The 67,744-nt window shown below is 31.9% G+C and overlaps 4 protein-coding genes across 4 annotated transcripts in view; 1 reads left to right on the plus strand and 3 right to left on the minus strand.

Moving 5' to 3' along the window:
- The first annotated feature begins 5,332 nt into the window (after positions 1-5,332).
- Positions 5,333-36,396, plus strand: LOC139482981 (uncharacterized). Its single transcript, XM_071267011.1, has 16 exons — positions 5,333-5,369; positions 6,505-6,636; positions 9,404-9,502; positions 10,151-10,246; positions 13,503-13,601; positions 14,252-14,347; positions 14,639-14,707; positions 15,331-15,402; positions 16,303-16,386; positions 17,490-17,525; positions 18,839-18,907; positions 19,620-19,667; positions 25,327-25,371; positions 26,246-26,290; positions 33,240-33,381; positions 35,407-36,396. Exons 1-16 carry the CDS (start codon positions 5,333-5,335, stop codon positions 35,510-35,512), a joined length of 1,275 nt encoding a protein of 424 aa, XP_071123112.1. The 3' UTR covers positions 35,513-36,396.
- A 6,819-nt stretch (positions 36,397-43,215) lies between these two features.
- LOC139480842 (short-chain collagen C4-like) lies at positions 43,216-50,670 on the minus strand. Its single transcript, XM_071263742.1, has 4 exons — positions 50,444-50,670; positions 50,068-50,130; positions 49,134-49,370; positions 43,216-43,498 (listed from the first exon to the last, which is right to left on the minus strand). Exons 1-4 carry the CDS (start codon positions 50,619-50,621, stop codon positions 43,251-43,253), a joined length of 726 nt encoding a protein of 241 aa, XP_071119843.1. The 5' UTR covers positions 50,622-50,670; the 3' UTR covers positions 43,216-43,250.
- A 2,900-nt stretch (positions 50,671-53,570) lies between these two features.
- LOC139482982 (uncharacterized) lies at positions 53,571-58,537 on the minus strand. The gene is made up of 2 exons (XM_071267013.1): positions 57,408-58,537; positions 53,571-53,652 (listed from the first exon to the last, which is right to left on the minus strand). Exons 1-2 carry the CDS (start codon positions 58,535-58,537, stop codon positions 53,571-53,573), a joined length of 1,212 nt encoding a protein of 403 aa, XP_071123114.1.
- Positions 58,538-66,996: 8,459 nt separating this feature from the next.
- The window catches only part of LOC139480841 (short-chain collagen C4-like), a 5,067-nt gene continuing 4,319 nt past the window's right edge, over positions 66,997-67,744 (minus strand). Inside the window, exon 4 of the mRNA XM_071263741.1 lies at positions 66,997-67,261. Coding sequence (XP_071119842.1) covers positions 67,023-67,261 — 239 coding nt within the window. The 3' untranslated portion in view covers positions 66,997-67,022. The remainder of the gene's footprint in view (positions 67,262-67,744) is intronic.

The raw sequence follows: 67,744 nt of genomic DNA on the forward strand, positions 1-67,744 counted from the left end.
TTCCTTCCGTTAAGTGGTGGTGAATTTATTGTCCCTTTTATCCCAACTATTTTTGTTTTTATCCCTCGTGTTGCATTTTTTCACTGGTGTAATAAATTATCCTTCTACTGGTAAATTGCATTGCAAAATACTCAATTTTGTTTTGCTGTCTAAAAGTTCAGCTCCCTCTCTAGTATTGTTTTTGTATGCTCTGTCGTGATACTTATCAATAGCGTTGACGTCGGCTTCACTATCTGGTTCTATTTTCACTTGTACGCCGTTAATCATAGCTAGTACTGTTCCTATTTTCTCTCCAAATTTGTGCACATTTATTTCCTTAACTGCTCCTAAATGATTTAATGGACTTCCAAAAAAATCATCATCTGAATATTCTTCTTCGCTTGTGTCTTCCGTAGTTTTTCTAACACTCCTACCTTGATTTCTTTTTAATGCATCGTTTATTTCTGAATCGGTTATTACTGTGGTGTAAGGTTGATATTTGCGATTTGCAAACTACAGCAAAATGATTCTATTTATGATATCCGTTACACTGTTTTCCTTAAGCTCTACAATCTTGACGTCTTTTTAGCGGATGTGATTTTTCACAATAATTACAATTATTCTTGCTTTCATGTCTCGTTGTGTCTTACCTCTATTTTTCGTGCCGTTATTTTTTTGGTTTCCTCAATAATTTATCTTTTTTACAATTTCTCCGACTCTCATGTCATATGCAATGTCGTATCTTCAAACTAGTATACATCAAGCGATTCAGTATCTGTGGTTTAAATAATGTGTTCTAAAATTCTGTCAACTTGATTTTCAAACTCACAAGAAGCAGCTCTCTCTCTCTCTCTCTCTCTCTCTCTCTCTCTCTCTCTCTCTCTCTCTCTCTCTCTCTCTCTCTCTCTCTCTCTCTCTCTCTCTCTCTCTCTCTCTCTCTCTCTCTCTCAGTCGTGTCGCGTACCCAACTGTTGATTCTCTATTAAACAGTCATTTTCAGAAACACATATCTTGCTTAATGTTTCTTCTTCTTTTGAGCAAACAAATCATTCTGTTTCTTCTAAACTTCTGATATACATCCACGCGTCTGTTTATGGGGTCAGGTGCACTTTCCTCTCATCTGCATATTTCTTTACCTTCGTAAATAACCATTGCCTCCTTTTTATCCTGAGGTTCTGTAATGCGAAAATATTGAAATTCTCTCTCTATTCCTTTTATGCATTCCTCCCACTGACATCCAATCTTGCGATGATCTTCTGACGTTGTGAATGGTAAAGTTCGCAAAGTTCTGTTTTCTGTCAGAACTGTTATGCTTCCAGCCAGTTTTCTTTTTTATTCGTATTATGCCTTTTAATCTCTTCTTTCTATTGCTTTCGTCTTATTTTATCCTCATGGCCTATGATATAGCTTAAAAGACAAGAATTTTCACATGCGGAACTTGTACATGTTGTATTAAAATCTGTAAAAGAACTTTTTACAAAGTAACAAAGGATGTGACGTTACATATGGAACACCAACGTATAGTGTTACAATACGCGCAGTTAAAGTCATAACAATAAAAAGCTTGCATAAATTAAAACTTAGACATATGTGTCCCTCCGATTCAGCAGGTACGGACACATGTGGCTCTACGGTACCAATAAGGTTAAATATGAGATCAAGCGAAGCCTCGAATTTTCGTTTTTACTTATATAATCTTTGGTCATACTTTTCCTTTTCTTTTTGATGCGTTTTCCGGATTTTTTTTCTCATTCAATTTAGGAATTTTCAACAGGGGTATACTACTGTTGTCGTTATCCATTATTTGCTAGAGATGTGAAAATGAATAAGAAATTACATGAATTTCGTGCAGATAACAACAGAGGAGTTGCAAAGAAAATTCCGAGATGTTACTAAAGGAGGGACGAAAGATACCAAAGGAACAGTCAAACTCATAAATTTAAAACAAACTGAGAACGCCATGGCTAAAAATGAAAAAGACAAACAGACAAACAATAGTACACATGACACAACATAGAAAACTACAGAAAAAACAACACGAACCCAACCAAAAACTAGAGGTGATCTCACGTGCTCCAGAAGGGTGAGCAGATCCTGCTCCCTATGTGGCACCCGTCGTGTTGCTTATGTGATAACACATCCGGTAATTAGTCTAATTCGGTAGGTCACATTCGTGAAAGGGAAGGGGATTGTAGTTACGAAGTAAGGAACATATCCGATATCATTTGTGAAACGGTTATTCCATAACGGTCAACCAACTCGTAAAATTTACGAAGGGATGATTTCAACTGCACCATTTGGAACTCTTGGTTTAATAGCTTCCTTGTGAGCAGCAACCCTCTATCAAGAAAATCATGATAGGAAATGCAAGCACGTATATATCGTTTAAACGAATATCGTATCAATTGGGAGATATATACCACGTATGCAGGTGCTGCTGGAATGTTGCTACTTAGAAATGGAAAGTTCACAACTGGAAAGCTGAAATCATCTCATTTGTCGTAAAGTTTTGTTATCAACCGACCCTCATTTTCAATTTTTAGATGTAAAAAGGGGGGGCGAAACGTGGTACGCGATATGGGTTTTGCTATGCTATACAGGATACTATACAGACTTTTATAAGATAATCAAAATTTCTGTATTTAGTTGTAAATATATAATACATACTAGTATCAATGATGTTGACATGTCTTTTACATAAATTTGATCCATTGAAACCTGACATTTACATCCTTTTTTATTTAAGAAAATCATCATTACACAGCCCCAAATACACCTGCAGGTATGTACACTATTCATAATGTATATTTTTTTTTATGTTTACATCATATAACAATATGACGAACAACATGAACAAGTTATACATGTTCTATCTTTTATTGTAAATTAACCATTCAAAGTAAGTTCTTTATACTTGATTGGTTTCTTCTTGTGATCATTCAAAGGAAGTTGTAAACACGTTGTTCACCCTTTTAACTCTAGTTTCGAATTGTTTAAAATCTTTCAAAAAGTTAAATAACAAAAAAAAACCCGAACTCCAAGGAAGCGGTTCAAACGAATGGGAAATGATTGCAATATTCCGTACTTGTTACAGGCGTTTCACAGGACTTGGTTTTTTTTTCTTTCAATAAAAGACGAAGAAATACGACTATAGACAATAATACCAGGTCAAAAGCAAATCGCCTGTTTTCAAATTGGTATAAGTTTATTACCAGCCCAGTAGTCAGCACTTCTGTGTTGACTTGAGTTGTCATTGATATGTTCATTATCATAAAGGACCTGAAAACTTAACTTTGAATTTTTGAAAAAAAACTAAGGCTTTTCTACCCCAGGAATAGATTATCTTAGCTGTATTAGGAAAAACGTTTAGAAACATTTTGGTACTCAATGCTCTTCAACTTTGTACTATATTTGGCCTTTAAAATATTTTTTTTATTCGAGCTTCACTGATGAGTCTTTTGTAGACGAAATGCGCGTCTGGCGTAAATATAAAATTTTATTCCTGGTATCTATGATCAGTTTATTTGCCAAATGAAGATATACCTTATCATTTAGTAAATAAAAAAAGGAAGACGCAGTATTTTGTGTAAATTTAATTCAGACTAATTTTTTTGAGTGAATGTCGACAATTGAATTCTGAACTTATCATTCAGAAATGATGGACAAGAATATTAGTTGTATGATTGTTAGGTCTAGTAAACCTGTAAATATGTAACTACGACTATTAAGACATTTGGCATCAAGGGCAAACTTCTGAAGACCAGAACATAGTACCAACAAGTACTACACATAACAAAATTAAAAAAGACAAAGGGAGGGGATATTCAAATGAAACAACAGAAAGAATGAATGAGGAATATAAAATTTTATGAATTTACGGTGCATCATTAATTTCAAAATTCGTGATATTCTCAATCTGTCGATATGACAACCTTGAAAAATATATTATCAAAAACTTAAAATTTATTAACATGAGAAATTCATGAGAAATCAATCTTTGCGAATCCATAACATAAGGAACAGACACTATGTCTAAAAATGAAATGTTGATCGATTAAACGTATACTTTAATGACATTTTGAAATGTTCACTCCTTATGAGTAAAAGAGAGAGTCAAAAGATAAATGCCCAACAGTCCTGATCACTATAATTGAATCATTATGAATCTGTCAATGAAGTGGAGTTTCAAACTCTACCATTACAAGTCATTTAACCAAAAAAGAATGAGACGAGAATATTGAAATTGAGAATGCCATAACATGATAATAATTTAAATATACGAAACTATCTGAATAAATAACATTTTTAAAGTACTTTATCGGCCTTTTTAAGCGTTTTATATGAAATAAATGAAACCTGTTCAGTGAGATTTGTTTAATTCTTCTTTTTGATTCTGCTTGATAATAAGATTTGGTTACATTTGCAGAAAAATCCTTGATGAAAAAAGCACACGAAATATTCAGCGAAAAGAAACAATTTAAAGTAACAGTTTCTAGTCCAACATTTGAGATAGGTATATTTTTCAAATAAGAGTATTGTTCTGTAGCTGTTAATGTCAAGTAAATTTGAAAAAAAAACAATCCGATTTATTATTTCAATACCACTCAAACGGACTGGTCATAGTAAATGTTTATTTATCTATTTTTTTCTCATTTCTCAGATTTGGCTATACAAGAAAACTTTTTCCGCAATAAATCTTTAAGAAATATGGTAACCTTCTGCTGTTGTCTATTCTATGGTCGGGTTGTTGTTTCTTTGGCATGTTCCCTGTCTCCATTCACAATTTTATTATGGTAAGTTAATAATTTTGAAGCTGGAGCATATTCAAAGAAGAGAACCTTTCCGCATGTTTTATAGTGTGTATTTCTATGTTGTGAATTTAAACTATCGTTTGGAACCATTTACACATTTTAACCCATCATAAGTCAGGAATCTGATGTTCAGAAGTTGTCGTTTGTTCTTATGATTCATGAATGTTTCTCGTTTCTCTTTTTTAAATAGATGAGACCGTTGGTTTTCCGTTTGAATGGTTTTACACTAGTAAGTTATTGAGGTCCTTTTTACCATGCGGTTTGGTATGAACCAAGGCTCCCTGTTGAAGGCCTTACCTTGACCAATTAATGACTTTTTATAGTTTTTTTACTTGGATGGAGAATTGTCTCATTGGCACTCGTACCACATCTTCATATACCTATTTATACAGTTCAAGTGATGAAAAGTAATATTTTGACAAAATGATTATTGTGATGTTCATAGTTCGAAGAAGTTTAAATTATAGTAATACCAAACACTTAGCAAAGCTGGTATAAAGACCAGATATAAACATACTCAGGTAAACGTTGAATAAAAAAGCATGAAAAATAGAATCAAAAGGTCAAACAAACAAGAAAGTAAGATTTGAGAGTACTCGAAGTTTCTGACAAATAGTTAAAAGCCAAAAACTATTAATTATCAAACATCGGGGAAAGATACCGCAAAGTTGATCGTCACCATATTGTCACTTTATTTTGTCGGCCATAATTACTGTATTTTTTTAAAATACTTATTTATGATATGAAGTTACATAAATTTTCCGAAAACATAGCGTATACGTGACGCTGTGGCTGGTGCAATACATTTGTTTGCCAATGAGACAATTTTTCATTGAAAGCTTCTGAATACTATTTAATGATTAAACATTTCCCAAAAAACGAAAACATAACATTTAAAACTATTTTGGACAAGACTTAATAGCCATTGTCTTCAAATTGTGTTATCGTGTGTATTATACAATTCATCCTGCGTGCACTCATTTAAATATTTATGATATGGCTGTGTAATTTTCATAATAAGCGCAAAGATGATCTGTTTTAGTTGCTGTGGTAAATTATTCCGTTTATTTCGAACAGACTTAGTTTAAAAAAAACTACTGATTTAACAATTGGAATTAAAAGGGGACATATTGCACTCATTTTTGTTTCATTAAAAACCGCAGACAATGCGTGCACCCTAAATTAAAAGCCGAACATAGATATTTGTAACTGTTCACCAAAATTCCATGTTTTATTGAGGATTATTATATACATATATTTCCAAACCTGAAAAGTTTTATCAAACAAAAACAAAACTAATCGTAACGTCATCGCACTTGAGACTGTAAAAGGTTGATATTTGAAGTCTTTAAAAACCTTGTAAAAGGTATCGGATTGGTTAATCCTAACATAAACTCAGTCAGTGATCGTATGATTATTTTCTGTCATTATAACAGAAACTAATAAATCAACAAGCTACTTTTCTCAACGAAAACTCAATGAAGTAAACTTAAAAATTGAATGATATTACATTCAATCTATGCACGTTTTTCGACGATTTTGTGATCTTCCTATACAAATGGTCGCCTATTTCAAAGAATTGCAAACAGGAATTAAAAGAGAAAAAAGTTAGTTAGTGTTATATTCAAGTTAATAACTATTTCTGTGTGAACTTGCACACAAAACATTTCAGCCATTTTGTTTACACTGTGTTCACATTTGATTTCATTTACAGTTGATGTGCAGACAGAAACAAGAAAAGTACCCGTTTTACGGAAGCCCGTTCAACAATCACAATCATCATCATCACCATCATCATCGCGTCAATCACCACGAAATCCACAGCTACAATCATCAGCGAAAGAAGGTTATTACTGATAAGTTTTATTAATTTTTTTTTAATGATTTCTATCCTTTTAAATTTGAATTATAGTGTTGTAAGTTTCTCAAGCTATACAAAATACATCATAATTCTACATACACAAATAGTCATATTCTTGTTTTGAAAATACATCAAAGAAACTACTTGTAAATTGCTATTAATATGTAGGACTTTGAACCGCGATGGTATTCTAAACCGTGATGTCACACTGAAGTGAGATGGTTTGACACGTAAGTTTATTTTTGATATCGCTGAAGTACGATGGTGGCAATGTGATGCTCTCACTTGATAGCTACGTCGAATTGCAAAAGGTGGTTACACTTAATTTGCGATGCATTGTATAAACTCTATTTTTAATTGTATTTCGATGAAAAAATTAGCTTGCTTGTTAGAGGCAATTTTAAATGTTTGTTAAATTTATCATTATATGACTTACTCGTTTGAGTCAAGACTGTAATGGTAAATTTCGCTTTGAACAAACATTAGTCAACCATCATACTTTTATTCAAAAGGGTAAACTCGAGGTTTTTTTCCATGCGATCAACTGTTAATTTCAAATATGATAACCATTAATGATGAATATGATAAGGGCAATAAATATTTATCACCGTCGGTAGTTTTTTTTTATTGCAACTAAGGAAACTTTGGAAAGTTGTTGCATATGCAAAATGAATACAACTGGGTATTTTAGTTTAATACTAATGAAAAAAAGGAAATAATTTGTAGACCGTGGAAATTTAAATGAGATCTGTTTCGTAAATTGACAGAAATGTGTTTGTACGTAAAATGGAGATTCTAATTTTCGAACTTCATTTCGAGTCTGCAGAGATACTCTCTGTTTTATGATATCAAAGGTAAACGTGAAACTCATGAGCACTAAGAGCTGGGTGCTGATATTACGTTAACACATTTATATAGACCATCGGTCTTATATGCAGATCATCGGTGTTATGTACAGACCATCGCAATTCATCGCACCTTGTGTCTTCATCATATCTTAAAGTCCTACAGATACACTGTTTATTAAATGTGAAAAAAAAACAAGCATAAAGGTGTTTCGCCACGTCTTAAAGTGCTAAAGATGGTGGTAATCAAACATTCAATACGACGAATTGTCTAATGAGATGAAAGTAGTTTCATGAATAAAAATAGATAAGGAAGGTTCAGTGAAACATGTGTTATCCGGCATACTGGGGGCACAAAATAAATGTCCAATTTAACAGGGTGGTTGAATGGTCAGGTTCTTGGTGCAATTACCGGCATATTTCGGGACCAAGAAATGTGTCGGGTAGAGCAGGATGTTGAAATACTCGTGTCGGAGTAGGCAAGTTGAAAAAAGTACTTTTATTCTTTGGTTTCATTTAAGTGGTCTTATCAAAAGTTTCTTAAAATCATGGATTCAATCATACAAGTTTTCTAAAACTAAATTGATAACTTTACGCAATCAGAAATAAAGAATTTCACATACTATGACACTCGTATGAGGCATTGGGATTATCTGAAGAACATTGCAAAATAAAGTGTTCGTTTTCACTTACTTGTTTGTCTTCCACTACTAAATACATTAATTACTTTGTTTTTAAAAAGTTTATTTCGGAATTAAACCCATTCGTCTATGCTTACATGTTCTAAAATGAATACTTTATGATCGCATGCTTTTTCATGATATACGTGGGATCTTTCCACGTCGTATTTCGTACACCAGTTTTGTTCATATCACTTTGGACACTTTAGGGCATACGATACAGTGTTGATCCAGTATTAACAAGTTGATAAAAATTTGCATATACGCTATTTTTTACCCGATTAAATCAAATATGTAATAAAAAAAAATATACCTTCATGTGCTACTTTTTGAGTAAAATGAGGTCGAAATTTTGTATACTCGCTCAAAATTCAGATGTGTGGCAGTATTTCCCTTTTCGAAAGAAAGACCTAACTTTTTTGTTTTAAAAAATAAACGGAAATTGGTTTTTTGTTAAATAATGGGTAATTTTTGCATTTTATAAGTTTCCTGAAAAAAAATGCCTTTTTCATTCAGAAATAACTCACATTTATCAAATGGAAATAAAAACGTCATTTTTTGCTGTATACTTATCAAAATTAAATAAAATGCACTATTTACCGTTGTATAATATTTGGTCCACATAACCTCCCTTAAAAACGAAACAAAATGTTAAAAATAGGGGTCCATGCACTCGTCATGATGCATCTTTTCACGATATGTCACAGATTAACGTCATGAAAATAACATTTAACGTTAGCAACGTCATTACCTCCCCTGTAACTGTATCGTATGCCCTTACTATCGATTCTAAAGCCATTTACGAAATTTCAAAAATTGATACCCAACGAATGAAAGTTTTTTTTTATCATTTAATAAACTTTTCGATTTTTTATGACACCATTTTCTAGGAGTACAAAAATAAATGTGTAATCCGATTATCAGAGCTTAATTTTGTTAGCTGCTGTCATTCATAACTTCAGCTGTTCGGAGGCATCACGTACTTCAACTTTTAGCCAATGAAACATTACAACTTTTTTTTAGTGAGATGTCTGTTAACGACCCAACGCAGCGAATAAAAATAATTTAAAGACGTTCAATGTGTTTGATCAGTTGACACTTTAACACTATATAAAGTATAGAAAATATAGAGTCATTAAAAGTCTAAAAAAAAGCGTAGTCATCTATAAACTACATATTCGCACTTTTGTTCTACATTATTATATTAACAACTCGTGCTATTTATAGATAACATATGTATGGAACCACTTCACGATCCACCAAAACTTATACCCCGTTCACAGATACCATTACCAGCATCACTGCTACGATCTCTTTCCATTGAAGGTATTTACTGACAAGATAAATGAACAAATTTAATCCTTCTTCTTTTCAATATTTCTAACTGTGTTTTATTTATTGAACAAATTTCAATAAACTGTTTCTGCAAAAAAAGTTACTTAACGAATAAAAGTACTTTGACAGTATCTCATATCTTCTTTAATTTGCATAATGAAACTATCGATTTCAGAGCTGATTTAAACATTTGTAGAGGTCATATAATTTAAATTCATGTACAGTTTTTAATATTAGGGAAATGATTAACATGTCTATCACTTATTCATATATACATGTACAACATGTAATATCATTATAGAATATTAATGAATAAAGTTTGCAACAATTTTAAGACATATTTTATACAAGATACATACCTTGAACTGTTCGACGGCATGGCGTATATCAACTTTCAGCCAGTAAAACAATTAGTATTAGTAGTTACACATTTTCTTTGACGGAGTGATATGTTTGTTAAAAGCGAATCCCAGTGAGTTACAGACAATTACATATTTATTCAATTGACACTTTAACAATATATAATAGAGTACTAAATCGTCTAAAAAGTCTACTTCTGTATGACTATACGCAGATATATTTACAAGCACACTATTCGTTGTTTTGTTCTACACTGTTTAAAAAAAATGATATTTATAGATAATATACGCATGGAACAGCTTCAAGAGGAACCAGGACCTCTAACCCGTTCCCAGAAACCATTACCATCACTATCATCATCTCCTTCCATTGAAGGTATTTATTGACAAGAAAAATTAACAAACTTGTAGATGCCTTTTCTACGGTGTCTTTTAATATTCTTCAGTATTTTAACCTTACTTAACAATTTCAATTATTGACATCATTCATATATATGTATAATGAATCTTCTATTCCATTAAATAAGTCAATGTTTAGTTTCGGCTTTTTTCAATGTGGGAATGTCTCAGACAAGTATATGTTAGTACATATGCAATTTTCTAATTTGTTGTTTCTTTAAATATTTAAAAAAACTCTGAGTTATTGATGTGCTTTTAATAATTTTAGATATTAAAGACTGCAATCCATTTGCAGAAATTACATCCATAGACGCAGAATACACCCAACCTTCTAAAAGTAAAGCTTTAAACCAGATACCTGACCCGTTCATACCAGGAATTATTTGATAACATTTTAGGAATATAATATGTTTATTTATATATTTGAATCATGTTAAAGAAGGCACATTGGAAAGACCTTACTTATTCCACGTTTAGTGTTTAGATGTTTTGATGTATGTCGCTGATAAAGGTCGTTATGCTACCTTCAACGTCATTTAACTTAAAGTAGATAGTCATATCATTCGCAAGAACACGAAATAATATTAAAAGAAAAATATTTCCTAATTTTCACTAATAGTGTTAATTTTAAATATTTGTCTCTTCGAATATAATCACGCTTTTGCTACACTCTCGTTTCGATGGTATTGCGACCTTTGCGATCTAACAACCTTACTGCACTCTAACTACGTGTCTACTACGACCTGATTTCGCGACGACCACATCACGATTGTTTTGAACATGTTTAAAGTTGGCCACGCTCATCATGATCTTGAAAAACTCACTACGACCACATCGATCGTCAAAATTTTCATTTTTTTTCACAGATCGTAATGCGATCGTGGCCTAATGGGACTGCGGTATTACTCTGAAGTGCGTTGAATTACATGAACTTTTTGTAAATATGTTTCATGTAGAGGAAAACGTTAGTTTTCTTATCAAAGGCAGCTTGTCATGTTTATTCAATTAAAGTAAGGTTTGCGTACACAGGGAGAAAACTCGAATTCAAATAATTGAAAAAAAGGAGGGACCCGCCATTTTTAATTGCTTTGATTAACCAATGTTCGATAACTACAATATTATCGAAATTCAAACAACACCTACCTCAAAATCGCCTTTATGGTGTAATTTTATCAAAATCTGAATCGTATAAGTAACATTATGACCGTCAATTTGTTTGTTTTCATTAATATGACGTCACGATTAGCTATATCGTCTGTGTTGAAAAACCAATCATGAAATTTCGTGGAATTTATTTTTATTTCATAAATGTACATTGCAATGCCCCTGCCGAACTTGTATTTATTTTTGTAATACTAACGGCAATAATTAGTAGATAACGGAAATTAAATGAGATTTTTTTACGTATACTGTTAATGGAATTCTTTACATATCGATCCGGAGAGATACTCTCTGTATTATGATAAAAAGGTCAACGTGAAACTTATCAGAACTGAGAGCTCAGAGCTTATATTACTTTAACACATTTTGTTATCTCAGATAAGTGGAACAAAGAAAAGATAAACTGTTAACACAGAATGTACTCATGCAGCCCGTTTCAAGAGAACGATCTCTCATTTAGTATAAAACTGAGACTCATAACCTATATAGACTATCGGTCTTCGGCGCAGACCATCGCAGTTCAGCGTGATCATCGCATTTTATAGTCCCTATGGATTCTCCCAGTCGTTCAAATACACTGTTTAGAAAAACAATTTCGGATTAAGCAGGGTGTCGGAATACTTTGCTTTGTACTGCAATGCTAGGACAATATTCGGACTATGAACATGGGTCTGTTAAACAAGGATGTTGGAATACTCGTGTAGGATTAGGCAAGTTAAAAATGTATTTTTATTCCTGTGTTTCGTTTGAGTGATTTTATCAAAATTTACATGTTCATTGGTTCTGAAATTCATTAAAACCATTTTTTTTCTGAAAACACATCAATAACTTTAAGCAGTCAGACAAAAAGAATCTGAGATACTGTGACACTCGTATGAGGCATTAGGATTATTTGAAGAACATTGCAAAATAAAGTGTTAGTAGTCACTTACTTATTTGTCTTTCATTACTCAATACATTAATTATTTTGTTTTTGAATAATTTATTTCGGAAATAAGCCGATTCATCTATTCTTACAAATTCTAAAATGAATACTTCATGATAGCATGTTTTTTCATGAAATGCATGTGCTCTTTCCACGTCAATATTAGTGCAACAGTTTTTTTTATACCTTTGGACACTAAATGACGGTGATAAAGCCGTTCACGAAAATTTAAAAAATTGGTACCCAACGATTACATGTATTTTTTATCACCTAATCAACTTTCTGATTATTTTATGACCCCAGTTTTTGAATCGAGCGTCACTGATGAGTCTTCTGTAGAAGAAACGCGCGTCTGGCGTAAAACTAAAATTTAAATCCTGGTATATTTGATGAGTTTATTTACAACAACTGGGTCAATGCCACTGCTGGTTGATATTTATTTCCCCGTGGGTAGCATCCGCCCAGTATTCAGCACTTCTGTGTTAACTTGAGTTATCATTGATATGTTCATAATTATAAAATTAACTGTTAACAAATATTTCTTAATTTTTGAAAAACTTAGGCTTTTTTAGGAATAAATTACCTAAGCTGTATTTGGCAAACTTTTAGGAATTTTTGGACTTCAATGCTCTAAAACATCGTACTTTATTTGACCTTTTAACATTTTTTGAATCGAGCGTCACTGATGAGTCTTCTGTAGACGAAACGCGCGTCTGGCGTAAAACTAAAATTTGAATCCTGGTATCTATGATGAGTTTTCTTTACTAGAAGTACAAAATGAAATGCGTATGATAATCCGATTATCATAGCTTATTTATTTTAAGTTGCATCCATTGATAACTTCAGCTGTTCAATGGCATTACGGACTTCAACTTTCAGCCAATGAAACGTTATAACTCCTAAATGTTTACCTTTTTTTTTTAAGTGAGATGTTTGTTAACGACCCAACCCAGCGAGTAAAAAAAATTTAAAGACGTTCAATGTTTTCGATGAATTAACACTTTAATAATATATAAAGTATACAAAATAGAGAATCGTATAGAGTCTAAAACAAATCGGTTGTATGACGAATAGCATAGTCATCTATAAACACAATATTCGCATTTTTGTTTTAAATTATTATATTAACAACTCGTGCTATTTATAGATAATATATGTATGGAACCACTTCACGATCCACCAAAACTTATACCCCGTTCACAGATACCATTACAAGCATCACTGCTACGATCTCTTTCCATTGAAGGTATTTACTGACAAGATAAATGAACAAATTTAATCCTTCTTCTTTTCAATAGTTCTAACTGTGTTTTATTTATTGAACAAATTTCAATAAACTGTTTCTGCAAAAAAAAGTTACTTAACGAATAAAAGTACTTTGACAGTATCTCATATCTTCTTTAATTTGCATAATGAAACTATCGATTTCAGAGCTGATTTAAACATTTGTAGAGGTCATATAATTTAAATTCATGTACAGTTTTTAATATTAGGGAAATGATTAACATGTCTATCACTTATTCATATATACATGTACAACATGTAATATCATTATAGAATATTAATGAATAAAGTTTGCAACAATTTTAAGACATATTTTATACAAGATACATACCTTGAACTGTTCGACGGCATGGCGTATATCAACTTTCAGCCAGTAAAACAATTAGTATTAGTAGTTACACATTTTCTTTGACGGAGTGATATGTTTGTTAAAAGCGAATCCCAGTGAGTTACAGACAATTACATATTTATTCAATTGACACTTTAACAATATATAATAGAGTACTAAATCGTCTAAAAAGTCTACTTCTGTATGACTATACGCAGATATATTTACAAGCACACTATTCGTTGTTTTGTTCTACACTGTTTAAAAAAAAATGATATTTATAGATAATATACGCATGGAACAGCTTCAAGAGGAACCAGGACCTCTAACCCGTTCCCAGAAACCATTACCATCACTATCATCATCTCCTTCCATTGAAGGTATTTATTGACAAGAAAAATTAACAAACTTGTAGATGCCTTTTCTACGGTGTCTTTTAATATTCTTCAGTATTTTAACCTTACTTAACAATTTCAATTATTGACATCATTCATATATATGTATAATGAATCTTCTATTCCATTAAATAAGTCAATGTTTAGTTTCGGCTTTTTTCAATGTGGGAATGTCTCAGACAAGTATATGTTAGTACATATGCAATTTTCTAATTTGTTGTTTCTTTAAATATTTAAAAAAACTCTGAGTTATTGATGTGCTTTTAATAATTTTAGATATTAAAGACTGCAATCCATTTGCAGAAATTACATCCATAGACGCAGAATACACCCAACCTTCTAAAAGTAAAGCTTTAAACCAGATACCTGACCCGTTCATACCAGGAATTATTTGATAACATTTTAGGAATATAATATGTTTATTTATATATTTGAATCATGTTAAAGAAGGCACATTGGAAAGACCTTACTTATTCCACGTTTAGTGTTTAGATGTTTTGATGTATGTCGCTGATAAAGGTCGTTATGCTACCTTCAACGTCATTTAACTTAAAGTAGATAGTCATATCATTCGCAAGAACACGAAATAATATTAAAAGAAAAATATTTCCTAATTTTCACTAATAGTGTTAATTTTAAATATTTGTCTATAAAAACGCGACAATGTTGCTCTCAGTCGAAAACTATTTAGCTGTGCATTTGGTCTGGTTCGGGTTTATTTTCTTCTTCTTCTTTCTCGTTTTGAATGCCATACGGTGGTATTTATTTGTATAAAACTGCGAACTGAGTTATCTCTTCTGAATCAATCCGCACGTCGTTGCTTTTATATTATCATGAGACTTTAGAGAAGAATGTTGTATTGTAAACCCTATTTAATATTCAATTAGCATGTTCCCTGATTTTAACAAGCATGTGTAAGTATTGAATTTAGTTTTTCAATTACTAAAACAAAACAATTATATTTGCAGAACATCCAGTAATCAACACATCAGACGGTATAAGCAACCAGACTAAATGTCTACCAACAAGATTTACAACAGGTTATAAACCATAGCTTAAATTACGATGTGAAAGTGATGATCTATAAAAAAAAAAAAAAAAAAAAAAAAAAAAAAAAATATAATGGTTCCTTCCTTCTTTCCAAGCATTTTTTTCTTTTAATTTGTATTCTGATATTTTATTTCTACTAACACACTTACGCATGTTTTAGCTGCGATTTTGATATGAATGTAAACAATATATCATCTGTCGAATTTTAAACACTAAAATTCGAAGGGTCTGTATACAACAAGTTGTATTAACAGACTTTGTCTGTAAATGCTATATTTTGAGTTGTTACTACTAGGCAAATAACTTGCTCTTCCCCATACAAAATACTATGTTTTTCTTTATGCATGCTCTTTTAATGATTGTCGTTTAATTTTTTACAATGACCATGTGTTTAATGTAGATTTAAGAGGGTGCGTACGTTTCCTTCCAAATTATAGATTCACAATCTTAAATATTGTTGTGTCATTTACTGACAGTATTTTAAGTAGTGCAATAATTTTTTGTTATGTTTTATGGACAAGGTGACATATTGAAAACCTTATTATGTACAAACTGTTTTACTTGTATCCATTAGGTTGCTATGCGCTATGTTATTTGTAGCAAATATGATTGTAAAAGTTTAAAGAAACCCGAAAGTTGGTGCTATTATATATGATATTTAAGATCTTTATAAGGCAAGCGATTAATACAGTTGAACTTTTCTATTATGTTTTGAAATTTTACAGAAGCAATGTTTATTCGCGGGGTGAAATTGTATTTATACTCTACCATCTGTTTTGTTGTCTCGTGCAGTGAAAACGCCATCACCAATTGTTTATGCAAATTTGAACTAATTTTTTTGAATTAAAATGTGTATGTTGCTCCATGTTGACAAGGCATTTTATTTACAGAAAGTATATCGAGTGAACAACCACAGACAATAAACCATGTAACACCCATATCACGATCCCCGCCACCTTCCCCACCAGTTGAAGGTAATACATCGAACATATGAAAAACAAGTATTTCACAATTATCAAACCAATTAGCATTTATAAGATTAAACTATGTGCATGACATTTTTTGAATATTCAATATCTTATGATTATATGTTTTGTTAAGAACAATAAGCTATATGAAGCTAAATATTAAACGATTTTATTGAAATAGTCAATGTATTTTCTATTTTCTACCTCCCCAAGGGTGACTGGGGTATAGAAATATGGTCACTTGGTCTTCTCCCGACCGGCAGTAAAACGCTAGCCGAAGTGGGGCGTCCGTTTGGCTGTGCGGGATTTATCAAGTTCGCAGTCACGTCCGGTCAGAAGGGGGACGTTAAATCCGATGCCTCGTGTAAAGAGAGTGCCACGCTCTTTGCACGTTAAGAACCCTTGCAACAACTCTTTGAGGGGTCCGTAGGTGGCCTGTTGTAAGGCAACATTTCTGTCCCTATCCAATATACCCTCCTTTTCCGGTGGCAGTCCAAATTTCTCCGACCATCATCCCAGATGGCCTCTATTGTATCAACCTACCTATTGTATTTATTGTGAACTTGTTCTCGTCCTGAATATGCATGAAATATTTGCCACTGGACGTTAAGCAACCAACAATCAATCAATCAATCTATTTTCTAGTATTTCCATTAAAGAGAGCTAGGATTTGATAAAGTTATAGAAATTAGCATGGAATAACTAAAGTATGTAAGAATACAAATGGGGAATGTGTCAAAGAGACAACAACCCGATCATATAACAGACAACTGCAGAAGGTCACCAATAGGTCTTCAATGCAGCGAGAAATTCCTTCACCTGGAGACATTTTTCAGCTGGCCCCTAAATAAATATATATAATATGTCAGTGAACGCCATACTTAACTGCAAATTATACACAAGAAACTAAAGTTAAAAATAATACAAGACTATAACATGTTTTTAGATTTGCAATGGGTTTTGAATACATTTGTTCGACAGTGTTAATATAACAGCTTAGGATTCATATCAGCGTAATTTATTTGATTCGCTCAATTTTGTCAATGCAAACAGTATTCTAAGTCATCGTTTATTCTGTTCGAATCATTGACTTTTATTTTCTTTTTTAGAGGACGACGTAAGCAGCGGATTTGCATCATTTCATGGTTTGTTTGTTTTCTTTTGTTAGATTTTCTTTTTCACAAAAAATACATAAGGTTACCATTTTTACCTTGCATGTCACAAAAAGTATAATTGCAATTTAAAAAAAAGTTTTTTACTACTATTTACCGCTTCTAGATATTTTTCTATGTCTATCATTTTAAGCCTGCCCGAATTGTAATTTTTATCACTTTTAACTTTTTCTGGTTTATTGTTCCATATAAAACTATACATTTTATTTTCAAAGTTTGATAGGTAATCTTCATCAATTTCGGTTACCGATGCAACATAAATGATATTCGTTAAGATTAATGATTTAACAAGATTTATCTTATCTAACATAGTTTGATTTCATTTATTCCCGTCTTTAATAATTTGTTTTTAGATTTTTCGTATTGTCGTTGCAAGTTTAATGTTTTACACTCATTTTTATTAAGTCCAAAGTATATTCCCAAAACTTTTATTGGTTCCTTTGTAAACTTTATGTTTTCAAATTTATCTTTGCAGTACTTTAAATCCCTCTGTTTTATTTCGTTTGAGCTTTAGGCATGAAAGTGATCCAAACACTATAATAGTCAAAGTTGATGAAACTTCCTGTTTTAGGTTTTTTTTAAATGTGGTGTCATCTGCAAGCTGAATTAATTTTAAAGTATGGGTTTTGTTTTTTAGTTTAATTTGAAAACCTTTAAAAAAAACATTTTGTCTTAATCTACTTGCTAAATTTTCAACGGCAATAACGAAAATTATTAAACTCGCGGGACACCCTTGACGGATCCTGCGCTTAATGCCGAAGGGTCTTGAAATGCAGCCATTATTTAATATTCACCCCTTTATATCAGTATATAAAGTATTTATCCACTTAAAAGACATTTCTAAGAGCCATTTTTTTTTAAGAACAATACATAAAGTCCCAATCTAGCGAGTCAAGTGCCTTTGTGAAGTCTAAAACGAATTGCTTCATCTACATTGATTTTATCCGGATAATCTATAATATCTTAGATTTGTCTAATGTTAAATCCAATATATCTGTTTTTTACACAACCGTTTAATTTGATAACTATGAATAATTTATGCAATATTGGTTTAAGTCTTTGTGCAAGAGAATATGCTATACATTTAGTATCTACATTTAATAAGGTAATTGGTCTATAATTATCTAAATTTAATGGGTCGTTTTTCTTGTAAATAAGGGTGATTAATCCTAGCTTCTGTGACTTTGTCAATTCCTTTTTCTCATAGCAATGATTAAAGACATCTACAGCAACGTTTTGTAAGTTAGACAAAAAAAGATCTATATATTTCTTTTATTAATTTATAGGTCCAGGTTCGATGGATCAAAGGCCGAGTATACCACGTTCAATACAACCTTTATTACAAGATCGATTAGGTAAGTGAACAATGAGATTGAAAAGGAATAGGAAATGTTTTAATGTATACTGATTCAAAATGATATGACCATCGGAGGTCTTTGGGGGCCAATTCGGTATTTATTAGTTGGAGTCAGGACTACAATACACTCGAAACGAAGAATAATATTATCAATCCCATACCCTGTTAATTCATAGCTATCAATCAAATATGAAAATTTGAGTCTTATCGGTTAACATGAATTTGACAGCTAGTACTCCTTTAAAAAACTAATCATTCGAAAAAACAATATCCCAGCGAAACACTATACTTGTAGTCTGTACTAACTTTATTACAAAAAAGACTGCAATAGCATATAACTTACCGATTCGGTCCTGTGATGATCTCACTGAATTCCGATGGTTAGGATCAATCAAGAATGTTTGTGTTAATGATTTTTATATTTTTCAATTAAGGAAGCTGCTATTACAATAACTAACTACGAAAAAAAAAGGATTTGTTTTTAGTTTTTTTTACAACTTCATACAAAAATTTAAAGCACGACTGCTTTATATCATTCCTCGCAGAGTATTCCTTCAGGCTAGTTACCTTTTAATCGGTCACTTAACTCCAAAGAATTAAATGTACATCAACCCCATATTTAATTTTGAGGAATGTTACTAAGTTATCTAACACTTAAATTGTATTCTGGCTTTTTGTCCATAATTTCATATGTTTTGTTTTGCTATTAGAAGAAGAAGATAAGTCAAGCTGTGATGATTCATCAAATTCAAATTCAGGTGAGTTTGTACTACACCTTTTCACTTTCAAACTCTTATATATACATTTTGTATATGATTAGTATGAAAACATACATCAGTATTTTAACTGCATGTACAATGATTGTTATTCTTGTTGCAGGCTTTAAAATTTAACCAACTGTGAACTTCGCATTACCGATACCCATACATGTTTCAAATGGATCAATTCCTTTTTGTCACTTTCCATTAATACTATTGCTTTTCATATTGACCAAGAAATCGACATTGTTTGATATTTACACTATGATCTCAAATTTTCTTTTTTTTTTTTTTTTTTTTTTATTATTTATGTTTGTTTTTCATTTTGACACAGTATTACTTATTGTACGGAAACTATGATGTATTTAGGATACAGCAGGAAATTAAGGTAGAGGAGATCAGACATTTCAGAGTTACATTATCACTTACTTATATAAAACACCATCGGAGAAGACGGTCACAATACTCTCATCAAATCTCAAGTATTTATTATTCAGCTATAAAAATAAAATTGAATAAATGAGTGATAGTGGTATAAAAATTGTTTCATACAACTGTCAAGGTTTAAATTCAAAGGAGAAGAGGAGAGATGTTTTTGATTATCTTAAAGCAAAAAATTGCCACATATATTGTTTACAAGATACACATTTTTCAGAAAAAGAAGAAATATCAATAAAAAATCTATGGGGAGGAGACTGTATTTTCAATTCTTTTGCAACAAACAAAAGAGGGGTAGCAATATTTTTTACCAAAAACTTTGAATACAAGATATATAGGATAAAAAAAGATGATCAAGGAAATCTGTTAGGAATTGATATTGAAATTGAAGGAAAAAGAATAACTTTGATATGCTTATATGATCCAAATAAAGATTCACCTGAATTTTATTCTAGAGTAAGTGATACAATAGAAGACTTGAACAACCAATCAGTTTTAATAACTGGAGATTACAATTTAGTCCAAAACCAAAATCTTGATACTTATAATTACCAAAATGTAAATAACCCAAAAGCCAAAGAGAAAGTTTTAAATATAATAGAAAATTATGATTTAACAGATCCCTATAGGGAATTGTACCCTGAACTAAAAAAAATACATGGAGAAAAAATAATCCCATTAAACAAGCAAGATTGGATTTCTTTTTAATATCGCAAGGCCTTAATCAACATGTTCATGATATACACATTCTCAACAGTTATAGATCCGATCACTCCCCAATAATGTTACATTTAAAGATGAATAACTTTATAATTGGTAAAGGTCTATGGAAATTTAACAATTCACTTTTACATGACATTGAATATTCAGCTGCTGTTAAAGAGACTATAAATAAAGTTAAAGAACAATACGCATCACTAGTATACAAAAGAGAAACATTAGAAAAGATAAATGACTTAGAAATTCAATTTACTATAAACGATCAACTCTTTCTAGAAACTTTATTAACAGAAATTAGAGGAAAATCAATTTTATATGCTTCTTTTAGGAAGAAACAAAAAGATAAAAAAGAAAGAATACTATCAGAAGATATTAAAAAACTAGAAGAACAAATATTGACAGAAGAAATATTTATTGAAACTGAAAAAAAGAAAACTGATCTAAAAGTATTAAGACAAGAAAAGATGAGGGGGTCCTACATCAGATCCAAAATCCAATGGATAGAAGAAGGAGAAAAACCTTCAAACTTTTTTCTAAATTTAGAAACTAAACATTTTATAAATAAAACTATTCCGAAATTAGTCAATGAAAAAGGGGACACTAACAGTGAGCAAGATAAAATATTAAAAGAAGCAAACAATTATTACAAAAGGCTATACACTTAAACAGAAAGTTTGAATAATGTTAACCTAAACAATGAAATCCCTGATACTGATATTAAAAAAATAAATAATACCATTAGAGAATCTTTGGAGGGTGAAATTACTTATGGTGAATTGACAACTGCTTTGCGAAAAATGAAAAATGAAAAAAGCCCTGGGTCAGATGGTTTCACAAATGAATTTTTCAAGTTTTTTTGGATAGATATAGGAAAATTTGTATTTCGTTCTATAATTAATGGTTACGAAAAGGGGGAATTATCAATTACTCAAAGACAAGGTATTATAACCTGTATACCAAAGGGAGATAAACCGAGACAATTCATGAAAAACTGGCGACCAATAAGTTTACTAAATACCACATATAAATTAGCATCAAGCTGCATAGCTGAGCGTATAAAATTAGTTCTACCTCAAATTATTAACAGTGATCAGACTGGCTTTATTCCGGGGAGATTTATAGGGGAGAATACTCGTCTTATTTACGATATATTATTTCATACAGAACTAAATGATTTACCAGGACTGCTCCTTCTCATAGATTTTGAAAAAGCTTTTGATTCTGTATCATGGAATTTCATTGAAGACGTTTTAGACTTTTAATTTTGGCCCCTCTATAAAACAATGGGTAAGAACCTTTTACAAAAATATGAGTTCTGCAGTTTCTCAAAATTGTTTTTTATCTGAATTCTTTGAAATTCGAAGAGGTTGTCGACAAGGGGATCCTTTATCACCCTATATATTTCTTTTATGTGCAGAAATACTTGGAATATTAATTAGAAAAAATAAAGATATAAAGGGAATTAAAATAGATGATACTGAATATTTGATCTCTCAATATGCTGATGACACGTCAATTATTCTTGACGGTTCACCAGAGTGCCTTGACGCAACTCTCCGCTTATTACATAAATATGCTGAAATGTCTGGTCTCCATATGCACTTAGACAAGACAAAGGTGGTGTGGATAGGAAAGAAAAAATATAGTCAAGACACCATGTGTGTAAAGTGGGGATTGGAATGGGGTTCCAGTAGGTTTACACTATTAGGAATAAACTTTTCTGTCAATTTGCAAGAAATGGAATCTTTGAATTATTATCCTAAAATAAAAGAAATTGAAAATATACTCAATATTTGGTCTAGACAAACACTTACTCCAGTGGGAAAGATAACAATTATCAAGACACTAATTATTTCAAAATTAAATCATCTGTTTTTAACATTACCAACACCCTGCAATACTACTCTTAAACAACTTATTCGTACTATCTATTCATTTATTTGGGAAAACAAGCCTGACAAGATTAAAAGAGAAATATTATGTCTGGAACATAAATTTGGGGGGGCTGAAAATGTTAGATATTGAAGAATATATAAAAGGGTTAAAATTAACGTGGGTCCGACGGTTGCTAAAAAACAATACAAAACTCAAAAAGCTTATAGAAAGCACAGAAAATATTGATATTGAAAAACTAGTATTTCTAGGCCCACCGAACAAATGTAAAAACCCCTTTTGGAAAGAGATTTTTAAAGCATGGACAGAAATGCTAAATAAACTTAAACCAAAAAATGAAGAAGAATTTTTAACAGATTCACTTTGGAATAATGGAAATATTAAAATAAGTAGACTGGGCTGATAACGGTATTTTATTGATTAATGATCTGGTAGATAATGAGGGTAAATTAATGTCGTTTGAGCAATGCAAAAATATTTATGAAATTAAATCTAACTTTCTAGTTTATAATGGAGTTATATCAGCAATAAAATCATATCAAAATTCTCTTAAACATAATATCTCTATAGAAAATCTTAATAAAGTTCATGGTCCAATTCTACCAAATAATATTAGAACATTTTTTTTGTCAAATAAAGGGTCAAAAGATATGTATAATGTTTCTTAGAAAAAAGTAGTACAAGGCCTAGTTGTGAAGATAAATGGTCTCTAAGATTAAATAAAAATTTTGATTGGAAAAAAGTGCATAATATGTCTTTCTACACCACAAAAAGCTCTAAACTTCATTGGTTCCAGTACAGAATAGTGCACAGAATCATTGGCACAAATGAATTTTTATTTAAAATTAAGATAAAACAATCAGATAAATGTACTTTCTGTAATGAAGCTATTGAAGATATTGAGCACATATTTTGGACATGCCATAAAATTTCAATCTAATTAAAAACCGATCTCTCATCGCTCCTGTTTCTGATATGTCGCGTGGGAGATCTAACGAAACCGGCTTTGAGGTCACATGTGAGTGAACTAAAAGTTATGAACTTATAAAGATATGCAAATGAGTTGACGACCTATTAATAAGCCAATCAAAAAAGTTTATGAATTATTTTGACTGACGATTTCGTCGTAAATAAAATGAGTTACATCCCTTTGCCTTACGTTAAACTTCCAAGATCGTGGAAGACTCAATTTCATTGGTCGAAAAAGACACACCTACGAGGTCACTCACATGTGACCTCAAAGCGGGTTTCGTTAGATCTCCCACGCGACATATCAGAAACAGGAGCGATGAGAGATCGGTTTTTAATTAGATTGATAAAATTTCAGATTTATGGATTGAACTTGGTGATTGGATTTATAACCAAACACAAATATTGATTCCATTTAATATAGATATTATTTTATTTGGAAATTTAGGTAACAACGGAAATAATATGATAAAAAACTTAATAATACTCCTGACAAAATTCTATATTTACAGAACAAAACTATGTGAAAAAAAGGTAAATTTTACAGGACTTAAAAACTACCTCAAAGAATCTCTAGCATTAGAAAAGAATTTATTTTTTAAAAGAAAACCTTTTCATATGGCCAATATCTGCTGGGACCCCTGGCTTCCAATTTTAGAAGACTAGGTTGATTATCAAAAAATTGGTACATCATGTACCGGAATTATTTTTATGTACATTTCTTTCCTTATCCACATCACCACCTATGTTTAATGATTTGATACTGTTATATGTTGGTTTATATATATATATGCTTGATGTTTTAGTCGATGTTTATAACTACATGTATCTACCTCTAAGTTATTGCATGTACGCAAATATTTGAATAAATAAATCCTGCAAGATACATTATGAATGCTGTAAGTAAAATATATATATTTTTTTTTTTTTTCCTTTTTCCAAAATTCCAAATTTCTGTGATTTTTATTTATTTATTCTTTATATATATATTTTTTTTTTATCTATTCAGATTTATTGATCATTCTGTATTGATAATGTTTTAGTTGGATATATTATAATTTACAATGATTTATAAATGTATATATTACAGTTTAAAAAAACTAACAAATACTAACCAAATTGACTATATTTTATATATGCTACTAACGGTTAACGAGGCCGGGATAAGGTACCGGTATTTGATGTATCCACTAACAAATGTCAAACTATCAATAAAGTATGATCAAATTTAAAAAAAAAAAAAAAAAAAAAAAAAAAAAAAAAAATCGACATTATTCATTGCCTTTTCTACAAAATTAGTATATTGGGATAGAAACGTATTATTCAAGCTCAGAAAGAACTGCATCCGTTTATTATAACTTCACTGATGTCAATACTCAATTAAACTCTACACAATGCAGACAATCTTAAGACCAACCAGAATGTTTGTTCAAAGGAATAATGGTATAACAAGTATAATTTTGGTATATCTTATGCCTTGAACAAACGTATCTACTAGAGATTTCATGTGTATTGATTTTGATACACAATATCATCTAGTATTTACAACCATAAGACAATGCAATTACATACAGTAACTCAGATAAAACATCCGAACTATTATCTGACAGAGTATAATTCACGTTTCTTTGTTTTTTAGAACATGAAGACGAAGCAACTGCGATTGATAATCCATCTTATCACGGTAAATTGCAGATTATATCAATCTTCATGCAATTTTGCATGCATTTAAATGGTCAAACCGTTAACCTATTTACAAAAGGAGGTACTAGAGGGCGGCGAAAAAAACGTTCTGTTTGACGGATATATGATTGTTAAAAATGTTTTTTTTCATTAAGTCACTCAGAACGATTTTGATTAGGAAAGCGGTGATCAACACTATCAATGTGGACAAGTTAAGGTCAGATTTTAAAACCCTATTCCTTAATAATATCCAGTTGAAATACTTGCGGTCATCTTATTTTTAATCATTGCATTCATTACACACATATGAATTAATGGATGAATTATACCTCAGTTACATATTTCAGAATTAATTTAGATGGCAGTTTTTTTTTTTTTACATTTTCTGTCTACCGCATCTGTGAGCAAGTATAAAGCTAAAATGATCTTATTTGTCTTTAATTAATATATTATAAGTTTTAGAACATACTCCCGATCTATTTGGTAAAGGGTACTCGATTTAGTTTATAATTTAATATATAAATCGATTATGTATAAAAAAAAAAATCTTCCACGGAAATTTCACAACAGCAACCTGTTATCAATAGTACTCACTGCAAATTGGGTTAATCAGATGGTTGAAAGATTCAAATAAGAACACCCGAGCACTTGTAAATACTAGCTATATAAAGTGACGTGTAAAGAAAATATGTTTGCATGTTAATGCCTTTGTTGAAGATTTAAAAAGGGTAGACACACGTCGCTGAAATGATATATTTACACAAGGCTCTTAGTTCGATCTTTTACAAGAGACAAACCAAATGATTAAAAAACACTTATAAGATGGCAATGCATGCTATTGTTTCTATACAGATTAAGTTTTTATTAAATTTCAGAAAAAGAAGAAACAATATCATCAATACATAGTTCGTCAAATGAAGGTGAGTTTTAGTAAATTGTAATCTACCAGATAATATATATGTAGCAGTAAAGTTCAATAGAAAATTTATTGATCTACAATAAACAACTGTCAATAATTTCAGCGTATGTGTGAATAACATTATACGCTGTGCTGTACAACTTTGTACCTTTTTCACTTTCGATCTTTTATATCTGGGCGTTATGTATTCGGGTTTAGTTTTCTGTAATTAGTTAATACTTCAGTTTCTTTATGTATATCTCTTTCATATTCATTTGATAAAATTTACTGTTTGCAATAGCATGAATTGTTCTATATAATAAGAATGTTCTTATCCCGGGCATAAAAACAATGCCGTATTTGGCGAAACCTTTTCAACTTTTTATCTCCAGCGCTGTACAACTTTGTACTTTTTTCACTTTCGATCTTTCATATCTGGGCGTCACTTGTAAGTCCTGTGTGGACAAGGCGCGTTTTTGGCGTATTGAATTTTAAACCTGATGCTTTTTGTTATCTATTAATCATGTTTTTCTTTGTCTAATATGTTCTCCTATTTATTTGTATTGTAGTCCTGTAATATTATGTTGTCATTTCAATGTTATATTTAACTTTGCCATTAAAGTGCAAGGTTTGGCATGCCACAAAACCAGGTTCAACCCATCACTTTTATTCCCCTTTAAAAGTGTCCTGTACCAAGTCAGGAAGATGGCCATTGTTATATTATTGTTCGTTTCTGTGTGTGTTGCATTTTAACGTTGAGTCGTTTGTGTTTTCTCTTATTTTTGAGATATTGAGATCAGACGTGGCACGGTACTTGTCTATCCCAAATTCATGTATTTGGTTTTCTTGTTATATTTGTTATTCTCGTGGTGTTTTGTCTGATGCTTGGTCCGTTTCTGTGTGTGTTACGTTTCGGTGTTATGTCGTTGTTCTCTTCTTATATTTAATGCGTTTCCCTCGGTTTTAGTTTGTTACCCCGATTTTGTTTTTTGTCCCTGGATTTATGAGTTTTGAACAGCGGTATACTACTGTTGCCTTTATTATATTTGTAATAAAAATATATACTGTATGCGTAATGTGAACGCCACATTTGTAAATAAAACTTTAGTAAACAAAATTATCAAACTACAAACAGATTAACATATCTGTTTTATTTTATAAAAGGAAGAACTATTTAAACAAATGCTCAGCTTAATAGTCAAATTATTGTTGTTTATTTCGAAACTTTTCGATACAAATATTTCCATAGAACCATCGCCACATATAACATTTTGTATAAGGTGTGGAAAAAGATTCCAAGTTATTGACATTGTGTAAATTCGATGAAGAAATCAGTGAACACCTTTTTTTGAATGACTATTATCTTCACATTTGTGTGAGTCTTTTGGAACATTGTAAAACAAAAATTATAAACTTGAAAGTTTATCATTGATCTGTAAAAATAGTTATATACACGTACATGCAAATAAAATGAAACAAAACGTCAAATAAGGTTGAGTTACAGTACAAAATAAAAGTACTACATGTAGTTGCTTAAATATTATATTGTAAAAGTTGAAAGTAACAAAAATAAAGTTCATAGTTTACAATTATTTGGCCTCTATAACATGTAATATTCAACTCAATATTGTGTTTGAGAACGATTATGAATTGAATAATGCTTGATATCTATTCAATTTTGATCATTTGCAATAAACAGATAAACTATCTATCCTTTGTCATATTACCGTTCTGGCTCATACTATATTTGAAATGTTTCTGAAAGCAACATTATTAACACATAAACGATGTTCAACTTAATAGGGTTTTGAAATTATACTGTTCTTTGCCACAGATAGAATGTATATTGCTTTGGGCTTTGAAAATTTCCAATGAACTCACAAATAGCCAATGACAATTCCCCAATATTGTTTTGAATTCAGGATTCTGGACTTGCTAATCAAACTAATACATTTTTCTTATCACTTGTTCGTAACATTTTCGTTTAAGCCGAGTTATTGAAGTCTGAAGCTGGCATGATAGTCACTGCTAGTAGTGTGTTGTTTATCTTTTTTTTTCTTTTTTTTACAAATAAATATTCTTTATTCTTCAAATTGCTTGTTACAACTTTACTTCATTGTCCAAGCTTCAATAAAGTATCCATGTGAAATACTTTCTGAGTATCCAGGAAAATACACAGAATATAATAAAATATAAACAGTAGTTTTTTTCCATCAATTACATCAATGTTTTTAACTTAATGAAAAATACATTTTGAGAAACTGTTTTGTTCTCATTCATAAACCTTCGTAGCTCCTTTATAAAAAATAGTATACAAATCTAAAAATTTCAGTTTTTGCTCGGATACATAGTACGACTTGTAAATACAAAAACCTAGTATTGTCAAGAAATAATTAAAACCGTTATATCCTTGATCTGATATTTTGTATCCAAATACTATATGTTTTGCTAATATCATGTTTTGAAAATTAAATTTTGCTAAAAGATAATGTACTTTCTACCAAAAATCTTTCAAAAATGAACATGTAATAAAGAAATGCAAATAATCTTCTTCTTTTGTTTTACAAAAATTGCATTTATCGTTCTCAGATATTTTCCACTTTAATAGTAGCTGCTTTGTAGGAATAATATACTGAAGCGGTTACCATCTGAAATTTTTTAACTTATTTTCCTTTAAAATTTTAAATATAAAATCGTATACAAATGACATATGTGGTACGTATTCTAATTTTAAATATCTTGTCCAAATGTTGATACCGATTGGCGTTATTTATTTTTTTATGTACTAAAGTTTTATAGAATATTTTATTGTTGATATCTTTTGTTTCAATTTGTTTATTTTCCATCTTAATTAAACCTTACATATATTGATTATACTCTTAACGGAGTTTTCTCTTTTTAAAACTTGCATCCATTCTTTTGGGATGCAGGATTTTAACATCTTAAACTCTGCAATCCAGTTTGTTTTATTAATTAACTTTTTTAAAATAAAACTTTCTGATAAATTTCCTTCACGATCCAATATGTCGTTAATATACACCAATCCACTTTTAACCCAATTCGGGAAAAACAAGCATTTGTTGCGATATTTAATATATCTATTTCCCCAAATAATCTGTTTTCTAATATTAGAAAAGTGATAAGAAAATGTTGACAAACCTCCTCCTGTTTTAACCCAACTTAAAATTACTTGTAAATAAAAATCGGGTATTTTTCCAAGTCCATCTATTGATTTGATATTATCTAGATTCATGTTAAAGACTAAAAAGTTTTTACCAAGATTGTTAAAATATTTAATAGGAATAATCTTCCAATTCGGCAGATTGATTGTTGTTAATTTGGAGACCCATGAGACTTTCAGTGCTGTAAAATAACTGTCAAAATCAATCATTTCAACCCCACTTTTTGGTATTCGCCAATAATTGTGTTTCTTTTTACTTTGTCATTTTTTCCTTCCCAAATATATTTGAAACAGCAGCTTTCAATTTCTTTCAAGTAAATATCTGTAACTTTGCACGAAGTAGCCAAAAATGTTAATTTTGGTAATATTAAAGATTTTATGATCAATATTTCCCAACCATTGTTAATTTTCTTTTTTCCCATGTTATCAATTTTAGGTTCCCAATTTAACTTTTCACATTGAAGTCTATCGTGACAAAAATAAATGCCTAAAGCTTTGACGGGTTTGTCTGTCCAGCGTATGCCCTTAATCTTATCTACGCTGTTTTAAGTGCCCCAATCCAGATTCCTTCTGTTTTATTACGGTTTAGCTTCAACCTTGAGAAAGAACCAAATGTCTCAATTATATTCATAGCTTTAGATGTATCTGAACTACAAAACAGTCTTGTAACATCAGCTAATTGTGATATTTTGATGCTATGTGTTTTATCATCTATAGTAATACGAAAACCTTTAATGTCTGAGGTTTGTCTCAATCGCTCGGCCATAATTTCGACCGGTAAAACAAAAAGTAAAGCCGATAAAGGACACCCTTGACGGATTCCTTTAGAGTTTTCAAAAATTTCGAATACCCATCCATTATTTATTACACACGCCTGTATTCCCTTATATAATGTTTCCAACCATGATATGAATGATTCATTCAAACAAAAATGTTTTACTTAAAAACACTTAACATAAATTCCATTCCAAAGAATCAAAAACCTCCCTATCACAAATTGTAAAGTCATCTACATTTATCTTCCTGGCCATAACAGTATCACCTACATATTTATGCAGTAGATCTTTATCTGGAGCCGTGGTTGTATATAATATTTTATAATAGTTTGTGTCTAATTGTAATTCCAATTGTTTTATATTATATGTTAGTGTTTCATCTTCGTTTAATTGTTCGTCTCTAATTGTTGTTAAGTGTTCTAATTCGCTTTCTAATTTTCTTGTTGTCTCCCGTCATAATTTTGATGATTTTCTATCACAGTATAGAATAGATTCGTCTCTAATTTCAATTTTTAGATTGTCCCATAATAGACGGATATCGCTACTGTCACTATTGAGTATACAATTTTCGAACTGATTTATAACTCTGTTGATTGTTTTTTTTATATTCAATATCCTTTAAAATAGAATTATTTAGTTTCCAGTATCAATTCCCTCTTTCTGAAGCCCCTGTCTTAAAGTTTAAAACTAACCCTTGATGGTCAGTCACTTTAATTTGTGCCAGTTTAATTTTACAATATTCAACGAGAGACTGAAATTGTTTTGCAATTAAAACTATATCTTTCCTACTTGCTTGTGTCTTATCCTTTCTTCTCCATGTAAACTATTGTGTGTTTTTAGGTGTTGTTTATCTGTGTATAGTCATTTTGCTTAGTTTCTTCTGTTGCCTATTCTTACATCAGATTAGGACTTCTTTGAAGCTGAGTTTTTCTATGCGTATAATGTGTGTTTTTTATTCGAAATAAGCGAGAGGTAAAGAGGGAGGTTGAGATCACCAAACATGTTTGTCCCTGCTACATTTATGGGACTATCCCAAATCAAGACATCTTGCCTGCGTAAGTCGTAAGTTTTTTCATATTTTTGTTATTGATCAGTTTCAATGTCTATTTTCACTGAACTAGTACATACTTTTGTTTAGAGGATAGCTCCCGCTTTAGGGTGGTGATTTGTTTGCTGTGTTGCAGACCAATGGTTTGCCTTGGACTGATATCTGATCTTTTCTTTTCAATTGACGTCCGCTGTCCTTCGACATTTATTTTAACAAACATTTTTTCTTCCGAATCTACTTTGCTTCATTTTACCAAACTTCGCCACAATCATTTTTGGATTATCTAGTATAACCCATAAATAAAGTGACACAACCTGCCATCCAACATTGTCGACATGGTTAAACATAGAACACCAGGCCACCTATTTGATTGAAAACCTCTATGAAAAGATAAAATCGGACAGGCAAACATGTTAGGAATGTTTAGGTCTACCTGCTGACTTTTATACTGCCAAACGACTTCTTATAGGAGTTATTGTTCTTAAATGTAATAATGTACAATTTTTTTTCCCCCCTATTATTCTAAAAACCTATATTAGACATAGATAAGTTTTTAGAAAATAGCTAAGACAAGATCTACAAATAAGTCAACATGGCCAAAATGTCAGACATCTCCTTGGTGGAGTTATTGCCCTTTTATGATTTAACCTGTTTTAGATTTCTAACAATATTTTCCTCTCGAATTAATTGGTCAAATTTGTTAGACCTTGCAACAATTACTATTGCTGCATTGCTTAGCAATTCTGGGACTCCTTCTGCCAACCAACAGTGCGGACATGGCTAAAAATAGAAGATGAAGGTAAACTGAAAGGTTGCATATTATCTTGAAAACTGCCAGGAAAAGGCACACTAGCATTGTTCAGAGGGTTAATATAAACCTGCTGTCTTTCTTTGTCAAAACTATCAGACGACTCCTCACTGGAATGATTGTCCTCAAGTGTATTTTTTTTTTAAATATGTCTTTTATTTCGAAAAAAATGAAAGATACAGAGAAACGTTTATAAGAAAATAGAAAAAGTGAGGTAACAAATAGGAACTTGCTGATGGCGTCATTTGATTAATTGCTATTTAATGACAATTTTTATTTAATTTCAGTGTTACATGTGCTCACCTTTAGAAAAACTTTTTTACATGGATTGACAAGTTTAACCGGATCATTTCTCTGTTCGGTTAACTCACTGTAACATTAAGAATATTCTGTTCCTTTTGCAACAACAGCTAAAATTCTGAACCAAATAATTGTATCTACAAAATGTTATTAAAGTTTCATGTAACTTTATATCCTTTATTTTACTTTCCGTTATAAAGATGATGTTTCTCACTAACAAATCCAAAATTTGTTGACTATGTTGAACGAAACTATCCCATCAAACTACAGATAAAGAATACCACAGATACAGTAAAGTCTGTCGCATATCTAGAATTACATCTAGAAATTGACAACGAGGGTCGATTGAAAACAAAACTTTACAAAAAAAAAAGAATATTTTGTGAATCATGCCTTTAGAAATTTTATGGACGCCATCACGAGCTAGTTGATCGTTATGGAATAACCGTTTCACAGGTGATATTAAACATGCTTCTTATTTCGTAACTACAATCCCTTTCTCGTTTGACGAATGTGACCTACCGAATTAAACTATTTATCGTATTTGAAATAACATAAGCAATACGACGGCTGCCACATCTGGAGCAGGATCTGCCTTCCCTTCCGGAGCACCTGAAATTGCTCCCCAAGGTTTTGATGGTGTTCATGTTGCGTAGTCTTTAATTTTCTATGTTGTGTCTTGTGAACTATTGTTTGTCTGTTTGTCTCTATACTAGTCTACATAATATATTATAGTTTTAAATTCAGGTTCATTCTACTTCTGTATAAAACACCTCTTAACCTGAAATCCCAAACAATTGTCACTCTACTTTTGTTTAAAATTGTTTTTTTATGTATACATTATGTTTCTATATATAGAAACAACAGGTATCGAGGAAGTCCAGCAGCCAACTACAAATACAGACAAGAAAAAGTTATTACAATATTACCCAACTTTCCCCAAAAAAACAGATGATGATACTTGGACTGAGCCGGCAGAACCGATAAAAGTTTTAGATGAGTAAGTAATAGAGCTAATCCAAAGTTTACCTTATATGAGTGCAAATGAAAACGCAACACTTGGTTTTTCAAAATTAAAATTTATATTAGAAAGGATAATCTTTCAAAATAAATTGTTCTTGAAAACTAACAATTTTAACAATAGATCGACATCAAACAAAAATGTTGCATTGTCATTTTTCGTGCGCATTAGGTAAACGAAACATCCAATGTCGATTCATCAACTCACAGTCCTAACAACAAATGTTACAACCCCATGGTGCAGCGCAATCTCGACAGTGTCGTGGAATTGATCATCCCGGACATTTAATGTGATCCCGAGGAATGTTATTCCAACTGTCCAGCAAAGCAAATTCAAGCTGACTTTATGATATTGGGGTGGTTTTCGTCGTCTAAACCATGTCAAATCTGATGCTAAATGTGCTCATTTGGACCAAAATCCGGCGAAAAGCATGACTTTTGGCCAAGGCGGGTGCCAATTGTCTATGTAACCACCACTACCGGTTTTTGGTACATAATGAATGATTTGTGGTCTACAGAATTCGATGTTTACGCCAGGCGGCCATTTAGTTGTCACTAATGAAAGACTGTGGTGCTCTTTAACAATTTAGCGCAAATGGTGCTTTACTGAAATTGCTCCAAAGGTTCTACCGTGACCACCATTGAACTCTCTTGACCTTTGAACAACCATCATAGTCGATATCGGATATGTTAAAGACCAAATGTATCGGACTTGCTGAGCGTATCCCGGGATGTGGCTTATCATTAAATGATTCATTTTGGTTGAATTTGTGGATGATTTGGGTTATTGTAGAGGCTACAACTTCAGTCTTCTCGTAATTGTATGCTGTGAAAGGCTACATTGGATCATGCCCAAAACTGCATGTCGCTGGTTGTCAAAAAATCCTGGCATTTACTCAGATGTTTATTGCAGTTTCTTAACAATAAGGACGGGAAAATTCATGACATTAGCCAAGCATTAAATGATAAAATCGTGAAAATGGTGCGTATGTTGAAAAGCGGTGAACTCGGTTTATGTCCGTTCAAAATAACCCTTACTTCGCATTTGTTCCAAAAATCACTCAACCTTAAAGTTGTCAACAATTGTCTTAAAAGTCATTTTCAACCAACTATACAAAGTTCTAATATAAATAAAATAAAACTTATAAGATTATTTTGAAAAACAAAAGTGTTGCGTTTTCATTGGCACTCAGTATATATCAATCAAACGTTGTGGTTTAACTTGTCAATTTTCAATAGGTCTTTCATTTGATCAATCCTGTTATCATATACACATAGTATAACATAACATAGTACCAAACGTTTGAACAGAACTATATTATATTGTATATTAATCTAAAGATCCGTTTTGTGTGTGTTCGTCATGGGTTGCTGTTTTAAAGGCGTTTGAAATCATCTCGCTATATTAAAACACACTTACAAACTTATTCCGATATACCCTTATGCCGTTATTAGTTTTAATCTGAAAAAGGAGAGAAAAAAACACATGTTATTTATACTTAAAGGTATACGTATCCATATCTTTCAAATATTATAAACAAAAAAACATAAAACATTATAGGAGAATGCAATTGTGTGCAAAATGAACTCCTCTTTAAATTCAAAAGAGAATTTTAAGTATGTTTTCACTATAACATGTATATAATAAGTAAACCAATTGACACTTTAACCTTTTGACAAGAATCACAACGATTTTGCATCAACGGCTAATTTGTAAAGGAACATTTATCTCGTAAATTGTGCATGTGTTGTCGGTTAAAGTAAAAGATCTGGATGACAATTTCTTAACATTTTTTATTTCTAATAATACTACTTTTGAATGTTTAATGTGAGCCACCGTATTTACTAAATTATCCCTACTATTTCGCAATTGTTAGTTAATTCCTAATCATATTTTTGTAAATCGTTTGACCATCTGCAGATATCATTGAAAACATGTTTTTTTTTTTTCCGGTTTTGACTGTTTTTAAATTCAAATAATAAATAAAAATGATTGTTTATTTAGAGGAGAGACACAGCCGATGGAACTCAGCCCTAGTTTAAATGATCATAATGATCAGGACAAGACAGATTCGACCAGTGAAGATAAAAGTCCTGAAACAGAAAACTGATCATCGTTATTAAATAATCTCTAGGAGAAAAATGAAAGGCACAATAATATGTTTTATTGCATAGCAATATAATATTTCCTACAGAAAGTAACCAAAAGTTAGCGTGCAATTAATTGTAATATTGCACTAGTGCAATAAATCTTCAAAATTTATGACGTCATCAACGACAAAAACTTTGTTTAAACCAATTTTTACTTTCAAATATTATATTGCCATACAATAAAAGGGTTATTGCATGAATATTGGGGAATATTGTCCCTCGTAGAACATATATTACACTCACAAGCTCGTGCAATATCAAATTCTACTCGGAACAATATTCCCAAATATTCATGCAATAACCCTATATTCTTATTGAAGGAAGGCAAATGTGTATACATTATATATTTTTGCAGCTATAATGTTAGCAATAAAAACACTGTGAAGTGGTATAGCTTGTAATAGAATATTCATAAATGTAAATGCATGCATCGTATTTTTCAAGATGACATTTTAACCGAAAGTAATAAATACATTTATTAATTGTTTTATCATAATCAGAGATACTGAAATGTTTTGTTTAATTCAAGTAGCTCGGCTACCTAACTATGTCACTACTTCATTGTTCTCATCTCTGTTTGTATATATAATGCTGTTTCACAACGTAACCATAGTTTTGTTTGGAGATATTTGCGGGGAACATGATTATTGATATATATTGATGATGGTAGAAATCTAAATCTATGTACTGTGTTATAAATTTTTGATAAATGATATTCTAATTGCATTTATATTTGAAACATATTATTGTATCATATCTAACATGTATAATATATTATATACTTGTGTACTTAAAAAATTTTGATAACACTTTATTTTTGTTAAAATATACTTATATACACGTATGTGTTCATTTCAATATTGTAAGAAAAGTAATAATGTCATAGTATCGTGCTCTTCTCGTATGTTAACATTAAATTATTGACTGTCTCTTCGATCTCAGACAGTGTCAAACGTTAGACTTGGCAGTTGTACGGGGTATATATCTCCCAATTGATACGATATTCCCGTGCTTGCATTTCCTATCATGATTTTCTTGATAGAGGGTTGCTGCTCACAAGGAAGCTATTAAACCAAGAGTTCCAAATGTTGAGGTTGAAAACACCCCTTCGTAAAATTTACGGACGCCATCACGAGTTGGTTGACCGTTATGGAATAGCCGTTTCACAAATGATATCAGATATGTTCCTTACGTCGTAACTACAATCATCTTCCCTTTCATGAATGTGACATACCGAATTAGACTATTTACCGGATGTATTATCACATAACTAACACGACGGGTGCCACATGTGGAGCAGGATCTGCGTTCCCTTCCGGAGTACTTAAGATCACCTCTTGTTTTGATGGGGTTCGTGTTGCTTTTACTGCAGTGATCTATGTTGTGTCATGTGTACTATTGTTTGTCTGTTTGTCTTTCTTTCATTTTTAGCCATGGCGTTGTCAGTTTATTTTCGATTTATGAGTTTGACTATCCCTTTGGTATCTTTTGTCCCTCTTTGTCAATTGCTCTACAAAGAACGTAGAATTTTAGAGTAATTGCAACGACGGGTTGTTCTGCAGACTGTTAACTAGAAATAAGAGAATGTTGTATGAATGACACAATGAGATGTATCACATTAAAAGAAATCATGTTAAAAATCGTTTTGTACGACGGGATTTAAATGGTAAATATCGATAAAGTACGCAGTAATGAAGTTTAAAATCTGAATAAATGAGTGTAGTGAAACTATTAGTGCATCAACTTAAAATTATCATAGACACATTTTAAAAGTGAAAGGATTGAGTTTATTCAGGGAAGTTTTTCATGAGTGGACACAAATTGATTTAACTTTTAAAATAAAGTAAGAAAAACATATTTCTGTACTGATACCTGACTGACAGTCTTTTTTATTTAATATTATTATATCTGTGCATATTAAAATGCTGAAAATGTGTTTCAAGAAAGTTGGTCAGGGATCATTTTTAAGACAAAAAAAGACAATTTCATGAAAAAGTTGATTTGCAATAACAGAAATTAACGACATTATGCATTTGTCTATTAAAAAAAGGATACGCAGAACAATATAAACATGATCTTTCTTTATGTGCTGAAATAACAAGTTTGTATGAAAGCAAATAAACCGATTTTTATAAACGAGTGTTTAAGAAAGCACAGAAGAGACTATCTTATAAAGATTGTACAACATATTGCAAAATGTGCCGACATGTGATACTAATGTCTTGGATTCGGGGAAAAACAACCGTATGTACAGACCTGTATGACAAGGAAGTAATTTGTAATTGGCAATGTAATATGTAACTCTCCAAGCTTATCAGCAAAGTATTGATCACTCACAAGCATGCATTCGCAGGCCTCCAATAGTTACAAGATTACGAAAATATGATATGACTTAAACATTTTCTCCAAATATTGAAATTTGATTTTAAAATTTTAGGAAAATAAAGATTATACTGTTCAGATGTGTCGAATGTATAGTAATGCACGAGATCCCCCTGATATGGGTTATCAGCCCGGGTGGGAAATTATGATTTGTGTACTTCCGCTCATTACAATGCTAAGTATATGATAAATACATATACCTCACGTAAATAATTTTTATGTGACATGACGTTATACGGTTATAAGGTTTGCAATGACGTCATACAGATTAAGTGTTTGATAAAGTCTTTGCAACCGTGATTGCAATCGATGACGTGACGTCAAACAGATTATAGGTCTGATAAAGCCTTTGCAACCTTGCTGATACATATACAGCATGGTTTCCGATGATTGTATCACAAATACAATTTATCTGAATTTAATACTAAGTATAAAATAACTATTTTTTTGCGTAATGTACTTCAGTTAAACTTTTATAAATGCGGAATGTAATCTTATTTGTTTTTTTTGTTTTTTTGCTTTTTTTTAATTTTAAGGCTCTACATACATGAAATTGAAAGTTTTGAAGAGTATAGGGACTTGTGCATTATGTATCTGAGGGTGGGGCCGGTGAAAACATGAACGGGGCACATTCTTTTTTCATGCAATTAATGAGCGGGGCCCAAAGTGTTTTGAAACAAACATTTAGCGGGGCGCACACTTTTTAAAAACCCTTCGTGTGTGCATAAAAAAATTAAATCAGATTATTACAGATAAAAACTATTGGTGATTTCTGTGGAAAAAAGTAACTTGATAGAAAAAAAGCACAATTGAATCTAAAACAAAATAACCTTATACAGTGCTTCAATATATTTTGGTCCGTTTCTGTGTGTGTTACGTTTCGGTGTTATGTCGTTGTTCTCCTCTTATATTTAATGCGTTTCCCTCGGTTTTAGTTTGTTACCCTGATTTTGTTTTTTGTCCCTGGATTTATGAGTTTTGAACAGCGGTATACTACTGTTGCCTTTATTTAATAATCATTTATAAAAAAAAAAAATTCTGATCACCAGAATGTATAAAATATACATGTACATTGTACGTACTAAGAATTTTGAAACTAAAATAAGAAAAATAAATGTTTGGCACTTATGAAAATATAAAATTGCTTATAGTACATTATTATTAAGCATTGTCTATATAAATAAAATATCTGGAAAACTATAAACAATGTTTTGTAAATTAAACATATGACATACATGTAACATATGGTAAATAAATGCTTAAGGTAGATAGGGTGTCTTCCTTCATCTTGGATTTTGAAATACAAGAAAACAAGGTCTAGATCTTTGATAAAATGTGCAAATTTTGAGAGCAGTTGGTAATTCATGTGTAAGAATTTTCATTATAATATAGAAAATGCCATGTTTCGTCATCTTTATGGTTGTATTTTACAAAAAAAGAATACTTTTATTTAATTCAACTTTTTGCAACTATGCAAAATAAGAGGATGCAACTCCAATACAAGGGCAGATAATTCAGATAGTGTTACTTTTACACTAGAATGTGTTAGGAATTTACCCATTTTATTATGTAGCAAGAAAACGAGTGCGGTGACCCCATTTTTTTTATTAAATTATCTGAAAGCTTAATATTAGAGCTGTCTTCTCATATTTTATCTCAAAATTCTATGGTGTAGTTTTTGTTTTATGGCGGAAAATTGGGTTTTCCATGCATAATCTATACAAAATCTGTCAATTTTGCACAACCTGTAGTGTGAAAATAAGTCCCCTGACCCATTCTTTTAATGTTTTTAAACAAGAAGGATACACTTATATTTTGGCAAATTATAAAAAAAATCTATGGATTATAATTTAAACACCCCATCTACCTTAAACATAAAATAACTTCAATTGTATTTTAAATAAATCTTTAATATGACAAAATTAAATTCTTAAACATTAAAAGAACTACAGCTTAATCTATGAAAAAGCTAAATTATGTCCCTTGTGAGTATTAATTTCCATCAAAAGTCCTTGCAAACAGTAGAAAATGAAAAATTATATATGCCTGATAGAATTTAAAATAGTTATTACAATATCAAGCACTATTGAAATATTTTCTGCATGAATTGCCAATAATGTGAACAAATTCTTTACACAGGATCTAAATTTGGCCTCAAGTGGGCCTCTTTTTTTCTTAGATTGACAATTTTAACACTGAAAATGCTTTTAGTACGACTAAATATTGCCTTAATCCATAAAAAGTACAAACTTAACGAGAACATTTCCAATTTTAATAGCTAGAGAAATACCCAAGTGATACACTTAGGGATTTACACAGCAAAGAAGGCAAATATCTCAGTTAAAAACATTTGTCGAGACTTGAATTCTGGTGTTTCCAATTGAACTATTTATTGGAAAAGGTGAAAAGAAATATAAAATAATTATAGTATGGTGCATTTTATACAATATAGTTTATAGTGAACTCCTAGATAAAAGTTTTATATCAGTACCCATCAATTTGACTTATTATGATGAATCAGCATTTTTCTCAACACAGTATTGTTCTCAGTGAATAATTTTTATTCTTTGTGATAAAAATCAAATGTTCATATCAAAAGCTTCAAAATAGTAAAACATAACTGACGTCTGATGCCCACTGTCATTTTACACCAAATTTATAAAATTTTGGAAGTCTTTTCAAATAATTCTCTAGAAAATATTTCAATAGGTTATAAAATTTATATTGTAAATATACACACTGCAATTATTCATAGATAATTACAAAAAAATATATTGTACCATAACATTCAATCACAGCTCTCCTAAGTTGACTTCCTTCAAAAATAAAATCTTTATAATATTGAATTATATGCATTTGAGTTGAAATATCAACTTCGATATACATGTATTATTGAATGTTGTGCATTTTAGTTTAAAAAAAATATCATGTTTCCATATATGTGTTTCATTTTTTTCCAGCGGGGCAAGGACTCTTTTTTATTAATTGAAACGGGGCAAGAATTTTTTTATAATAAATATTGGCGGGGCATACAGTTTTTTTTTTTAATATTTGCTGTACACCGGCCCCACCCTCGGATACATATTACACAGTCCCTTAGGTAGATAAACAAACAACACAACGATACAAAACTTTTTTTTTTAAAGTTTGTTATTATTTTGTTCTGTTACAGCACTGCTACATGTTTACTGTAACATATTATTGATCATTGAAACATATGTTCAACAAAGTCACACTTTTTAGCGCCTGAACCAAGTCAGACGCCTCTATATTAGTGTTTTTTGTTGATTGTTATTTGTCATAATTGTTTTTGAGTCTGTTGAGTAGGCTTATTTATAGCCGCTGATTTATTGTTTGAATTCTTTTATATAATTTACATGTCAAAGTAGTTTATAGTTTACTATAAAGTAACGGTTTTACTAATTGTTGAATGCATTGTGGTATGGCTGCCTACATGTATATCATCGTCTCAGATCGATGATTATTTCAATGATATGGTAATCAAAGTACCTCTTTTTTTATAACTAAACCGGATAAACTATTATTAGAGTAATGCATCAGGTATAGATAAATTATATAAATGTTTTTATCAGTTGCTTGATATGTTTATAGAGCTATTCTAACTTCGGTCTTTTTTTGGATGTTAACCTTTTCGAATCGAGCGAAACCGGTGAGCCGTTTGTAGACGAAACGCCAGTCTGGCGAACACAATTAATTGGCTGTTATCTTTGATGTGCTTTTTGTATAGATTAAATTAAAAAGAATATCAACAGTGCATCATTTTTTGTTCTCTTCATATAAATGGTAAAAGTTGTACTCAAAATATCAAACGAAAGGTAAAGTATTTAAAACGATGAACATGCTGACGATGAATAAGGGCTTCATCTACTCCTTTCATTCATTAAATCTATAAGTTTTATGTCTTATTTGATATTCACAGAAACTTTCAAATTGAAATCAAATAATAAACATGACAATGTTTAAATTACAAAGACTAATCTAAGGAAAACAGTAAAATAAAAATAAAAAGACCGAAAACAACGGAAAATTCAAATTGGAAACTGCCTTATCATTTGGAAAAATCAAACGCTCATACACATCAAACGATCACAAAAACTGTCATGTTCCTGACTTGGTACATGCCTAGAATTAAAACACAAACTTCTAGGTGTTTATAATCGTCATTCGGCTTGACCCTAATCGCTTAAGTCAGACTTTAGTGAGCACGAAACGCTGTTTTTTGTCAATTGATTAGCTGACGACTGATTCGAGCTGATCAATAAGGATATCTTCTGGAAATAAAATATCGGGAATATCGGTGTCACAGATGTGACTCTCATGGTGTTACATAGAAATAAGAAGATGTGATACTAATGCCAATAAGACAACATCCAAGTGACAATGAGTAAAAACACTTATAGGTCAGAGTATGACTTTCAACTGATGGTTTTGACTAACACCGAACAGCAAGCCATAATGGGCCCAAAAATGACTAGTGTAAAACAATAAATGTCCACCTTGTATAAAAATGCTATATATTTGAGATCTAAGTGAAACGGTACATCTCCCTATACAACTATAATGCGAGATTTCTTCGACGTTTTTTTCAACTGTCTCGTTTGGTTATAATTGCTTATTCGTGAAATTGGTTCATACACAAATATTTGATAATGGTTTATTTTTACTATTTCTCATATATTTTTTCTGTTTAAATAATACTTGAAATTATCTTGGTAGTACTATGAATAAATGGTTTGAACAATTCGAATCAAATCCGACAGAAAACAATCGTTGCTTTATGTTTGGTGTTCATTAAACAATTATCGAACAAAGAATTACTCTTCGTATTCGTAAATGTGATTTACATATAAGCTTTTATTTACATCAATCAGTGAAATAATTATGATATTGCGCTTTTAAAATGTATTACCAAATGGGAAATATATTATAGGATTCAAACGACGATTTTTTTCTTATATGAAATTTTGTTTTTAAATCCCCTAGATGTTATGTCGGGTAACGTGATCATGATTTATATAAATATGATATCAAGATTACAAAACACTGTCTGGATATATTTATTAACAAGTAATCATTTTCTACTTCAATTTAAATCAAATATGTGACACTACCTTATCGAAGGTACCAATTAGTTGTAGTATAAAGTGAGTATCGTAACAATCAATCTCAGATAGATGTACGTAAATAGAACAAAACAAACGTGGGAGACAATGCAGTCAGATTACTATTTATATTGTACAGAATAAGATTAGGGTATTCATAAAGTGAATGCACATTTTTTTTTGATTATTTATTTTATACATTAGACTTTGTACAAACGACACAAAGAACATCTGCTTCATTGGTATAGGGAGGACATCTTAAACTGCCACATTTCGTTCGAAGAGTATAAAACAAAGCTCCATTTTCATCCCCATTTTTATTGTCCAACGGTTCTGCATTCTTGTCTACACATACGTAGTCTTTATTGGAATATACATTATGATCACTCATCAAATAACCATTGTATTCTGAGTTCCATCCTTTATAACAAGTCTTTCGACCTAAAACGTTATTACATTTTATGATTATGATTAATAACTACTTTCTTTAATCAATCTATTTTGAGAAATATTGAGTAAAGGTTACAAATTTGACGTTTAAAGACAACATAGAAACTTATATAATAGGGCAAAGATACAAAATGCATTTAAAGTAATCTACTACAGTTGTTCTCTAACTTACTGATCGATGGCATTTTCTATACATGCTATGACACAAATAAGAGTGTAATTCATCAACATGCAATTATCTATTCTGTTTACTTATTTCAAAGTCTATTATCTGAAATACTGGCATTGCTTTAAAAGAGGGACGAACGATATCAAAGGGACAGTCAAACTCATAAATCTAAAATAAACTGACAACGCCATGGCTAAAAATGAAAAAGACAAACAAACAAACAATAGTACATATGATACAATATAGAAAACTAAAGAATAAAAAACACGAACCCCACCAAACACTAGGTGTGATCTCATGTGCTTCGGAAGGGTAGGCAGATTCTGCTCCACATGTGGCACCCGTCGTGTTGCTTATCTGATAACAAATCCGGTAAATAGTTTAATTCGGTAGGTCACATTCATGAAAGGGAAGGGGTTTGTAGTTACGACGTAAGGAACATATCCGATATCATTTGTGAAACGGTTATTCCATAACGGTCAACCATCTCGTGGTGGCGTCCGTAAAATGTACAAAGGGATGATTTCAACTTCACCATTTGGAACTCTTGGTTTAATAGCTTCCTTGTGAGCAGCAACCCTCTATCAAGAAAACCATGATAGGAAATGCAAGCACGGGAATATCGTATCAATTGGGAGATATATACCCGTATGCAGGTGCTGCTGGAATGTTGCTACTTAGAAATGGAAAGTTCACAATTGGAAAGCTGAAATCATCTCTTTTCTCGTAAAGTTTTATCCTTTATCTCTAGTTCGATGGGATAGATGCGTTTCACATAGTCACCAAATTTTGAATTATTTAGTGAAAGAACATCATCTATATAGCGGAAAGTAGAGTTAAAGTATATTGCTAACTTCTAATCTTTCTTCCTAAGAAGTTCCTGCATGATTGATTGATTGATTGTTGGTTGTTTCACGTCCAGTGGCAAATATTTCATGCATATTCAGGACGAGAACAAGTTCACAATAAAAAAATAGGTAGGTGATACAATATAGGCCATCTGGGATGATGGTCGGGGAAATTTGGATTGCCACTGGAAAATGAGGGTATATTGGATAGGGACAGAAATTTTGCCTTGCAACAGGCCACCTCCGGACCCCTCAAAGAGTTGTAGCAAGAGTTCTTAACGTGCAAAGAGCGTGGCACTCTCTTTACACGAGGCATCGAATTTAACGTCCCCCTTCTGGTCGGACGTGACACCCCACTTCGGCAAGCGTTTTACTGCCGGTCGGGAAAGACCAAGTGACCATATTTCTATACCCCAGTCACCCTTGGGGTGAGTTCCGGCATGAAGTCAGCCTCATAATAATAAAGAAACAAGTCGGCAAGTAGAGGGGCACAGTTTGTCCCCATTGGAATGCCGACAGTCTGTTAAAATTTGCTTTGATTTTCTTTTCTTTCTTTTTTTTTGAAGACCGGAGATTAACTGCCACGATCTTCCACATTATTTATGTAAACTAAATATGTTTTCAGGTAACTTTTGCAAATCGTAATACGCACAATGCTCACCTGGTGTAGGTCTCAATGCAAGTGTTCTGATATTAATAAAGTAATAAAAGAAACAGTGTATGTGATTTGTTGTTTGATTCATGTACCAAAGTACTTGAAATTTATGGAACGCCACAGTTGTCTTATGTGTAACTCTGATATTACTTTATGTTGTCTTATTAATACTTATGATATTTTGTCTTTACTTAATATGGTTTTGACGTTACGTAATGATGTTTTAATATAACTCAATATGGAATAGTCATTACTTAATGATATTTCGATATTACACGATATGGTTTCGTATTGACTTAATATATTTTTGTCATTACTCAATATGGTTTTGTCATTACTCGATGTGGTTTTACTATTATTCAATATGGTTGTGTCATTATTCAATGTGGTTTTAACATTACTTGATGTGTATGCGACTTAACGTAATGTAGTTGGTTCATAACATTATGTTGTTTTGTTAATTCGTAATCATGATTTGCATATTCTTTATATGGTTTATGTTTAAAAATTTGACGATTTAACACTACTTGATGTGTTTGTTTCATTATTTGATATGGTCTTGTCCTTCTGTGATGTGGTCCTGTCATTCTTTTGTGTGGTTATCCCATTACTTGCAGAGGTAAAACCACGTGACCAAATCGGAAAAACCTGTTCTATTTTGAATAGATTTCCATGTTGTATGTGCTTTGAATGAGTGTGGACATCCATTGAATTAGTGTTCAAATTAACGTTCGGGTTACTGTTTGAGTTAAACTTTGAGTTAGGTTTCGGATTCAAGTCATGCTTAGATTTAAAGTTATAGTTAGCATCGATTTTTGAGTTGGACTTCGAGTTTGAGTCACATTTAAAGGCAGGATTATAGTTACAACTTTTAATTCGAGTCACTTCTTGGGGTAGAGTTTGAGTAAGATTAGAATTAAGTCTCCTTTAGATTAATAAAGATTTCGAGTTGAAATTCGAGCTATTTTATATGTCTTTTTGAGTTCGTAATTAAATTTTCTACCGCAGAACATGGGCTTTTGTTCGGGCTTCCGAAAAGAGGGCTCCGGGTATGCATTCTAAATAAACAATGTAACAGTTACAGTATACAAAACGCAACATAGGAGTTGAAATAAAGATAGATTTGGTGTGATTGCCAATAAGACAACTATCCACCAGAGTTTAAATGCAGTGGATGTACATGTAAGAAATCATATATAGGCAACATTACAGCCTTCAACACTCCGTATAGTCAGCTACAAAAGGCAACCATGCACTATGTGAAAAAAAAATCAAACGAAAAAACTAACGGTCTAATTTACACATATGTATACAAAGACAACAGTAAAACTTCATGCTCCTTACTAGGGGCAGGTACATAAAGAAAGTGAACGTGGCGGAGTTTAACATGTATGTGAGCGATACATCCTAACCTAACATCGGACTGTAACAGTAGTGTAGGGGGAGGGTTGGGATCCCGCTAACATGTTTAACCCCGCCACATTATTTATGTATGTGTCTGTCCCAAGTCAGGAGCCTGTAATTCAGTGGTTGTCGTTTGTTTATGTGTTACATATTTGTTTTTCTTTCATTTTTTTTATATAAATAATGCCGTTATTTTTCTCGTTTGAATTGTTTTGCATTGTCTTATCGGGACCTTTTATAGCTGACTATGCGGTATGGGCTTTGCTCATTGTTGAAGGCCGTACGGTGACCTATAGTTGTTAATGTCTGTGTCATTTTGGACTTTTGTGGACAGTTGTCTCATTGGCAATCATGCTACATCTTATATTTTATAGTAACAGCACAACACGAGAAAAAATTGAAACTAAACAAAGTGATGCTCCCGCACTCCACCCATTTAACCGCCTATACCCCAAAAAGGACAAAGTTTCTCCCAAAAAGATAAATAATTTTAAAAAAAACCTGACCACATGCACACCTTCCATACATGTACAAATAAACAGCAGAGTGATAAATTCCTCGCATTCAAAGTGTAGGAGAAGTTATCTGGAAACGCCCTACTTATGCAAGTAAATTTCCCAAAAGAGTAAATATTAATAATTAAACCCTGACCACATGCAGCACACCTTCAATATATGTACAAACAGACAGATAAGAGAAAACTTCACAGGAATCAAACTGTTGGATGAGTTATGCGGAATAACTATATACAATGTACCCATAATTGGACGGACAGACGGACGGACAGACAGATGTTAAACACTATGCCCCCAACTTTCAGTTGCGGGAAAGTTGCAGTGGCTTAAAAACAGTTTCAATTGGCTGTCTTAATAGATCGTTATGAATGGGTAATTGAAATCATTCGGGGGATCTCGGGTTCCCAAGAAAGGTAAGAAGAATGAAACAGATATTTCAAAAGTTCATTTTTCAATTAGTGTGAGATAGATCAGGGAATTCAACTGATTAACAATAATAGATTGATATTCGTATATATGTTCAAATGATCATTCACGCTAAAAAAAATCAGAGAATTCTTATTTTATAGTATTGATGCTTTGTCGATTAGTCCGAGCCCCCCTCCCCCGATTTTCCTGTACCTTAAGTGTGAGTTGATTCGAAGTTGATTTGAAGTGTCTCATTTAATAACAATAAGGTTTTAGTCTTTTAATTTGTGTCGAGCCTGCTACATCAATGTAGAGGCAGTGAGACACAACAACGTCGTCGATAGAGGCGTCATTTCGGGACTTTTTATAGCTTACTATGGGGTATAGGAATTGCTCGTTGTTGGAAACAATACAGTGTTGTTTTAGTTAAATAAAACCGAATTAAACTGTTTTGAAATGATAAATGTATTACCTCCATGAAGTTTTGTAAAACTTGTATAGGAGTTGTTCCTCTATATAAAAAAAACACTTTCTTATGACCGATGAATGTACAACCGATCAACATTACGCTTTTACACTGAAAGCAGCAATATGAGGCGAGACACAGCATTCCGTGGAATATTTTACAAATTTATTATAATGCTGCTTCTAAATGAGAGCTACGGATAAAATATCAGGACCAAGCGGTTTGGGGATATTCCAATTATGTCCGAAATCCGAAATACTGTAAAATTTTTAGTATTTTTTTTATTATTATTGTCTGCCGTTCCCCTTTTTCATACCAAATAACTTTGAATAACCACTCAAACTTCAATTTGAACTTTAACTTTGGCGATACCCATCCAAAGCACATTAAACAAACGACACATGGAAATCTGTTAAAAAATAAAATAGAACAATTTTATTCCCGAATTGGTCACGTGGTTTCACCTCATAAAATAATGGGACAACCACATCAAAGAATGACAGGACCACACCAAAGAATGACAAGACCACATCAAATAATGAAACAAACACATCAAGTAGTGTAAAATCGTCAAATTTTGAAACATCATAAGGTAATGTGTAAACCATATAAAGAATATGCAAATTATCATTACGAAATAACAAAACCACATCATATAATGAAACAACTACATTTCGTTAAGTCGCATACACATCAAGTAATGATTAAACCACATTGAATAATGACACAACCATATTAAATAATAGTGAAACCACATCGAGTAATGACAAAACCATATTGAGTAATGACAAAACTTTATCAAATCAAGACGAAACCATATCGTGTAATATCAAAATATCATTAAGTAATGACTATTCCATATTGATTTATATTAAAACATCATTACGTAACGTCAAAAACATATTAAGTAAAGACAAAATATCATTAAGTAATAATAAACCAACATAAAGTAATATCAGAGTTACACCTAAGACAGAAATAGAAATTGAGTTATATTCAATTAAAGAAATGGAAATTTAAATACTATTTAAAGATTGTAACTTTTTCATTCAACTGCATAAACTGAATTTGTTAATTACGAAATCTAATCAGCGGGACGTGCACTTCAAAAGACTTAACTCGGGAAAGAAGTATCTGCCAAAATATAAAGGATTACAATACCTGGTATCATAAGTACAGCTGATCTATGTTTGCGGTAACACACAGAGCAAGGAACTTCCTTGCTGCTCATACTTCCTGACCACCCCGATGGTTTGGATGTTGAACTAACTTCATATTCACCTCCATATACTTGAGCATTGTCATACGATTGATGCTGCCCATTCTCTGGGTCATTTGGGAGACATAAATAATTCACGCCACCTCCTTTATGTGTTTGATAATTCCCACCGGCTTGTCCTAAAAGGCAAAAAAATATCAATCATTCAATTAAAACAAAATAGATTTTTAATATCTTCCGCCTTTCTTAAGTATGAAAATAAGGTGATACATCATTGCAAATGAGACAACCATATGTATCAATCAAGGGAAAATGGAAAGTGAATTATATGAATTACATAACAAATTTGAATCAATTAATCAGATAATATCTTGAGACCATTAAAAAAAAACAAATTTAACAGAAAAGCATTACTTTTTAATAACAAAATCAACTCATTCAAATTGAACGGATACTTTATACAAATATCATAGGTATGTGATTTAAATAACATGTTTTTTGTCTGCCAGTAGGGATACATTAGTAATTCATGGCTTCGAAATCTGATGTCATCTGGTAATGTTCCATATATTCATTCAAGATAATTATCAAAAAAGTGTCTTTTTGCAGAAGAAATGATAATTTTGGAACTTTAAGGACCTGAATACTTGGTATATAGATATCGGAAGATGTGGTATGAGTGACAATGAGACATCTCTCCATTCAAGTCAGAATTTGTATAATTTAGCCATTACAAGTCAAAGTACGGTCTTATATCGAGCATTGGCTCACACTGACCAGCAAGCTATAAAGAGTGCTAAGCATGTCTAATTTTAAACCATTCAAACAGGAAAACTAACGGTATAGAATGTTTATATAAGAATTACTTTCGTTTACCTGTATACACTGTGTCAGTTCCTTTTGGACAATTTTTCTTTCCCCAACGTACATATGTTACTCCTAAAGAAATGAACAAAATAAAACTGTTAGTAACCAAAAAAACTGTGTATCAAATGTTTGTCTACGAAATCATTTTCTTTAAAGAGCAGTACAACTATCTTATTATAAATTCAAACTGCTGCTCTTTATTATATGATCTACACTTTTGTTTAAAAATAGCAAATGTTGATTTGTATAATTTTAAAACATACTTTCAATTAATCAAAAAAGAAAAAAGAAATTTTAACCAAGCTATTTTCGTATACTACATTGATCTTTAATGGTTCACTTTTTTAAACAAAAAGATTTGGAAAAAAAACTTCTTAAACAAAACCTGTATTGGATGTTTTGCTTTGTGTTGGACATTCCTCTCGTCTTGACGTATGCAGGTAATGTTTCATCATATCTATCAGAGACTGATCTGATGCTGACAGATTATAGTCTTTACATTCATGATTGTGAACACCCAGCAATACAATTGCTAATACAAATGTCACAAACAACAAATACATCTTGATTCTGCAATTAATAATATTAATTTATATTTATCGTAGCTGCAATTCGTATGCATCCTGAATCTGTAGACAATCTATGACAATGAAGAGGCAACATGGAGTAGATTATTTATATTTATCATAGTTGTACATAAATCGATGCAAGTTTGTTGTGTTTGGTATAAAGGTACACGTGTAAATGCTATTTATAGATAGGTCTGTTTGGTTGGATATATAAGAAATTTAAGTAGAATTTCATGCACGGGTGGTTTGATAGTAGTTCAAGTCATTCGAGTCATTGCAGTCAAGTGTTTTAGAGGTCTTTTCCAAATAAATAATTATAAAAATTCTTTATTCACAGTTTGATAGCCCAGAATGGGTCGCAAATATTGATGTACTAGTCAGAGACAAACAATTCTCACAATTCTCATTGATATAAAATGAATAACGTGTATTTATTATCTGAATAAAAATGCACTTGACTTTTGCATGTGGCTTCTCCCAAGTAAGAGTTGTGTTTGATGTTGATAAATGCTTTATGTTCGGTTGAGGTCATTCGAGTCATTGCAGTCAAGTGTTTTAGAGGTCTTTTCCAAATAAATAATTATAAAAAAAATTTATTCACAGTTTGATAGCCCAGAATGGGTCGCAAATATTGATGTACTTGTCAGAGACAAACAATTCTCACAATTCTCATTGATATAAAATGAATAACGTGTATTTATTATCTGAATAGAAATGCACTTGACTTTTGCAAGTGGCTTCTCCCAAGTAAGAGTTGTGTTTGATGTTGATAAATGCTTTATGTTCGGTTGAGGTTACGAATTAGAACATAACGCTTTCTAATCTCATAAATCCATCAACCTTTTCCTTTTTCTGTACCTGTGAAGCTTATGATTTGTCTTTGACGTATAGAAGTTATTAAAAAAGGACAGAAATGATTAGTCTGAGCACAGCTGGAATTGGGCTCCAATAGGCATCAAAACTGTAATAATTTTCATGCCTATTTGCCTCGTATAGAAAAGAATATTCTCTGTAAAAACCATGTTTTTTTTTTATTTTTTCTATATATATATATCTTCAATTAAAAAATGTTTGAGAAAATCTTATTAGTTTCAATAGTTGTGCAGAGTGTTTTTTAGGAATATACCCAGTACCAGCCTATAATAACAATTGTTCAGCGCAGTTAAATGACATAGCTTCGTAAGTTCTTGGTAATGGTATATTTGAAACCACTTTTATTCAGATGAAGGAACATGTATACGTCAAGGAAAAAATGGCAGACTAACAGATGATTTTCCCAAGCATGAACTCGACAATACGGCGACTATATAAATATGTAGTCAAATGCGTTTTGTGATAATATACTTTATGACTTTTTGGGTCTTTGGAAAATGTTGTTTGTGCTGTATTTAGATCCCTCTATCGAGACATTTGTTTTGCATGCACCAGTATACCAGTTGCGGTTTTAATCCAAAGCAATCATAGGTTTGAAAGTTGTTTTCAATTTAGATTTTCTTTTTGCTGGAATCATATTTTCCTTTGGGTTTATATGATCCGTTCATCCTATTCTGACTCTTTAAAGTACAAGATTCTATCCTAAATTGATGTAAGCGTCATGGCCTTCAAAATACTGTTTCGATCCCTAACATCACTGAAGAGCTATTCATTGTCGAATTCCGGATATGGTGTACTAATGTGTGCACCTATTATTTGCGGTATTCCATCTTTTCCGCAGGTTATTCGTTTTCTATTAGGTATTAATGTCATATTAAGAATGATTTTGTAATATCTTGTTATCCGTTTATTTGGCAATTGCCTATGACAGGGTTTAAAAACCTCAGTTGTTTGACCTTTTAGTCAAGTGCATTTTGTCTTTTGGAAAATATTGCTTGTGCCTTAATTAGACCCCTCTACCAAGAGATTGGTTTTGCAGGCACACGTAAATAAATTGCGGTTTTTATCAAATGCAAACCTTTAAGAATGAAATATTAGAAATAAAAACAATTGAAAGCTTTGAACACCAGAACCGTTTTATTTATGGAAAGTATTACTGAATTAAAAAAGGAGAGTTTAAATAATCAAGAATAAATTTTACTGAATTATTAAAAAAATACTCGACAATTATTTATCATTTCTCAAAATGTGTGGATGACAGAACTGTTACATAATATTTGTCCTGAACATTTGTAGATACATAATTGTTTGGCGTAAAATCTGGTTTTAGCACTACAACTATATTTTGAGAAACCAGAATCATCGCACATTAGCTCTTTCATTACCTTTACTGACAAAACACATAACGTTTGACAGCATTGGGTTTCGTGATAAGCAATTGTCAATTGACCCCTTATGAAGTAATTGCCCTTTATTGTCAATTTAAAACATTTTTTTTTCAAACAATTGTGATCTTTTGCACAAATAAATTTAAACCTAGCCACAATTTGCAATAGGCTATCTTTATTGAAAAATGTATCCGATGACGTTACCAATCATATCTTTGCATCACATCAAAACACAGCCTTGTATGGCAAAACCCATATTGTAGACGGGAATTTGTTTCGATGTGGGTGTGTAAAATTATAATTATCATTATTTCTGAATTGGATAATTTAATATTGTCATATGTTAGAAAAATGCAAATCTTTCTTCACGTAAAGAACTCTACATTTTTTTCATTTATATTTATGGCTGTTCTGCAGGTTGAATTTCTGTCCCTATCCAAAATACCTTCATTTTTACTTGCAAGCAGCAGTTGAAACTTTTATCCTTAATCCGGGTCAATCCCCTACAGAAATAACCCATATGAATTAATATTATAACCAAATGTCTTACGTCTAAAAAAAAATGGACGGCAGATTTGTGACTGAAAGCAAACAACAATCAGTTAATTAGAAAGAAATCTTTTTTTCCGTTTCATATGTTTCGTTTTAATTTCCTGTTTTGAATCCAGAATTTCTAAAAATTCTATTCTACATTATTTTCTACTGACAGAACACCTTGTCTTTCTGCCATTTTGACAAAATAGTCACAAATTTTCATCTGGTATCTGAAAAACAGAGTGAGTATGCACTTTATGTAGTTTCTCAAAAAGTATGCATCATATGACATGCAAACCTTCCCAGCTGGATGTTTTAGAAAATAAATTAATTCTATCGAACCATTAGATATGTTCTTTTTAAGATATTGTGTTTTTGTCCGTTTGTCAATGATAACCTTCTTCTACAAATTGCCTAAAATTAAACAAGTAATTTGTTGAATTTTGCTTCAAAATTTCAGTCGTTTTGCAAAATGACTAGGTTAGTTAAGTCATTTTGTATAATGCCTGTCATTTTACGAAATGCCTAATTTTTGAAAATGTCTGTAACATATATATATATAATCTGCTCACATATATAGTTTATAAAACAAAAATGTTTGATGATGTTCCTATTTTAAGTCTCGCACGTCATGAGTAAAAGACTTTACTACTTCAATTTCAATAATTTTTATTTTGCCATTTGGTAAGGGACTTTCTGTTTTGAATTGTCCTAGGAGGTCGGTATTTTTGTCATTTTACTTTTCACAAGAATCCCGGTGGGGTAGGGGTGAATAAATGCATCAGTAGCATACTGCTGTTCTAAAATCATATTTCGATTGAGAGAAAAAAAATCTGGGTTACTAAATAAAACCGAGGGAAATACATCATATATAATGCGGGGTTCACACATTGCCGATTATTGCTCCCGTTTGAGATCAGACAGCGAAACGAAACAAAAAGTGAAAAAAGTCGGATTACTATCCTCAATTATCTGGAATGTCCTATCATTGTCTGAACGCAGTCGTTTAAGTTCGTAACAGATTCCTACGGGTCGGGAATGGTCTGAATAGTTCGGTAAAGCACTCCGACAGTTAGGTGCGTCCCGTAACATTCGGGGAAACTCAGCCGATTTTGTCTAGTCGGATTACAATCGTGCCTATGTCGTGTGTCGTGACAGATTCTGATTTATCGGATCGAATTCCTAACAATGTTTTGTGTATTCTGGACGGTGTCTTGTGGAACGGGAATGATCTGGAGAAATTTTCATTGCTGTTTTTTTGCCGATGGAGTCCAGATTGCATCCAGATCTTGTCGATTGCGAAACGTTTTAGCCGAAACCGTTCCGAAACAGTCCCGTTATTAATTCGAAATTCGTCAATGATACCCGTGTCAGAGTCCCAACAATTACAGAATACAATACGACTGATACTAGATAAAGCCGTGATAGCATTACGTTCCGACAGTACCTGATCATTCCAAGTATGCCGACAGTTTTCGAACGGATAACTTCCGTCAGCGTCGGTTCACTGTCTGGTCACTGTCTGGTTTCTGTCGGATTACGTTCGGTAGAATCAGGACGCCGTCGTGACAGACTCGGTCGTATTTTACCAGGCTAAAGATACAAATCGGATTAGAAGCGGATTTAGAACGGGGTTATCGGGATAAATTCGCTTGGAAACGGTTGAATATCGACGCTTCTTGAACAATATCAGATTGTTGTCGTGATTAAATTATTTTTTTTTACAAATTTTAATTAAAGTTTAAAATTCCATCCTCGATTCACAGGATCTTAATCAGACTTTTGACATATTTTATTCGGGAATGGTCCTGTCAAGGACGGCAGTAATAACCGTGAATGTGTGACCCCAGCTTAAAAGGAAAACAACAAAACAACAGAAAAATGAAATACAACAAAAATAAACAACAATGCAGCATAAATTGAAACGAACTATTAGATGACAACTGCCAGATTCCTGACTTGGTAAAGGACATTTTTAGAAAAACATTGTGGGTTCAACATAGTTTTATGGATAGCCGTATCAACCCACAACAGGAGATTTGCTGATCAGACGACTACAACAGTATATGCATATTTGAATATCGATCAACCTATTCTTGTGCGAGATCGTAAATTGTAAGTAGTCTTGATTCGAATCAGGCAAACTTGAAAGTCTGTGAACGAATCGAAAAATAGTCTATTTATATTCACTATTTACTTTTTTTGAAGTGTCATATCTTTTTTGGTTCTATTGTGTATCAAATGTATTTACAGAATAATGAAACCGGACAAATCTTATGTTAAAAGATGTTGTCTTTCATGTATAATGTTTAATAAAACATTGAGTTGATGAATATAGCAGCTGAATACTTACATTCAAAACTATTTAATAGACCTACTGTAATAAGGAAAACACTGTTGTTTTAACAGGTCGGGAACACGACTGTATATGGATATGCATGAATTAGAATACTTATTTTTACCTGTTTTTTTACCAATCCATTTAATTAGCAACAATGCATGATGGACTACTACGTGTTTACAATCAGCCGATAACACATGTTATTTACTGAAATACATTACATTTTTTCATGCATTGCCGGATTAACAATTTCGCATAGTTTTTCATTTGTTTTTATCTACATTTATAGTTCGAGATATAAAGTATTCTTTCCATGCTCAGATTAACGAAGAGTTGTTTTTATGCGTGTTTAAACTACTCTATACAAAGCCATTATTGTGATTAATGATGACACGGAGATTTCAATTATTCGTCCACAAGAGAGCAACAAAGAATCATTAAAAAACACAATTACGGTGTGTAACACACAAGACAAACTTACTAGTGTAAAGCTATCCGTCGATTATATTTGTTGGAGTAACTAACATTTCACAGCATTTCACAAAATTAATTTTATGATATATTGTATCTGCTTTTATGATTAAAAAGAGATTACAATCGAGGAAAAGATTTGTGGATTGTCCTTAAGGCACACCAACCCTTACGTATAATCATCATTCGTGGCCATTTATAGACGATTATACGGGATTGGTTTTTTTTTATTATTGTTGAAGGCAATTACGGTTGCCTCTCATCACTTAAATCCACTCCATTTGATACAGAACTTGCATGAAACCGAGATCATCCCTCATATTTCATCAAAACTGAAATAAGCTTTTAGTTCTTGTCTGAAAGAGGAACGAAAGATACCGAAGGACAGTCAAACTCATAAAATGTTAACAAAATCTATAAACTATTGATTTTTGACATATTTCAGTATTTTGAACTTCTTTCTATTTCAAGCAGTTCCCTTTGTTCTGAAGGTTATGATGCAAGCAGCTGTAGTTTTAATTTGTTTTCGTCTTTGCAAAGCTCGTTTATTTTCTCAAATGGAGATATTGGATTTTTTTTAATTTTTAATGGACTCGGACATTCAACCTTAATCAAATCATGCATGATGTTATCCATGTTTATGTGCGACAAGGACGTGAACTTTGATATATTTTGTGACAAATGCAGCGTTGGATCTAAACATATTACAGTTCTTTTATTTAATTGATATGTTTTCTTTTCCTTTTGTAGATTCAGATTCAGATTCAATATTTTATTATAGTCTCACCACATACAAACATAAAATGAGATTCACATACATAGATTTAAAACATTAAAACATTTGCATTGCATGTACCAATCTTAAAAAGATTTATGAGAGACTTTTAAGATATACATTGTATTATATACATATAAACATATTTTTACAATTTATAATTAAAATTCACAATATACATTCTTACTAAATGATAGTAAAACATTTGTTTCATTAAGAACTAGTGAAATAAAATACTATTTCTTCTTAATAAAATATTGTTGCAGGTTTTGGCAACTATAGCAGCAACATTGCCATTACTAAATAAAAGTATAAATTTTTCATTATCTGATAAAAGGTTAAAATGTTCATTAAAATGTATCGTTTGATGTATCATGATTTTTCTTAGATCCACATACAATGGGCATTTTAAAATGACATGTAGTTCATCTTCAACAATAGAGCTACAGTTAAAACATGTCCTCTCGTGGACTTCTTTTCTTTCATATCTTCCAGTTTCTATTTTTAGTGGAGCTACCCCACATCTAAATTTAGCAAATGAACTTCTGTTTTTTAATGACAAAATAGTTTGCAAATAATTTTCAGTACTATAGTTATTTTTAAACAATTTGTAAGTCCTCAATTTACTTTTCTCTGCATATGCAGCAACTCTTGTACACCAATTTGATTTAAAATTATCAAATACATCTTCTTCAATTTGTTTAATACAATTTTTGTTCAATACATTTAATTCAAAATTACAATATTGCTCATAATTATACAATTTTAACATTTCTATAACTCTAAAACTCCAGTTTTTAATTCTAGTATTACACTTTCGTATAGACCACTTAAAAATTTTAAAATTTATCCTGTGTGGGTCCATTATGGAACACCTAGCCCAATGTCTCAAGACACTTGACCATTGTGTAACGCATGGAGGTTTCCATCCCATATCACCTGCTATGGCATCATTTGGAGTGTATTTGCCAACCCCCATGAAAAATCTCATGGCCCTGTTTTGGACTGCATTTATGCAGGAAAAGTCTCTGGTTCCCCAAATACCTGCACCATAACTAATAACTGACCATACCATTGTATCATACAGCTTTGAAAAAAATTTGTGCTGGAAACCACCATGCGTTTTACTCTTTACAATTAATAATCCTAATGCTCTACTGGCTGACTTCGCTACTGCCTTAGCCATTAACTGATAATCTAAAAATTCAGTCAGTAATAAGCCTAAATATTGGTAACTTTTTACACATTCCAAAGCATTACCACCAATAGAAAAAGTACATTTAGTTTGTAAAACAGCTGGATTTCTAAAATGCATGATCTTAGATTTATTTATATTAACTGTCAGCTCATTGTTGAGACACCATGTATTAAGCACATTCAACATTTTTTGCAAATCTTCTTCATTCTCTGCCATTAAAATAACATCATCAGCATATAACAATATAGCTAATTTTTCTTCATCTATGTTAATACCAATATTCAAAGCATTAATATCCTCAACCAAATTATTTATATATATATTAAACATTATAGATGATAAAACACAACCTTATTTCAATCCAGAATCAACATTAAACCAATCAGTCATATTACCATTAATACGTACACTACATTCTACATTAGAGTATAAAGCTTTTAAAGAATACATAAATTTTGAACTAATACCTAAATTTTCCAGTTTGTTAAACAAAAAAACTCTATTAATTGAGTCATATGCTTTCTTAAAGTCTATAAAAGCTACATATGTTGACAATTTACACTTTTTCCTGGTTTCTATTATTGATGTTATAGTGCTTATATGATCAATTGTACTTTTGCCTTTCATAAAACCGTTTTGCTCGTCGTTAATTATTTCCCTTTCATCTAACCATTTGACTAATCTTTCATTTAAAATACTACAATACATCTTGTATGTGAATGGGGCTAGAGTCATGCCCCTATAAGATAAGGGGTCTCTAGGATCTGATGTAGAACATTTTGGTATTGGGGTTATAATTCCCTTATTCCATATATTTGGTACATTACCAGAACTGAAACATAAGTTAAATAATTTATGTAAAATAGAAATAATAGAGATATTTTTACAAAATTCAGCTTGGATAAGGTCAATTCCTGCACTTTTACAATTTTTTGCATTCATTACAACTTTATGAACCTCATCAATAATAATTTCCTTATCTAAATCAATACAAATAATATTTTCTTTTAAAATACAATTTTCAACCTTATTATAATCTGTTGCATCTACATTTGGGTTTAATAAGCTATGAAAACTACTTTTCCATTTATTTAAAACAGTTTCTAAATTGTTAGATATAGTTCCATCATCCAAAGTAACTTCATTCGTAATACGCATCTGTCTCTCGTTACCAATACCAATTTGACCAATTCTACGCCAAAACTGATTCGTATCATTGTCACTAAAATTAACCAGCTCTTCCTGGCAGCGGTACCAGTACTGACGTTTATATTTTTGTGTAAGCTTGTCAAAGTCTTTGCGTTTATCAACAAAGTCTTTGCGTAATTGTTGTTTTAAGCTACCCTGTTTACAAGTTACATAGTCTCTTTCTGCCGTGCAAACAATGTTCCATTTATTTGTTAGTTTGTCATTCCACCATGGTTTCTTTATTCGTCTTTTTCGATTGTTTGTACAGTTCAGAACTTTGACCTTAATTTCTAATTTATCATTCATTTCAGAGTGAAGAATTTCCACAAAGTTATTATATAATTTATCAACCTCAAATTGTCTCCCTTTAGAACATTGTATATTATCTATACACATATTAATTTTATCCAATATATCATTATTTGTCATCCAATCATTTGGGATGTTTTTCACATCATATGAAACATATGTATTATTTTGTTGCTTCACGCTATTGTGAGCACTATGTGATCAATCAATAGAACAAATTTCATTTATGTTATCAAAATTGGTTTCAAATTCCCAACATAATACAGAATGATCAGGTATATGATTTGCTCTAAATGAACCTGGTTGAGCACTTTTATTACATAAAACACTTGCTCTTATAACTTTAAAATTTTTATAATGACACAAACTTTCATATGGAACAACACAGTAGTCGACAACCGATAAACCTTTAGTAGAGACATATGTGAAATCATCATGGATAGGATATCGCCCATTTAAAACACAACAATTCACTGTTGACAAGAATTCACTAAATATTTCACCATAACTATTGGTTGTAAAATCGGTGATATTACGTTCAGATAATTGGTCTATTCCCTGAATGAAATCGGTGTAATTACCTAAACGACTGTTGAAGTCTCCACATAAATAGAAAGAATTTCCTTTAGGTATTGAATAAATTTGCTCCATTAGAACATCAAAAAAGTTGTGCGCATTTACAGACCTTGCTGAGAATTCTGGGGGTAGATAGACAACACATACATAAAACATATTTGAAGAATTTTCCATATCTGTAAATTTGACCCATAAAATTCCATCTTCCGAGTCATTTTCTATTGTTACTTTTAGCATTTTTAGTATTTCCTTTTTGATTAGTATGCCTACTCCTCCCGAGCCGGTTTTTGCACGTACATGTATCTGTTTGCGGTTGTTTCCAAGCCATACATAATTGTTCATATATATATCATTATCATTTATCAAGTGTGTTTCAGCTATGCCGATTATATGTAAATCAAGTTCATTGATACATTCTTCAATTAAAATATTCTTTTCATTGTTAAAATTGCGAGTCCATCCATTGATGTTCCAAAACCCACATCTGTACTAATACGGTCGTTTATTGCTATGGAAACCACCTCGTCCCCGTATATGACCTCTTCCATGTCCATTATTCATACCTCTTTTGTTGGTATTTCCATTTAAAGGTCCACCATTACCTTTATAATTGTCATTTTGCTGTGTTCCTATTGTTTCGTCCCTATATTTTGATGGAGTTTGGTTTTGTAGACGAGTAATTTTTCCACCGACTGTTTTATATTCTTTGTCCTTACCCATTGCACGAAGAATGGTTCGGTTATTAAAATCTAACATTCTTTTTTCACGGGGTATATTGTTTTCTACATACACATCTCTGTATTTATTATAGCTTCTTAATGTAGCTTTTGCTTTAAGTATCGCCCGTTTATTGTCCAGATTGTCAACTTCTACAAAAATTGTATCTGGTTTTCTATCATTTTTCACTTCCCTATGTTGGCTGATCTTTCGAACTGCCTTATTAACATTTACATTTGTCAGTTTTAGCCCATCCTTGATTAATGTTTCTACTTTCGCTTTTAACACTGCCCCGGTGTTGCATGAATTTTCTCTGGGATCAACCACTAGATTTTTAATAACTATATTATGAGTCTGTGAGCTCTGCTCTCTGTTTTTAGTATTACCATTATTTGCTACCATTTCTGCATAAGATTTATCAAGTTTATTAAAGTTGTCCTTTAATGAATCTATTTCTGAACGTACCTCGTCCCTGACTTTGCTTACCTCCACTTTCACTCTGTCTGTTATCACCGTGTTGAATTTTGCTGTTAATTTTCTTTCAACGTTACTTTCAATGTCAGTTATTCTTTTCTCTAATCTGAAAGCAACGCTTTCTAAACTGTCTGATAGTTTGCTTATCATATTGATCAGAATATTGTCTCTGTGTGTTTCAAGAGGGGGGTCATTTTCACCTCGGCTTTTTTTACGTAGTGTGTCACTCTCATCATCATGTTTAGATAATTGTCTTTTACGGGGAGTTTTTTCAATGATTTTATTGTGCACTATTGCTTTTGTAGCAGTGACGGGTAAAAAATGTTCCTCGCGTTCAATTTTATCATATACGGGTATAAGGGGGGTGTTTGCCGCCATTACCTCTTTTACGTATTCTGTTGCGAAGTTTGTACCGAGTGGGTCAGCCACCTCTATTAAATCAGGATTTGTGAACCCGAGTCTACTCCAATGCATTCTAATTATATTAAATTCGTATTGTAGTCAATGTATAGTCAATGTATCTATTGTAAACTCAATAAACTTTTGTAAACAACAGGAGCTCAAAATTTTCCAGCTGCCATAACTAAGGGCAGACAACTCCTGTATATAAATAAGGCCGTTGTTTGTTTATTTTTGTTTTTTTAATTGCTTTACACTAGTAAATTTTCGTCCCTTGATAGCTTACTTTTCAGCGTTGAACCTACGATTGCTTTCTTTACCAGAGTGTGTCTTGGATGGAAATATGTCTTATTTGACACTCATATCTCATCTTCTTTTTTCCATTTATAAAACACGTTTTAGAACACCTTAAAATAGGCTATAATACACACCCTATGATCCAGAGGATTTACATGAATGTAGATATTGCATATAAGTCAATAGAACAGCAGCCGAACGATAACAATACCTATGAGGTATATATGGGGGGTGGATTAGTAACACACGGACTTTATCGATGGACACAACTATACAAAATATGTTAAGCTATTTACAGTTCCACTTTAATAATACATATTTTAGCATACTGAATATTATGGTATTCTTACTTTTAGTTCAGGTCCTGATAAAAAGCTTACACATCCAGTACAAATAGTAGTGTTTCGGTCCCTGTTCTTCGTGTTTTTCGAACCAGAGATGTTTTTGGAATGGCATTATTCAGGTTTTAAAAAGCTAAACAAAATTATATTGGACAGTGCATTGCACTTCATTGGACATTTTACTGTTTCACGCAATGACATTAATACACAGGTACGATCCATAAGAATGGAAAAAAAACTATTCAACTACTTTTACAAGGCGAAAATAAAGTCGAATCGTGAAGCCAGTAAACATGGCTTTTTTTTTTAATCTGAGCATGCAAATTGAAGATTATGTTATACATTTTATATTTTACATTAAACATATTTGCAGAATATGAGAGTCCCAGACACTATATAATTTAACAGATTTCCCACTAATTCCAATTATTTTCAAGAGGTAGTAAACTCGTAGTAGCCAACAATGCATTGTAGTTCATTCATTTAATTGGTCAGTTTTTTAATGCCATATTGATCTGTGGTTGGGGAATTAATACGCAAGTATGTTCTGACGTCAGGAAATATAGAGTCCTTGGCCTGTTTAGACCATTCAGTTTCGAGCGCCACTGATTAGGTTAAGAAATACAAAAACACTTCTGGCATACTGAATTATACGCTTTGCTTTGTTATCAGTTCTTTTTATTAAATGTAAACTTGAATACGAAAAGTTCTACATACCTTTCCGTCTTTGTCGTGTGAAAATTGAAATGAGATGTTTCTAAAATTCTATAACAGCTGGTACTTTAAAAACTTATTTCAATTTATTTACAGAAAAAAGGTTAATGAGGTAGTTGCGTGACTAGATATTGACTTTTAGATTCATACATGAATATCAATAGCTCATATTACAGTTGCGATCAGTTCCTAGTTTTCCTTTTTTTATGTGTCAATATCAGTCAGGAGAACTGTACTAGATCAGTTTGTATGATAGTTCTCCTTTAAGCCCCAGTCCCACTAGACCACGATCGCACCATGCTCACCGCGATCTAAAATAAATTCAGATCGTGCTATACTCGCAGTAGAAGCGTGGTAAGATCACTACGACTATACTACGATCATCCCACGTTCATACCGCAATCTTACTACGCTCCCAGCAATAACGTCAACATCGTGTTCCATATAAATACTGTATCGTTCCTGTTATTTCTCATTGAGTTTCTCGGAAGCACCACAGTTATGCAACTAAAATCTACGCACTTTTAAGGGTAGAGGTAGAGGCAGAGGTAGATCTGATAGTAACGAATCATGATCCAGTAGATATATGTCGGACCGACCAGTTTAACCTGATACACAACCTATTGCCTGTCCATCAAGATCAAAAGACGATGCTTTAGTGAACGATATTGATAATAGTATGAACGTAGACAGGTCGTAAGAACAACATGATGAAGACGACATGAGCGTGCTAAAATCGTACTATGGTCTTGGACAGTGTTGTATAAGCGTAGTAAAGTCGTGGTATAGTCGTAGTAGAAACATGTTTGGGTCGCAGTAAGAACGTGGTGGTCGTAGTAATGTCGTAGTAAATTCGCTGAGATATCGTAGCGCAGTCTCCCCGACTAGAATCCCGCTATCGCTATACTGTCGCTACGAAGAATTAGAGACCTTTGCGATCTTACCTCGACCTTACTGCACTCTCAATCAATACGCTTCGACCTGATTTCACCACGAGCGCATCACGATTGTTTTGAACATATTCAAGTTGGCCACGCTCATCACGATCATAGAGAACACGACCGTACTACGATCTGCAAGATCGCACTTCGATCGACTTTTTTTCACAGATCGTAGTGCGATCGTGGCCTAGTGTGGTGTTAGAACAGATGTTGACAGTATCGGTTCTACCCTAAAGCAGTTTTAAACCAAAACATTTTTTGACAGTTGTTTCTCGAGATAAGTTCTGTGACTACTCCTTTAATTAGAAATAGTTATTTAAGCTTAATTTACATTCTAAATCTATTACCTTTTTTTTTTGTTGATTTATTTACTAACGTCTTTTCTTTTCCAAATGAAAAAACCTTACTGCATTTCTACTGATTACCAATATTTTTTTCCCGTCAAAAAATTACGAAGTTGGCAGTCTCAACCGGAAGGTTCACAAAAACTTATCCATAGCTCCCTTTGTAAGTCGTAAAATTGTCGATCCAGAGTTATCCTCCTTAAGTCTAAAAACCATTTCACGGGATGAACAACATAATCGTAAGATATATATATAAAAAACAACATCTTAGTGGAATTTGTTCTGGACAAGACCCTGATTCTTCTGTACATGTGGACCGAAAGATGCAACAAATCATTGGTTGCGTTATGAGTCATTGATAAAAAACCGATGTTGGTCGGGCGTTTAAACTACGAAACTGTAAATCGTTGCCACCTAGGGACTTACATATGATCAGCAATTCGTGTGTTCTTCAAAATGCCTCAATTTCAAATGATAACCTTGATTTTAGACATTACACCTTGTTATAGGATAATCTCAGACACCATTATACTTACAGATGTCTTTAATAGTGGAAATGTTTAGGTAATTAAGTATTTTGTGCCGTTATGTAATTTATGTGTAACAAAATAAACATGTCGCCATAGCAATACCATCCTCCTTTTTCGCTATAATGACAACATTCGATGCGACGAATCACCGAATTTCATTCAATGAACAAGTACCGGTACATCTTAAAACCAGTCTGGTGCATTTGAGTTTATGATATCCCTCGGTCTTTGATTGATTTCCTGTGAGTTTTAAACTCTTCTGGTTTTTGTATTATAGTCTGCTCCTTTTTGTTAAATTTAAAACAAACAACAAAAGTCATAACAATCGACGAATGTTAAAATCGTCTCTAAATAATGTTTTCTATTTTCGAACTGGTACTTACAAATATTTGTCTTTGCCAAATAAAACAAATATTTAGATACGACATAAGATAACCACTGTGAATATAATAATCACGTAATGTATCACGTTCGGGAACAGAAAACAATGTGTACAATTACAGTTAAAAACATGTCGCTTGTTAGTTGAGACACCGTCACATTGTATTGGTCATCCGATGTTTGTAAGTGAATATAAAACATGATATACACAAAGAAAAAAGAATGGTATTATCATGCATAAAGGTTGATAGGGAGGAGACAGATATCACAGATATTTTCAAAACATCATTTAAAAAAAATGGAAAACAAATGATAAGATGAACAACAATTTACAAAACACAAAAAGAGCTCAATAACTAAGCCAAAGATAAAGACAAAAGGTAATATCCTGTGTTCTAGAATGATAAGCAGGTTCTCCTTCTGATGGGACATCCGTTGCGTCATTGTAATTCACGGTATTTAGCAGTTCGGTGGGAAGTCACATTCTGTCATGTCATAATCATATACAAATGAACGCGTACGGGATTGTGTCTACGAAAACTTAGTTATTACAAATCGGTCTATCTTAAACAAATCGTTATCCTTCTTATTGTATAAAAAAAGTTGAAAAAGAGGAGTAAAATATCATAAGAATTTTCAAAACACCTTTGCAAAGTTAATGGAGGCAAAAATAAAATAAACAGATCTCACAAACATGTTTAACCCCGCCGCATGTTTGCGCCTGTCCCAAGTCAGGAGCCTCTGGCCTTAGTTAGTCTTGTATTATTTTAACTTTTAGTTTCTTGTGTACAATTTGGAGTTTAGTATGGCGTTCATTATCACTGAACTAGTATATATTTGTTTAGGGGCCAGCTGAAGGACGCCTCCGGGTGCGGGAATTTTTCGTTGTATTGAAGACCTGTTGGTGACCTTCTGCTGTTGTCTGCTCTATGGTCGGTATGTTGTCTCTTTGGCACATTCCCCATTTCCATTCTCAATTTTAACATTCTATAAACCACAACAACAAAAAAACAGAAGATGGTCGAACAAGAACACTACAGAAAGCCTATGGTTTCTTAAATAGTTAGCACTGTATATATATTAACTGCAGATGTCAATCTTAGTTATAATTCTTGGACAAAATTTAGTACAAACAAAGCAAGCAAGGCAAACAAACCCTTAAACTATCAGCATTCGGGAAAAAGCTCTTTTTTCCAACCGACCCTCATTTACTTGAATTGGCGTACTAAATAATAATCATGGTACCTTTGACAACAATTTACGATCTATGTATGGTGTATCCTTTGTTTCAAATGTAATGGGCTAGATCGATGCAGTGAAAAAAGTTTCATAATATTGGCCTATTCAAAAAGAAAAAAAGAAAAATACCGAGATACAAGGAACATCTAAACAGAAAGTCCCTTATCAAATGGAAAAATTAAAGGTCTAACACACCAAACTATTAAAAAACAACTGTCACAATCCTGACTGGCAACAGGCATTTGATTATGTAGAAAATGGTGGATAAATAATTATCCATATGTTCCACGAGTAATCAAGTGATTATAGTATTTATATAGAAAAAGCAACTATTTATGTTTTTTTTTCTTTTAATGTCAAACGTTTTACTTTGTACAAACGACACAAAAAACATCTACTGAATCGGTATAGGGAGGACATCTTAAACTGCCACAATTGGTTCGAAGAGGATAAAACAAAGCTCCACTTGCACCTCCATTTAAATTGTCCAACGGTTCTGCATTGATGTCAACACAGGCATAGTCTCTTCTGTGATGAGTTTTATGGTCACTCATCAGATAGCCATGATATTCTGAGTTCCATCCCTTATAACATGTCTTTCGACCTAATAAAAAATTAAGGCAAGTATATTAATGAATAGTGATAGCTATTTGCAATTGCAAGTAAAAATTGTAAATAAACTTTTTCTTATTAGCTTTATGTTACCATTATGTTTTATTGGTATAAATATATATTTTGGGAACAGTAAATTTAAACCATACATCAATATTATTAGTATACCTTTTTACGAAACTACAATTTGTCGAAATTTTGATTTTGGCAATGCATGTCGATCGTATTTGTGTTTAGTAAATTGTTTTATTATGAATTCTGTCGTTAGTTTTCTCAATTGAATTGTTTGATATTTTTTTATTTCTGGCCTTTGAAAGACGGCTAACCAAACGGTTAGTATGGGTTTTCTCATTGTTAAAGGCGGCACAGTTGACTTTTATTGCGTACTTTATAAGAACTTTGGTAGAAAATTGGCAACCATACCACGTCTAATTTTTTTATATGCTACGGACTATAACTTTGTGATTGGTTTGCA

This window comes from Mytilus edulis, chromosome 7 (assembly GCF_963676685.1).
Source record: "Mytilus edulis chromosome 7, xbMytEdul2.2, whole genome shotgun sequence".
NCBI lineage: Eukaryota > Metazoa > Mollusca > Bivalvia > Mytilida > Mytilidae > Mytilus > Mytilus edulis.

Coding starts and splice junctions, on each gene's coding strand:
- LOC139482981 (XM_071267011.1), top strand. CDS start 5,333: ATGAAAAATAGAATCAAAAGGTCAAACAAACAAGAAA. Junction 16,387..17,489: donor ACCTTCCCCACCAGTTGAAG/GTAATACATCGA, acceptor TTTCTTTTTTAG/AGGACGACGTAAGCAGCGGA. Junction 18,908..19,619: donor TTTATTACAAGATCGATTAG/GTAAGTGAACAA, acceptor TTTTGCTATTAG/AAGAAGAAGATAAGTCAAGC.
- LOC139480842 (XM_071263742.1), bottom strand. CDS start 50,621: ATGTATTTGTTGTTTGTGACATTTGTATTAGCAATTGTATTGCTGGGT. Junction 50,131..50,443: donor AAGCAAAACATCCAATACAG/GTTTTGTTTAAG, acceptor TCATTTCTTTAG/GAGTAACATATGTACGTTGG. Junction 43,499..49,133: donor AGCTGTACTTATGATACCAG/GTATTGTAATCC, acceptor ATAACGTTTTAG/GTCGAAAGACTTGTTATAAA.
- LOC139482982 (XM_071267013.1), bottom strand. CDS start 58,537: ATGTTTAATATATATATAAATAATTTGGTTGAGGATATTAATGCTTTG. Junction 53,653..57,407: donor GTCATTTTAAAATGCCCATT/GTATGTGGATCT, acceptor TCTGTTTTTCAG/ATACCAGATGAAAATTTGTG.